General features: G+C 39.4%; 7 protein-coding genes across 14 annotated transcripts; 5 read left to right on the forward strand and 2 right to left on the reverse strand.

Annotated features, from left to right (window-relative positions):
* The first annotated feature begins 8,905 nt into the window (after positions 1–8,905).
* Positions 8,906–13,333, forward strand: LOC126612564 (probable pre-mRNA-splicing factor ATP-dependent RNA helicase DEAH2). Of its 4 annotated transcripts, XM_050281019.1 has the most exons (7): positions 8,908–9,396; positions 10,313–10,515; positions 10,618–11,702; positions 12,112–12,237; positions 12,328–12,566; positions 12,673–12,791; positions 12,910–13,333. In XM_050281019.1, the coding sequence occupies exons 1-7, from the start codon at positions 9,100–9,102 to the stop codon at positions 13,031–13,033; spliced, it is 2,193 nt and encodes a 730-aa protein (XP_050136976.1). In that variant the 5' UTR covers positions 8,908–9,099; the 3' UTR covers positions 13,034–13,333. The 4 variants fall into 4 exon arrangements, with proteins under 4 accessions (XP_050136977.1, XP_050136979.1, XP_050136978.1 ...); XM_050281020.1 differs by lacking the exons at positions 12,328–12,566; positions 12,673–12,791; positions 12,910–13,333 and having other exon boundaries at positions 8,906–9,396; positions 12,012–12,235; XM_050281022.1 differs by lacking the exons at positions 12,328–12,566; positions 12,673–12,791; positions 12,910–13,333 and having other exon boundaries at positions 8,906–9,396; positions 12,020–12,235.
* On the reverse strand, positions 13,278–15,308 carry LOC126612565 (pentatricopeptide repeat-containing protein At4g16835, mitochondrial-like). Its single transcript, XM_050281023.1, has one exon. It carries the CDS (start codon positions 14,925–14,927, stop codon positions 13,398–13,400), a length of 1,530 nt encoding a protein of 509 aa, XP_050136980.1. The 5' UTR covers positions 14,928–15,308; the 3' UTR covers positions 13,278–13,397.
* A 270-nt stretch (positions 15,309–15,578) lies between these two features.
* Positions 15,579–21,758, reverse strand: LOC126612563 (DUF724 domain-containing protein 3-like). 5 transcript variants are annotated; one of them, XM_050281015.1, is made up of 10 exons: positions 21,080–21,756; positions 19,463–19,897; positions 18,970–19,078; positions 18,831–18,875; positions 18,473–18,753; positions 17,972–18,046; positions 17,766–17,862; positions 17,125–17,229; positions 16,547–16,705; positions 15,579–16,474 (listed from the first exon to the last, which is right to left on the reverse strand). In XM_050281015.1, the coding sequence occupies exons 1-10, from the start codon at positions 21,548–21,550 to the stop codon at positions 15,786–15,788; spliced, it is 2,466 nt and encodes an 821-aa protein (XP_050136972.1). In that variant the 5' UTR covers positions 21,551–21,756; the 3' UTR covers positions 15,579–15,785. The 5 variants fall into 5 exon arrangements, with proteins under 5 accessions (XP_050136972.1, XP_050136971.1, XP_050136974.1 ...); XM_050281014.1 differs by having other exon boundaries at positions 18,970–19,081; positions 21,080–21,754; XM_050281017.1 differs by lacking the exon at positions 18,831–18,875 and having other exon boundaries at positions 21,080–21,758.
* A 699-nt stretch (positions 21,759–22,457) lies between these two features.
* LOC126612570 (protein CHLOROPLAST J-LIKE DOMAIN 1, chloroplastic-like) lies at positions 22,458–26,565 on the forward strand. The gene is made up of 10 exons (XM_050281028.1): positions 22,458–22,725; positions 22,931–23,018; positions 23,092–23,196; positions 23,291–23,368; positions 24,116–24,171; positions 24,745–24,802; positions 25,024–25,149; positions 25,257–25,352; positions 25,530–25,601; positions 26,186–26,565. The coding sequence occupies exons 1-10, from the start codon at positions 22,619–22,621 to the stop codon at positions 26,246–26,248; spliced, it is 849 nt and encodes a 282-aa protein (XP_050136985.1). The 5' UTR covers positions 22,458–22,618; the 3' UTR covers positions 26,249–26,565.
* A 553-nt stretch (positions 26,566–27,118) lies between these two features.
* On the forward strand, positions 27,119–28,870 carry LOC126612574 (nifU-like protein 1, chloroplastic). The gene is made up of 3 exons (XM_050281034.1): positions 27,119–27,538; positions 27,774–27,910; positions 28,558–28,870. The coding sequence occupies exons 1-3, from the start codon at positions 27,205–27,207 to the stop codon at positions 28,744–28,746; spliced, it is 660 nt and encodes a 219-aa protein (XP_050136991.1). The 5' UTR covers positions 27,119–27,204; the 3' UTR covers positions 28,747–28,870.
* Positions 28,871–47,715: 18,845 nt separating this feature from the next.
* Positions 47,716–57,711, forward strand: LOC126612569 (gibberellin 2-beta-dioxygenase 2-like). The gene is made up of 3 exons (XM_050281027.1): positions 47,716–48,187; positions 50,489–50,879; positions 57,152–57,711. Exons 1-3 carry the CDS (start codon positions 47,805–47,807, stop codon positions 57,455–57,457), a joined length of 1,080 nt encoding a protein of 359 aa, XP_050136984.1. The 5' UTR covers positions 47,716–47,804; the 3' UTR covers positions 57,458–57,711.
* Positions 52,881–55,272, forward strand: LOC126612573 (uncharacterized). Its single transcript, XM_050281033.1, has 2 exons — positions 52,881–53,494; positions 53,713–55,272. Exon 2 carries the CDS (start codon positions 54,505–54,507, stop codon positions 55,177–55,179), a length of 675 nt encoding a protein of 224 aa, XP_050136990.1. The 5' UTR covers positions 52,881–53,494; positions 53,713–54,504; the 3' UTR covers positions 55,180–55,272.
* Positions 57,712–66,931: the final 9,220 nt, after the last annotated feature.

Consider the following 66,931-nt stretch of genomic DNA (forward strand, 5'->3'; position numbering starts at 1 on the left):
GAATCTATTTACAGCATAAAGTGGTGAAACAAAGGAATTTTGGAGTAATTCTAATTGGAATAGGTTCACGAGTCTTGCAAAATAATTGTGTCACAATTCCAGATTTCCGTCTTTCTAATCGTATACTTACATCTCAAGTGCCAGAATCAGTATTTATGAACTTACAAATATTAGCAACTAATTTGGTTAGTGTGTATTTTAAACTGATTTTCCTTTTTAATCTTAATTGTTTGGGTGCAAAATCATCAATGTATCTCTAGTTAGACTAGCAATCTCTTGTTGTTTAGGTACTCCTTAGAGCAATTCCATTCCTAAGACTTTACGCCAACACCCAACCCATTTATCCACTCAAGTGAACAGTAATAGACCCCAGTGAACTATAGGCCAAATCATCTCCACCCATAAAAAAATGCGCTGGCACCCAGTCTAAAAATGCGTTGGCACAAACGATCTCCACCCCTACAAAATGAGCTGGCACCCAGCCTATTTAAAATATTATATATATTTTAAAAAAGAATAAATAAATAAATAGTTTTAATTTCGGATAGGATTTTTAACCAATCTCGTCACGCCATGTGTCATTATCCGAACGTACTATTTTGTGAATAGATTTCCGCTAAGATTTTCAACAAATCCCAACAAGCCACGTGTCACTTCTTGTTTACAATAATTTAGCCAACAAGTAAGGGATGAGTTGAGTTTTTTCCAACGACCTTGAAGACCTTGACTAGTTCTTGCGTCTTTTCCATGTACATCGCAAAATGCTTTCGTAATTTTACCCCACATTTCTCGCTTATCCATCTCATTACCCGTAATTGGGTCATGAGTAGTGTGAACCCAACATTCACACAACGTAACATCTTCAATGTGCTTCCACGAAGACATTTTTCTCTCTCTCAAAGTGTAGAAAATATTGAAATGTAGATAGTGTAGAAAGTGTAGAAAATATTGAAATATGGTGTAAGGTGAAAGATGAGGGTTAGGTATTTATAGAATTTTTTTTTTATTTTTCTGTATTTTTAAATTTTTTTTTTAATTTTTAATAAATTTTAATGTAGTTAATTAATCTAGATCGTTGGATTTGGAAAATATTCAAATCCAACAGCCAATAAGCTGCCACGTGGCCAACAATCATAATTCTGACCGTTGGGCCCCTTTTTTTTGTTGGGGAAAAAACGTGGACCATTGATCTGTGATCGGACAGTCTAGTTTAAAAGTCAAATTCAATTTTTTTTAAGGTTGGAAATCCAACGGTCTAGAAAAACTAGCCGTTGTAAATCTAATGGCACAGAGAGGGCCACGTTGTCGAGCCCGGGTGAATGGTGATTGCGTTTGCCAGCGGGCCCTGTCGCCTGCTTTCTTGTCTCCTACTCGTGCCAATGCGCAAGTGAACGCCACGTGCCAACCAAATAGGGCGGTCCCTTGGTTAGTAAAAAATAAGCTGGTTTGTTGCCTGACTTAGGCTGGGTGCTAGGCAAGTTTGTGGGCTGGAGTGGATTGACTGACCCCAGCCTATTTTGACTGGGTGCTAGCACACTTCCCCTCCGGTGGAAGTGCTCTTAATTAGTGTGTGGGAAATTTTATTTAAACCCATTTAACCTATTTATACACCCAACTTACTCTTTGCACCCATTTGATTTTTAACTAAATTATTAATATCTCTTTAAACCCAAATTTAATACCTAATATACCCTCATAAACCCAATTCAATATGTAGATTTATTTTTACACCCATTTGAACAGATGTAAGATTGATTTTGAACAATTGAATTTTGAACTGATGTAAGATTGAAATCGAAGAAGAAGACTAAGAAGATGGAGAGAAAATGGGGGTTTGGGTGTGAGTTTTGGAGATTGATTTTGGGTTTAAGCTTGGTTTATGTGGCGATGTGCGGGTTTTATATGATGGTTTTGGGTGCATTGAAACCAATTCTGTCGCCGGAGATGGTGAGAAATGTTGGTGAAAAATCTTGGGTTGTGGATGATATGAATGGCAGCTGAGGTTCTTGCAGAAAGAGATGCATGGTCTTGTTCCTGGGAGCAGTAGCGGAGCCAAGGTTGACTTACCTAAAAATGAAATCCTTTTTACTTTACGCTCTGGATCGAGTTTTTTTTGTCGAACCCGTCGAATGCCATCTGATCGTCTAGGCATTCAGAGGAGCAAAATGCAGTTAGTTATCTGCACCATCAAAATTTCAGGTTGCATGTTAATGCAAGTTTTAAACCCCGTTGTTTTGATGCATCTAACAAATAAGGAAAAGTGTAACATTTCAGCAAGTTGCTAAAAATGCATAATATGCAGGTGTCCATTACTTATCAGTCAAAAACAAATTTCTGTACCAAATTTCTGTACCTAATTTCTGTACCTAATTATATATACTATTGGCTAGCAACAAATTTTTGTACCTAATTTCTTAAAATAGATTAGACTAAAAACATGGGGATAATATGAATGGCAGGCTGAGGTTCTTGCAGAAAGAGATGCAGGGTCTTGTTCCTGGGAGCAATAGCGGAGCCAAGGTGAGGGCAATGAGATTCCTTGACCCCAATAACCTTGTGCCGACATCCCCAAACAAGAAGAAGAAGAAGGAGCTTGGTAAGTTGTGCGATGCGCGTAAGGTGTTTGAGGAAATGTCTGAACCATGTGTGGTTGCGTGGAATGCGATGATTGATGGGTTTGGGAAGAATGGGGATATGGGTTCTGCTGGTTTGCTATTTGAAAGCATGTTAGAAAGGGACGTGGTTTCATGGACAAGCGTTATAAGCGGGTTTGGGAGAAATAGGTGTGGTTGTTGTGCTGGAATCGAAATGGGGGTTTGAATCTTTGACTCGAAGTGCGAATTTGATCAAGGGAATGAGAGGGGTGACATTGTGCTTGCTGATGTTTTTCGGGGTTTTTCGTAGGGGTTTTGGGGTTCTGCAGTTAGGTTTCGGCATTGGATTTGAAGGGGGATACTAATGGGTGGAAGAGCTGGGCGCTTGTGGTGGTGCAAATTGTGGTGACTGCAACTTTTCTCGTGCTGTTGATGCTCTACAATGCTGCTGCGAATACGGTGTTGTATATGTATTGCCGGGCTGTGAATGGTGAGCTTGCCATGGAAATTGCAGAGGGGTTTGCTAGGGAGTATGCGAGCTTGCCCTTCGACAATGAAAAAGTCCTTCATGTTGTTTTGATTGCACATGCTTGACGAGGAGCTTGAGGTCAGTTAGTCACCTTTGTGATTGCTAGTTCATCAGCGTCGAACTTTATTTGTAAATAGACTTGTAAATACAAATGATGTTGCTTTATTTTCGTGTTTTGATGATTGTGGCCGCAATTAAGCTCTCATCAGATCAGATTAAAAGTTCGAAACCAAACTCTTGAGAAAAATTTCTATACATGGCATGCCATCATTGCCATGCCTGGCTCCTTGCCGGCCTCACAAATGAATTTAAAATTAAAATCACAGTTGATGACGATCAGAGCTTTCTTGTGTTAGCCGGGGCAGAGGAAGATGATTGAATTGTACGAATTTCACATTCACGTTTTAGTAAGTAGAATGAGATTTAATTTCAAACGGAGAATAGAGTTTACCAATAGTCTTTACAAGAAGAAAAACCATGTTTTAATCATCTTCAAGATCCACAACATCATTAGTGGCTCCATTCACTAGCCCTCGAAGTTGCTTGAATTGATCCACACGCCCCTAGTATTTTGAGTACAAGTTTTTCACCCTAATATCATTGCTCATTTGACTCTTTTTGTGCCACATGGTAGAAACTGGTGGCATAGGGCGACCTTCACACAAATGTACCTACAATACACAAAGTCATCAATCAATTTAGAGTTATCAAATATGATAAAATAAATACATATGTAAAAAGAAAAAACATATCTTATACCTGGATAAAAAAATGATCTTCAGTTAGATAACCAATGGCAACCTCATGTAGGTTAGTATCACCTGATTGAGATGATGATTCTAGAGTATGGAAGAAACGTAATGCATTGTGTCATGCTCAAGTGTATCAAAACCACGTTATAACATGTTGCAATTATATGCCCCATATCTGGCATGGTCAACCAACTATACTCTGGTGCAAAACCATCTTCAAAATAATCAAGTGCTCGCTCAATCTCCGCATACAAACTATACCTCATAAGTTGTAAATTGATCAGTACAATCCACCACACATTCTTGTCCAACCTCGTTGCCTCGATCAGAGGCATCATTGAATTCTTGTTGCTAAAAAATAAATGACAAAATTATGATTACAATAAAAAACCTTCATGTTATGATTAAAAACAAATGGACAAGTAGCTACATTGATGTAACTGGTGTTTGGGGTGTAGTCAGACTACACCAACGGAGAAGAAAAAAAAAACATAAAAACAGAAGAAGCAATCCTTGCAATATTTGCAAGTAAGACGATGCCATGATTTTGGGTTGACTGGGAAGAAAAAATAATAATATAAAAAAGAAGAAGCAACTGATGCCATCATTTTTTGTTGACAGAGAAGAAAAATATATAATATAAAAAAGAAGAAGCAACTGATGCCATCATTTTGGGTTGACAGAGAAGAAAAAAATATAATATAAAAAAGAAGAAGCAACCGATGCCATGATTTTGGCCTGATAGAGAAGAAAAAAAAAATATCTGCAAGTAAGACTTTTGGGTTGCAGAATTCGTATTTGGACTCTTAGTTTGCGCCAATAGTGATGCCATGATTTTGGGGTGTAGTCAAACTATACCAACAGAGAAGAAAAAAAAATATAAAAACACAGAAGCACCAAACGGAATAAGGTTCTTTGGAGTGCAGATGGACAGGGAAACCGATTGCATCAATTTATTGTTGCAGAAAGATAAACAAACCATCTAGGATTGATTGAAAAAAAATTATAACCAAAATACTCATCTTCTAAATTCTAAAAAATTGATATCGAACGAACAAAAAATTCATAAATTGAGTCATATCTTGATTGGAGGATTCAAAACTTCAAAATCATCATCCATCAATAGAAAAATTTATTTTTCTCTATGAGAGCTATTAGGGTTTTAGCCAAAATGAAAGTAAGATAAACAAATAATGATCGGTTCGTATTGCTGTTTGACGAAGCATATGTCAGACAAGAATGATCAGTTCGTATTGTTATTCGACGTAAGTAAAACCCTTTACAGAAAAAAAGGGACAAATTAACCAAAAAAATATAGAGAAAGATGCAATTCAATAAAAAAAGGTGAGCAGGATTTGGTACCTGGGTTCTTCTTCTTTCTCTTCTATCTACTACAAAATGTGCAAGCACTGGGGAAGAGAAGAGACACTTGCTTCACCTTCTTCGGTTTTCTAGGGTTTTAGCTAGTAGGGTTTAATTATAGTGTTTGGGTTTATTGATAAATTTAAGTTTTATTATTAATTTCATTTTGTACTTAATAGTAATTATGCAATAGGGTAAAATAGACAATTAACATTCAAAATTTTAAGTTGGGTGTAAAAAGAGGTTGCATGAGTTTAAATAAAATTTCTCTTACCGTGTGCATAAGGAAATCGAGTTTTGCACACCTTTTTTCTTCGCTGCACCCCCGGTTTATTTTATAGAGAAACCTCTTAGTTCCATCCAAGGAAGAAAATATCGGTAATATCGGAAATATCGGTAGTCCGAAAACACGGAAATATCGGGATAATATCGATATCGATAAAAATTACATGGAAACCACGGAAATTGTAAGAAAAACTTGGAAATTTTTAATGAAACTTTGTAGGATGTTTATTTAGTCAATTATCTATTAGTTTATCACAAAAAATTGGAAGGAAATGCATTGCATGATGAATTTAACTGATTTAAGTTGATTATATAGCGAGCTGGCAAACATTGTGAGTGTAGAAAATATGTAGTAATTAATGAAAGAAGTTTAAACACACCATAATCATTTATATATAATTAATTAGTACAATATTTGGAGGTTTTATTTAGGATATTAAAAAAAAAAAAGGGAGTGAATAAAATGATGAAGAATAATGTGCCGAATTTGACAATTTAAATTTCTTACACATAAGCATGCGTCTAGGCGTTGAAGTTCCAAATTATAGTATATCAATTAACAATTGAAAATCAATACATTGAATAAGACTAAACTTTAATTTGGATGCCGATTATGTTTTTTCAAGTTGATATAAAGTAAAAGTATTGAATTTTGGAAGCCAGGATTGTGTCAATTGAATTTTGGGCGGCGTGCAAGGTATCAATCTCTTCGTCTCTTCGAGGGCTACAACTTTCCTTTTTGTTTCACTCAATTTCGTTGCGTATTGAAAAAGTTATACTCATTTGAATCTTACCCAGTTTCCGGCGACCTCAGTAGCTTTCGAGGCAATTTTCGGCCAAACCACAATGAGTCAGATGTCGTGTGAGGTACCATTCTCTTCGTCTCTTCGAGGGCTACAACTTTCCTTTTTATTTCACTCAATTTCGTTGCGTATTGAAAAAGTTATACTCATTTGAATCTTACCCAGTTTCCGGCGACCTCAGTATCTTTCGAGGCAATTTCCGGCCAAACCACTGCGAGTTGGCCGGTTTGCAAGGTATCAATCTCTTCGTCTCGTCGAGTAGTACAACTTTCCTTTTTGTTTCACTCAATTTCGTTGAGTATTGAAAAAGTTATACTCATTTGAATCTTACCCAGTTTTCGGCGACCTCAGTGACTTTCGAGGCCTTTTCCGGCCAAAACACGACGATTCAGACGTCGTTTGAGGTACCATTCTCTTCGTCTCTTCGAGGGCTACAACTTTCGTTTTTGTCTTGCTTGATTTTGTTGAGTTTTGACAAAGTTATGACCGTTTAAAGTGGGTGTAAAATTTCGGCCGAAATTTTGATTTTTTCTCCCATTAGGCGAGTCCCACATCGCCCATGCAAGGAAGTGAGCAAGCCATTTTTCCTATAAAAACCACACTCCCCTGTTGAGATATCCAAAGCATGTTTGGTCTTTGGGCCATGATCAAGTGAAGTATGTGTTGATTTTACTTAACATATTTAAGTATTTTTTTAATAAAATATTGTGATATTATCGATAATTTTAAAAATATCGTAATATTTTGGATATTATTAATAATATCGTGATATTTTAACGAAAATAGGTTGGATAGTTAAAAAAATTTCGGAACTCCAAAAAAACGATAATATCGGCGAAATATCGCTGATATTATCGATTTTTTCTTCCTTCCATCCAACTACATGATCACCTATGATCCAACGGCACTAGTTTGATTGCAGTCTTTGTCCATTAATATTTAGTTCATTAGTGAAGATAGAAGCCTGTTTAGTGAGATTAACTTTATTCGTATGAAATATTTTAATGTGGGTGGCAGTCAGGACAATTAGGACCAGCAAAGAACAAACGAATTTTCACTGCACGGTTAAAAACGCATGTAATTCTACGGAGAGGTTGTCGACTTGCAAATGTGCAGAGCAGCTGCCTCCGCTGCAATCTTTGGCTGCGGCACAGGGTCTTGTAGGTCAGGACTGATAGGAAACATATGACACTGCATAATCTTCCATTAGTTGGTCCACGAGCACAAGGGCTATTGCAGCTTCCATCATTGGCAAAACTGCGCCGTTCCACCATGTAAAACATATGTAATCAGGGACGAAAGGTGAAAGTATGAAGTTATGAACACGAAGATGACGGATTTGATTAATGCAAATTTTTCTATTAAATACCATAGAAGACCAATGCACATTCCTCAAGGATCCGTCTCTTCTTTTTAGATGAAATATATCTTATAGCATAAAAGAAAGGAAAATGAATTCGAAATTCACTATGGTTTGGTCAGTTGTAATTTGCAACTGGAAGGACCGCTATGCAGAAAAAAAAGAATGTACATAGAGAATGATGCATGAGAGTTCACATATCATTCACAGATGCACCTCGCGGAACAACACAAGGATCATGACGACCACGGGCTGCTAGTTCTCTCTTTCTTTTGATCGTCACTGTATTCTGCTTCTTCTGCACCGATACAGCAAAATCACCACGACGGATCGGTGAAACGTTTGAAATGTCATACTACAAAACGAGGTACTATGTATGCAGAGCTGCGATACTAGTATATAGAGTATATATATGAAGAAGTGTCTCAGGGATTATTACTTTAACTACAATAACATTCTGAGTTTTAGTCTGCAGTTCACTTTTAAGGGAATGATACAGCTTGGAAATTCAAATGGCTTGCTACATGACATTTTAAATTGATATCCGTTATCGCACCTGATCAAGTGTTAAGAGTGTGATGATCAACCAACTCGTCGGGAAGCATAACCTTCTGAACCAGTGAAACATAATCAAGGACCTGAAAATGTGACAAACATTTAGAAATTGTAAAACAAAAATTTCAATCAGTAAAACTAAGTGTTGCTGATACTTTACAGACAAACTGTTTGCCCTAATGTCACTGAATCTATTGCTAAATCTAATGGAAATGTTAAATGTGCCATTTCCTATGCAAATGACATGTGACTAACATGGTGGAAACAGGTGTTGTGACTTTCAATAATAGATCCGAGTATGAATCAAAGATGATCTGATCCAAATCCGACCTGTTTACAAATCTAGGTGGGGGATGGGTGGCTCAACCGCCACTCCTTTTCGTTTTTAATTTATCAACTTTTTTCCCTAAGGTCTCAAATGAACAAAATGAATACGCTAAAACAAATATAAAGGGTAGTTTGATATATTGTTAACAGCGGTTTGGGTGTCTAAAGAAATCCAAATTTTGATTAGGCCTCACAGTATTACAAATGCAGTGATTGGGCCTCCGACTTAAGGCCGGCCCAAACTGAAATTGTAAGGTATCCATTTCCTGGCCTGCAACAAGGGAGGGAGGAAGGGATTCAATCGTAATTCTGAAATTTCACCACCTATAATATTGCGCAGCGCCAAAGCCCTAGCACCCCTCTCTCTCTCTCCAAAATCCTCAATCTTCTTCCATCTTCTAGGGTTTACGAAATTTAGGGCTAAATCGTAAATCGGAAAGGAAAGCCTCTCTCTTCGGATCCTATCCGACCTTTTTAGGATCCAAGTGATAGGATTTTGGGGCGTTTTTGCCGCCGTTAGGGTTTTTGATTGATGGGTACGGAGAGGAAGAGGAAGGTCAGCTTGTTCGACGTGGTGGACGAGGCTTCCATCACATCGGCGAAGATGAACAAATCGAACGGCAGCGGAGGAGCTGCTGCCAACCAAAACGCTGTGAACAGTCTTATCAATCGGTGGACCGGGAAGCCGTACTCTCAGAGGTACTATGAGATCCTTGAAAAGAGGAAGACGTTGCCTGTTTGGCACCAGAAAGAGGAGTTCTTGCAAGCTTTCAAGGCCAGCCAGTCTCTCATTTTGGTTGGTGAAACGGGTAGCGGTAAAACCACTCAGGTTCGTTTCTTCAAACTTTGTTACTGTATTTTTCGTCTATTTTGTAGCATGAAATATGTAATGGAATTAGAAGCTGAATAAAAATTCGAACTTTGTAATGCATATTATCAAAAAAATAATGTTTTGTTGATTAGAAACTCCATAAACAATGGCCTTACATGTTTTGATTTTTTGCAAAATTGCAATAGGGTTATGCTTTTCCCTTCTTGTTAATTTGAAATATTGTAGCTTTTTGTGGTGTTGAGAGGGAGAATACAGTGGCATATTTAAAACCCCTGTAGTCCAAATTATTTGTGCATTGCTTTTTAAATCCAGTTGTCAAGCTATGCAACAATGGTTAAGCTTAAATAGCGGTCTTGTGTTTTACACCGTAATGATGCATATGGGAATTAATTCTGTATTGGGGGTCGATATTACCCGATGCACCTCTACAATTTTTCTGAACCACATTTGTCACCCTTGGCCGAGTACCATAATATCATTTATGGCAGTGCCATTAACTAATTAGAATGTAAACGTATGTAATTATAGGCCCTGTATAAACGATTTGGTTGAACTTTATATTTCGTGCCACTTTCTCAACACAACTAGGTGCCTACTGGAAATTTAAAGAAACTGGACACTTTATATTTTTTTTTCTGGTAACATTAGGACCAAAGCCAAAATTATGGTAGAACTAGATGGGGCCTAGCCATGCTTTTTCTGGTCTTCCTGGATACACCACAACACAAAATCTGGGTGAATGTGGGATAGGGCTTTATAAATCATAGATTATGCTCTATAAACCTGTTAGAAAGTTGATTGTGAGATTATTTTATCTTCTCCTCTGTATCGTTCTTGCTGAAGGTCATGTAAAGAATGAGAATTGTTGAAATTGTCTGACAATGGCAATTGTCTATGTACTTCTCTTTTACAGATTCCTCAATTTGTTTTGGAAGCTGTCCATTCAGAATCTTCCGATAAACGCAAGAAGATGATGGTTGCGTGTACCCAACCACGTAGAGTGGCTGCAATGTCAGTATCCCGTCGTGTTGCTGAAGAGATGGATGTAACCATTGGAGAAGAAGTTGGTTATAGCATCCGTTTTGAAGACTGCAGCAGTGCCAGAACTGTGTTGAAGTAAGCTCAACACCTTTTCTGCTCTTTTCTATTGCTGTATCATTTCTGCTCAGACCCTAGGGAAAGACATGTTACTTACAGGTTATGCATTTTGTGTGGCAGGTATCTCACCGATGGAATGCTTTTAAGAGAAGCAATGACTGATCCACTTCTAGAAAGATACAGCGTGGTAATTCTTGATGAAGCTCACGAAAGAACTTTAGCCACAGATGTTCTGTTTGGGCTTTTGAAGGAAGTGTTGAGAAACAGACCTGATTTGAAGGTGGTTGTGATGAGTGCTACACTTGAAGCTGAAAAGTTTCAGGGTTATTTCAGTGGTGCGCCACTCATGAAAGTTCCTGGAAGGCTTCATCCGGTGGAAATTTTTTACACTGAGGAACCTGAAAGGGATTATCTGGAAGCAGCAATTCGAACAGTTGTGCAGATTCATATGTATGAGACCCCAGGAGATATACTTGTTTTTCTAACAGGAGAGGAGGAGATAGAAGATGCATGCCGCAAAATAAACAAGGAAGTCGGAAATCTGGGTGACCAGGTTGGTCCTGTGAAAGTGGTGCCTCTGTATTCAACTCTACCTCCAGCTATGCAGCAGAAAATATTTGATCCTGCTCCTCCTCCCATAAAAGAAGGTGGAATTCCTGGAAGGAAGATCGTGGTGTCAACAAATATTGCAGAAACTTCTCTGACTATTGATGGAATTGTTTATGTTATTGATCCCGGATTTGCTAAACAAAAAGTCTATAACCCAAGAGTGCGTGTTGAATCCTTGTTGGTATCTCCAATTTCCAAGGCAAGTGCACATCAGAGGTCAGGTCGTGCTGGAAGAACTCAGCCAGGAAAATGTTTCAGACTTTATACTGAGAAAAGTTTCAATAATGATCTTCAACCGCAAACGTATCCAGAAATTTTGAGATCAAACCTTGCAAATACAGTTCTTACTTTGAAGAAACTAGGAATAGATGATCTGGTTCATTTTGATTTTATGGATCCCCCTGCTCCTGAGACATTGATGAGAGCACTAGAGGTCTTGAATTATTTGGGAGCATTGGATGATGAAGGTAACTTGACCAAGCTAGGGGAGATTATGAGTGAGTTCCCGTTGGATCCTCAGATGTCAAAGATGCTCGTAGTCAGCCCTGAGTTCAACTGCTCAAATGAAATTTTGTCAGTATCTGCCATGCTCTCAGGTACTTTATTTTCTATTTTGTCATTGCTTTCTCAGTTGTGTCTGTCTAGGCTCTTATCTACATCAAAGTAGATAAGGTTGGGCTGCATGATTCTTGATTGCATGCCTTTGAGTCTGTTATGTGTACAGACATTTTCTTTTGTGCACACACTATCTTAACTAAAATCTGCATGCTAATGCTTATGCATGTGGTTGAATTAGTACTGTGTCAAATTAGGTTGTCATCAGCAACTGTCTTGTCTGGGTTCCATGCCCCCGGTTGGCATGTACCTATGGATTTTTAAGTAATTGCTGATGCATATAGTTGCAGTTTCTCAGTATTATCTCATGAAGCAAATGGTGTCGTCTCGCCTCTATGCATCTGCTAACGTTCCATGGGCCTCCTCTGTGATAACCAATTTATTTCTTAGTACCCAATTGCTTTGTCCGGCCTAGGGAGGCTCAAAAAGCTGCTGACGAAGCAAAAGCTAGGTTCGGGCACATTGATGGAGATCATCTCACACTTCTGAATGTGTATCATGCATACAAGCAAAATAGTAAGTACATGTATCTGTTTGTTTCATTACTGATTTGAAGTTGATCATCCGGTGTCTTGGTATTAAAATTTATTTCTGAATGGTGTGTAGATGAGGATCCGTCATGGTGCTATGAGAACTTTGTGAATCAGAGGGCATTGAAGTCTGCAGACAACGTCAGGCAGCAGCTAGTGCGCATTATGGCCCGGTTTAACCTCAAGCTATGCAGTACTGAATTCAATAGTCGTGACTACTACATCAACATAAGGAAGGCCATGCTAGCTGGATATTTCATGCAGGTGGCTCATCTGGAACGTACTGGACACTATCTGACAGTGAAAGATAACCAAGTACGTAAATTTACTCTTTACTTTCCATATAGGCCATATGATATTTCCCTTTTTACCCTTATCAGTGTTTGTGCCCGCCTCTTATATGTATGATCTTTGTTCGCAGGTGGTGCATTTGCATCCGTCGAATTGCTTGGACCACAAGCCAGAATGGGTGATCTACAACGAGTATGTTTTGACAAGCAGGAATTTTATCCGTACAGTGACGGATGTTCGTGGGGAGTGGTTAGTCTCTCTCTCCCCCTCTAGTTTCTTTCAATATTTTCCAAATACCCGAATTTAAACTGTGTCCCTATTCTCTCGAGTATATCTGTTTCTAATCTTCCATATTACATGCCTACAGGCTGGTCGATATAGCACCCCACTACTATGACTTGGCGAATTTTCCCCAGTGTGAGGCCAAGCGTGTTCTTGAGAAGCTATACAGGAAGCGGGAGGACAAGGATGAGAACAAAAACCGAAAATGAAGCTCTTGGCCCTGAATCTTCGGAAAGTGCGGAATTATTCCGAGAAACAAAGGAGCAAGCGTTGAGAGCTGGTTGAAATGATCAGATTTCAGCAATTTGCTTCTTTGAGCATCCCAGTTGTCACTGTAATTGGGGAAAGGCCTTGCATTGTCTCTGTACCATTTTTCTTGAATTTAGTTTTCGTAGTCTATCTATAGTTTTGTATCGTACTCACGATTGTCATTTGATCATGGATGTGACGGTATTACACAAGGTTATATTTTGATTTTAATCAATGAAGGTCTATTTTCCAAGCGTAAATGTTGTGGTAGGGTAAATCGGACCTCGTAATCTCAATGTGTTTTGGTCAGTTTCATGAATCTGTTCATCTCATTCCTTGTGGAGATTCGACCCAGCTACCGGCGTTCTGCTTTCGAATGCCTTTCTCTTGCATCGTCTTCCTAAACTCTTGGACGCTGTTCCATGCTCCTCTTTCGCCGTGAATCTTTGAAAGCGTCGAATATCTTGCGGGATGGGCATGTCCCAGTTTGTCAATTTCTGTAGCAGCCAACTCGCCAAGTTCGAGACTTGAATGCAAGCCACATGCACCAAGCAATGCGACCCAAACCACCACATCCGGCTGAAATGGCATCCCTTGTATCAACTTCTCGGCTTCCTCTAGCTCACCTGCTCTCCCATATAGGTCAACCATGCAAGCATAGTGCTCGACCTTTGGTTCAACTCCGAACTTTGCTTTCATGGAGTTAAATAGGATTTTGCCTTTTTCAACCATCCCGCCATGCCCACAAGCCGATAACAGGTTTACAAACGTTACTTCGTCAGGCCTACAACCGCACTCGGTCATGCTCTGAAACTCCTCCAATGCTCTTGTAGCGAGTCCGTGCCTGGCATAACCTCCTATTATCGAATTCCATGTCACCAGGTTTTTCCTTGGCATTGATCTGAAAATGCATAGTGCCGCGCCAATGTCTCCACATTTTGCGTACATGTCAACAAGTGAGGTTGACATGATGACGTCCTCTGGCACACCGAACTTTAAGATGCTCGAGTGAACTTGCTGTCCCAAGACAAGTGAAGAACAACCAGCACATGCATCCAACACGCTTGAAAAGGTAAAATGGTTTGGCCGAGTCCCCGATTTCAACATTAAGAGGAAAAGATCCAAAGCATCCACAAATTTATGGCTTCTCACGTACCCACTGATCATAACAGTCCATGAAACCACATTCTTTTCACTCATCTTGTCGAAAACAGAGCGAGCTTTGTTAACCCTCTTATTGCTGATATAACCATTCACCAGACTAGTCCACGAAACAACGTTCCTTTCCAACATCCCATCAAAAACTGTCTGAGCCTCATGGATGCACCCCAATTCCATGTAACTCGAAACCAAAGCGTTCCAAGACGAGACATCCTTCACTGAAATCTCATCAAACACTCCGCTCAAAGCTACCCGATTGCCCGCATTTGCGTACCCTTTCATCAGCGCTGACCCAACAAACACACTCGAGTTGAGCGCCAAGCGGACTACAACGGCATGAACCTGCGAGACCAAAACATTAAACGCTGTGCCCAAAAACGCGTTGAGTACTATCGAGACAGTGTACTCGTTTGGTCTGAATCCATCTCTTGTCATTTGCAAGAAACATCGATTAACTCCGTGTGGGTTTTTGGCCTTCTGCAAACCCGACAACATGGTGTTCCACGAAACGACGTCTCTCACGGGCATTTGATCGAACAGGTCCTGTGCACTTGGCGTTTGGTCATTTCTCACGCACTCTGCAATCTTTCTGTTACATGACAGAATGTTATAGGATGCAGGGAGACTGGCTGCCGGAAGCGTACAAAGCTGGCGGTAGTTTGTTAGGAGCGAGGTTTTGTCTAACCTGCGCATCACGCGTAGTAAGCTAATATGCTCGGATCAAATTCTCCAACTTTCGGAAAAACATGCGCTGAAATTAGTTCATCACGTACCATGTTGAAGTGAAATAATCCAATGGATAAGATTGAAGTGAGAATTTAATCCAAAGATTGTAGAAAGGTGAAATTACAATTAATTGACCATGACATAAGCTATAATATTTTACGATAATATAATGACAAATTAATTCAAGTTTTACAAATTTTATTTTACGATAAAATAAAATAAAAGTTAAATTAATTAACCATGGCATAAGCTATAACATATGCCAGTAATGAAATCTTCGACATGCATTACATGGCCCGATATGCGTTTTACTAATGTTAACCCTAAGTGAGATTTTAAATTTCTCGTAGAAGAAGATTTTAGGTCCGGCGTATAAAGAGTGAGTGGTGTACGAGGGGGTGAAGTCATTACATTGGGTAGTGGTGGGTCTCAAGTTACAGGGTGGTGGGTCATGGGGTGGTTTTTGTGTCTAAATCCGCCCAAACACGTAATCCGGTATCAGGCCTTTGAATTTCTCCTCATATAGGCGATAAAGGAACACTTGAATTGAACTAAAGAGGAGAGCAATAAGACTCTTGCTCCCCAGGACTCCCAAAGTACGTTAAGGAGAAATGAGAATCGAAAAGCAGAATAAAACCCGCGTTTTTATTCGCCCGGAGAATCCAGGCAACATGTAAAATATAAATGATCGGTACAATCCACAATGCAACTCAACATCCCTAATACAAATAGAGCAATTGTCCGAATCGATACCTAAGCATTACATGCCTAATCTGAGAAGCAAAGTTTAACCACTCCCGTTGTGCGTTGTGAGCTGTGCGCGGCCTAATTCATGGGAGCCAAAGCTAGCTTTTCAAAATCACTCCGAGCGCTCTGAATGCCTTCATTCATGGCATCAAAAGACATTCGCAATCTAGCAATCACATGTTCTTTGGCCTCCACTTCTGACTTGATTGATGCATGTTTGTCCTGCAACTCAATTATTTTCTTCGCAATATAGTCAGCCTCTTCGACAAGTTTGTTCTTCTCACGAGAATGCTCCATGATCTTCTGTTCAGCATCCTTTGACTCGACCTGAAACCGCCCTTGCTTGTCCTTAACAGACAGCAGATCATTCACCCGCCTGCGTAGAATTGTAACATTGAATCCATAATTTTCCAAGTCAACAAGACTCTCCAAAATGCTATCAAAAACACTTTGATGGTCGTCGAACTGCAGCCTGGATATTTTATCCGCCAGACTGGAAAAGGTTATCATGTTTCCAATTGCTGAACCCTCGCGGTATTCCTCTTTGCATTCAACCAGAGGTCGGAAATGAGGATTTTGGGGGAAAAGCCTGAATACTTCCAATGTTTCAATTGTCTTCCACACAGGGGAGCTCTTAACAAAAGGCAACCCTTGCTCCTCATATGGCCCGCTGCCACTGATTGCATCAACTGCAGGAGATTCGCTAGCTACCTCAACTGGTTCTTGTCTATCACTATGCTGGTTGACATTTGCATCAGGGGATGGTCCTAGAAAGAAGAACACATACAGTCAAACTAATTACTATAACAGAAAAATAACTAATATATGAAGCAGCTTACTTGATTCACCAACATACGCAGAAAGCTGCATGCCCCCAAACCACATGGATAGAGGTTTATCATCATCATCTGGATTATCAGATGCTATCGGTGCAGCTTCTTTTATTTTGCACCTTCCAGGAAAATCGGCTGTTTTTCTTTTAGAGGCATCTTTTGCAGCTAAACAAATTCCAGAAAGTGTTCCAGTTAAAAGGGAGGGGGAAACAAGGTCAATAGAATAAATAGAACTACTTTGGCTTTAATTCTCACTGAGAAAGTTGTTACACAGAAAATAGAAAAATGTTTAGCTAGACCACCTTGTTGAACAATTAAATTGTGTGCACAATTCTTTTCCAAGTCTCAAACTTCCGGTAATTATTTCAAATTCTGGTTTGCTTCATGTCTTTCCTTAATGCTTTACAAGTTGCTTAACTAAAAATTATACAACATTCTCAGTTATCCCTAGTAGGGAAGAGTAACTGTGCTGCTTATGTAGTTATATGTTGTTTTTTTATTAACTTTATTGTTCCCATCAATGAAAATGTTAAAATTTCCTCACTGATAGGCTTAAAACGAAATCAAGTTGTACAATCTCAAACCTGTAGAATCCATCCCCCTCAGCACATGCAAAGCTGCTTCCTCAGGCGTCTGATCATTCTTATCATTTTTGTCAGCAACATTTCCTGACATATTCTGCCCCTTAACTGCAGTTCAAAAGGTTCATTGGTCAAAGTAACAACTTTTTTCTTTTAGGGATAAGCTGGCCAAATTTGTTCCATCTCATTTCAACTTGAGCAATGTTATCTATATATACATCCCCACTTGTAGCATGGCAGTATAAGGAGGATAACTCTGGTTAAACTCATATTTGAGTAGGTCATTATATCGCAACTTGGTACTTATATCATTTGAGAAAATAAAAATAACTGTTCAATATTTCCCTAGTGATTGTCCATCCATCCACTTCTAATAACTTGATAGGATGTTAGACAAGCATCTGCATGACTCCGATACAACTTGAGGCTCACATAGGATCGCATTTGCACCCGAATCATTCTCTCCAATTGCAAAATGTAGGATTAAATTAACCAGAAGAACCACATTGACACAAATAAGATAATTAAATGGTTGATAATGTTCAATTAAAACCAAAGGGACACAACTGAAATACATTGAAAAGCAATGGACTTGACCGAATCTAAAATATCAGACAATGAATTTAGTTTTAAGGACATTTTACCTCCGTCTGAAGCTCGTGACCTTACAACCGCTAACTTTCGAGGCCTGCCTCTCTTTCTTTTATGACTACTTCCTCCAGCTTGTTGCTGCTTAAACTCCTGCTCAAGTACAGGCAAACATCCATAGGCAATACCATTGAGTGGAAAAGCAAATAGAAGTACACAAGAGATAACTTTTCACTGAGGACCTCTCACTCCATGATTATACCATGTCTGGAAAAGTAACCAGGCTACGGAGCAGGTTAGCCAAAATTGAATCACTGCCAAGTTCAGCTGACATAACCTGGGTGTTAATAGCTTATTTTAGAAAATAACCAATGTTGCCATGTTGATAGCTTAAAAATCCCTAATGACTTAGGTTCCTCATTTGACAAACTTGAATGAGATATTAGATAAATAATTAAATAGAAACTTCATTCGTATGAAACAAGTTTTTTTTTTCTTTACTTCATTTATACCCTTTTCTCTTTAGTAATTGGTGAATTGAGTCATCAAATCAAGTTTTGTCAAGCTAAGGACGACTCAACAATCACTTTGCCTACAAGAAGTTACACGGCTAATCACATCAAATGAGTTCCATTTTTTTTTAAAAGGGAACAGTGAAGTTCTAGCTTTCTGGGAGAACCCACCAAGCAGTTTGATTAAAACTACTCATTACTCCTAAACCTTCTGCTGACTAATATGTATCAATTTTTTGTATATTGCCTACCATGCTCTTTTCATTTGCAGGATCATTTGCACTCTTCTTCTGATCCTTCACCTGCAACTCTTGATCAGGTAGCTGAGCTGGTTTTGCAGGATCATTTGCACTCTTTTTCTGATCTTTCACTTGCAACTCTTGATCAGGTAGCTGAGCCGGTTTTTCAGCCAGTGTAACTTCCTTGCCCTTAGTTGTTGACCAGATAGTTTGAGGCACTTCAGTTTCTTTAATATTACCCTCATTCTGAACATTTTGTCCAGCCAAAGAAACACTTGCACACGCTTCCTTATCTGAATATCATTAATAACCAAATTACTCTCAAATAGGAAACTAAATCAGTGCAGGGTCTATTGATGAACATATATACCCTTTTCTTTCTCTCTCTTTTGGCTAGGCAGGGCACAGACATACCCTGAAAATCATGAAGAACCAGATTCTTTCATAAGAAGCCTAATCAGTGCATGGTCTACTGACCGACATATGTACCTTTGTTTTTTCTCTTTTACCTGCTTCTGGGATCAATCGACTTCCAGTTTGAGATTTTGTGCGCCTTCCTTTACTTGCTACGGGATGAATCCACTGGCTATTCACTTCACCGTCAGTCTCTTGCTTAGTCTTCTACACATAAAAAATATGTTGATCTTAATTCCTAAACAGTGGTTCATGGGAAATCAAAACCAAAATGGTGACTTTCATCATTGCCCATCAGGGAAGGGGATGTAGGACAACATTCCATTAAATGTGGTTTACTCAGAATCTTTTTTTGTTCCTATCTATTTCATGTTTACATAGCATTGCTACTAGTCACTGTAAACAATCATTTAGGCACAAAAAAAATGTGTGTGCATGTGCGCATCCTCTATGTGTGTTACCGACTTCATGGAACCCACAAACATTATGCCAATTTCATGGAACCCACAAACATTATGTCACGAATGGCAAGTTGCATCACATGAATGATACAACCAAATAAAGGTTAAGAAAAGACATTCAACTCACAACATTATTTTTCCCGAGCAGGCTCTCTGTTTTAATAAACTGATGGCGTACAACAGGTTTCCGTGTGCGTCTTGTTCCCCTAACTCCTGTGCTCAGTTGAGGTAATTCCTGGGGCATTTCTTTATTGTCAGGCGTTTTCCTCAATTGACGTGCTGTAATGGATAATATAGGCTCGGCTGCTTTGTCGTCTTTCAACTTTTTAACCGGACGCGAGTCTGTAGCACTACCATTACGGGCTAACATCTTTTTGTCCTTGACGCTTCGTGGATAACTTGGCTGCTCCATTAAATTCTTCCCTGAATTGGTTGATTCAGGATTCTCCTCTGCAGCACTCAAATTTTCTAGTTTAGTAGCCACTTCAAGATTGTTAGAATCTTTTTGAGCAGGCAACAAATGCTCTAATTCTTGTGGAGTATCTGAAGCAGCCAATACTTCCTGGAACGAAATTAAATTAATTAGTTACCAACAAATAAATATATTCTCTGGGTGCACTGGCTAAACTTCAACTAAATCAAGAACTAAGTATTTTGCATTGGCATACTTCATGACCATTAACCAAGACACAAGTGATTACTGTACATTAGGTTCGTATGCTACAGGAGGCATCATTCCATATGTTAAAAAGTAAAAAAAGGCTCTTTTTCCATTGTATGCAGAGTGATATTGAACCTTTCCTTAATGGAGATATCGATAACCCCCCGGTCTCTTCTCCTCTTTTCCAGGAGAGATATTGAACCTTTCCGTAATGGAAACATTAAATAGAAAGGGCATTATACGTTCGATGCACCAACCATTTGCCATCTTATCTCTAGGAAACTAGATCCATATTTTTAATCCTATGCTTAAAATTGCGGTGCACATCCTCATCCTCTCAGCTAGGGCATTGGATGGAAATGACACCAGCCCGCCTAGAAAAATAACATACGAGGGAGGGTGAACATACTGAAAATTTACAGTATCTTCCTGAACCCTAGCATCTGAATCATCATACTTCACCAGAAAGGTATTATCCTCATTTTCTTTTACAACAATTGCAGGGAACCAAGCATCAACTAAATTTTCCAGAAAATTAACCCATAACACATATTTGCAATTCTTAGCCGCCAACGATAAATTCACGAACACACAAGCCTATGCAACCCACAAACAACTGCATTTACTTGTTAACTGAGTTAAGAAACCAATAAAAAAGAACTCACTAGAAACAAGAAGCTTTTCGTTAAGAAACCAATAAAGTGAACAGTATCAGGAGTTTTTCGTTAAAGTTCCCTAAAAAGAACTCACTAGAAACAAGAAAGGGGGAAGATCAATGCAGTTACTTCCCATTCAGATAACTGCATTGCATAGACCCATAAGTTTCGAACACATAAGTGTCGAACGCATAGATCAAATTCCATGACAAATTGGTCTCGTGAACGAAAATTTTGGACTTGAGAGCAACGTGCACCCTTTACATGCATGAGCACAACAATGCTGCCATCCAAGAACTGTTCAGCACACACTCACAGATATCGAAAAAACCATAATAATGCACCAAAGTATGAAAACAGCAGATGATTAGGAGACAAATTAACGGCATCAAGAGGGGAAATAAGGAAAGAAAGAATTAGCAATTACCTGCTTATTGGGCCGAACCCATTCGCCATTAACCCAATCTTGATGCAATCTGAGACGGTCTTTCTGAAATTCGATCAAATCCGGAGGGTTGTCGAAGACGACGCTGTACTTGGAATTGTTCTCGACAACCTTCCCTACGACCCCAGTCCACCACCCATCTCTGTAATCCGCATCCACCACATCTCCCTCCTCAAAATTCCGGTCAGCGAGCTGCGGCGGCGTGGGCCTCAGGTGCTCCGAATCGACGTACTCCTTGAGCTGCTTAGACCCGTCTTCCGTGACCAAGTTCTTGTACTCGACCAACGCCCTTTTCCTCTTCTTTGAGGCGGAGTTTGTGGGGCTTGTGACAATGGTGGCTCTGAACAAGGCGCCTTTGAACCCTTCCTCGTCGGTCCTCACTTCTACTTCTGAGCCCACGCCGAACAATTGGAGCTGCTGCTGCTCTTCTTCTCTCCCCTCCGAACCCGCCATTGTCGTTGAGTGGTAGACCCTAAACTAGGTTTCTTTTTCTAGGTGCTGTGGGTAAGAGCCGTAGGGTAATATACCTACTTTCTTTCCCAATCTTGAACGGTCAATCCTGGCACGGTGAGAGATAAACACTGTTACCAAGATTTACAGCAGCTCTGTTTAATAAACTGCTTTTGCTTTTGAGTGACCCTTTAGATAAACACACTGATTACGAGGGGAGAGACTGCACAAATCCAGGTTAACATTTTCTCTCATCAAGATTTTCTTTCCCTTAAAAGAAGTTGCTAAATATAGTCTCAGTGTGTGAGTGAGCGATTTCTAATTGTTAGATGAATGTACGATGAACAGTAAGTTTCGTATATACTTATTCGTTTATGTATGAGTGGAGATTTTGAAATTTTTTGATTTGGGAATCTAATTCGAGTTTCAATTGTAATGTGCATTTACGCCGTGTGGTAAATTTCATATACACTTATCTGACAGAGTCACCGTTTACGCGTGAACGAAATCTCATAAATCTGACTTAAGTTTCAACACATGCATAATGCGTGGTAACTATGATATTCATTCTGGTTTAAAGTTGCGAGTGGGCGAAGTCTTCAAAGTTTATCTTTTAGCGGACTAATTATGGTACCAAATTATACACCAGTGCACCCCAACTTCATATTTCTCAACACTCATTTTCTTTGGCTTGCGCATGTTGATTGGCTTTATAATTTAGTCCGCTAATTGTTCTACATCATTTAGGTTCCAAAGTTTTGCCCTTTTGAAGCCCTTATTTACATCAAATTGAAGAATCTAATCCAAGATTGCCGTGCATATTGTTGAGAGTTACTCAGTTGCACACTAAGTGCTCTGCCAAGTTTTTATACGACTCTCAACATGAGCATACCCGTAATTTCACGTAGCATGAAGTACAAATCTGTTCACCATTATGGAGCCCAATCCGGCCCAACTGCATCCAGAAGAGTAGCCCATGGGGTTTTCCAGCTTTGCTTCTCCCTCTGCTTCTTCTGCTCGAAAAACCCTGAACCCAAAAACTCAAACCAAAACTCATTTTCCACACTGCAAATGGCTCTGGCGATTTCCCATGCTTTTCTCTGCCCCAAATTGCAATTTTCCCAAAGGAATTTTGGCCCTAACGTCCCAGAGTTGAGGCTGCCACCCTCTTTTGTCAGGTAATTCAATCACTCTGTTTGGTTGGTGAGAAAATTGAGAAAAGGTATTTTTATTTTTTTTTGGTTCTGTAGAAAGTTTCGTTTTCTGATTCGAATGCTGGGTCTCTGTTTGTTTTTTTGTTTTGTTTTGCAAATATTGTTATAATTGTTCGTGTTTTGAATGTATAGATATAGCAACAGGGTGTTAAACTTATCATGTTTGTAGAACAATTCCACAGAATAGAAGGGTAATTTGTGCTGCTGCGTCTGCGGCTGGAAGTTCTAATCCGGATAGTGATTTGAATCCATATGAGGTAATTTCATTTTGTGAATTGTATGGACCCTTGAAATTGATGTTGCAAATGACTGACTGACATTATCTCACAGGTTCTCGGTGTGAGCCCAATTGAGGGATTTGACATGATCAAGGCAGCATATACGAAAAAACATAAGGAGGCCGTAAGGAGCGGTGATGATGCAACTGCTGCTAGAGTACTTTTCAAAACTCTCTATGTCCTTTTTCTAAATGTTCGGTTGCAACCGTCTTATGAACGGTGTTCTTATAACTATGTAATCATTTATGTAGCTGGAGAAAGCATATGACAAAGTTATGATGGCCCAGCTAACTAATAGGAAGAAAGGTGTAACCTTTGGTTCCTTCAAGGTACATGCAGCCATATTTTAATTTTCTAGTTCTGGGGTGGACATTATTCATCAAAAGAGAGAGAAATTGGAAGTTGAAAAATGATGTTTTGTGGATTCTTTATGGGTTAAGTTATTGTTTTGACCTTGTATTCTATACTATTACGGCTTTAAACAGTCACTATTGGTGGATTAACTCCAACGCGTGCAACAATTTGAAGAACGTGTGGTTCTTAATGGAAATGTATTTGCTTTACTCTGGATTTGTTTTCCTTCCAAGATAACACTTTTAATGGTAGCAGCATATAGGAATAATGAGGAACTTGGATCCTGAAGAGATGCTAATTGCCAAGCACAAATATTGTCTTACAGATAATTAAAGTAGTGGAATGGGAAGAAACACGGGCGACTTTACATTTTACAGAAACATGTAAGATATACATTGGTATCTGATTTGGGTTAGATAGGATTGATTAATTAGTGGTGAAGCAGAATATTGAAGTTAAATTAACCACTATCATTATCATCATTGTAAGTTTTGCTTGGTAAGATTTGAAGCTCAGAAGAATAGTTGTTATAGTACAACAGTAAAAAATCTGGTCTACAAATTTTCATTGAAAACTGTTATGTGTAAATAGCCCTTAAGTTGTTTCTACGTACTTCTAGATTTTATCTTTTTGATAATTTAAATTTCAGGTTGATTAATTATCATCGTGTCTTTTCTCTTCCTTGTACTGATTGTTCCTCTTATATTACTCTTGAATTTCAGGTTTCAAAAGACATCAAATATGCTGATAAGCAACCAATTGTACCATGGGGGCCTAGGTTTGTCTACGCATCATGTGACTACTGTACTGATAAGTAGCATTGGAAAATGTTGCTAAGAAGATGCATATCAGTGGCTGCTGATTTTGATACTTTTTAAAGCATGTAATCTATTTATATGAAGAAATAAGTTGGATGGATTACCTTAATAGTTAGTTCCGGAAATCCTATTGCTTACCCATGGCTGCTTCGATAGTGGCTGGTACTTTTGCAATGCGGATTTACTCTTTGCTTCATTTAATATATTGCATGCTTAAAAACATGAACTTCTTATGAGCCCTCAATATGGAAAATGATATAAGTATTCAGAAAATTTTCCTTTTTATTCTGCTTTAAAATTTTTGGAAACGGGATGGTGCATGACATTTATCAATTAAAATCTGAAACCAGCTCTTGTTTCTTTGCTCCATGTTTGATGTATTGACTATTTTCAGAGTATATATGTAGTCCAAAGATTAGAGCATAACGTGCCACCACTAGACTACATATACAACAAAGGCTTTGTTGTTGTTGTATATGTAGTCTAGTGGTGGCACGTTATGCTCTAATCTTTGGACTTCTATTTGCTTACAGGTTCACCAAGTCTTCTGTACAAGATATGCGCATCAACCTGGCAATATCTGCTGTATTTGTAAGTATTTAGGGAATGGTTGATATATATGATTCTTATCCTTTATTGTTTATTAAAATATTGATTGGTGCATGGTGTTGGCTATGGAACAACTCTTGAAGTGCATGGCAATTAGCTAGCACAACTTATATATTTCAATAACTTAACCCTTCCGGCTTCTATTTTGTGTTTTGCTTTATTCTGTGAATTTTTCTTATCCTCACCTTCCCATCTTTTTGCAGGTAGCTTGGCTTCTTATCAAGCGGAATGCTGAATATAAACCCCTGCAATTTTTAACTTTTGCATTTGTTTATCGGATTTTTGAGAAGTTGAAATCCTTTGAACCGCCTGTATCTCCAACATATACAGTGAGTCATATTTCTGAATAGATTGCATGTCCTCGTGCTACTTTTTGAAACTATATGTAGAAACTTATGATAAGCTGCTTTTCAACCTAATAATTCTATTGATGCAGGAAGATGGTGAGGATGCAGGGAGGGGATTGCGAATGGGAAAACGGCTGCTCCGTTCACTTGCAATAGTGTTTGGCTGTATCGCGATTGCTTCTGTGGTATATTATGCTGCTTGAATTCTTGGTGCACTAGTGTTTGTCAGGGAGGGGGTATAAGTGGGATTTCAGTTCTGTTCTGATTGTTTATTTTGCTTCTGATTTCAATATCGGATTATCTTAAAAATTTAGTTCTTCTCCTTTATGTTCATTTCACCAAAGTCTGTTAATTTCTTACAGGGATACACTACCGCACTGAATTTGATCGAGTATATGGGTAGCTACATTCCTGCCGCTCTTTACAATAACCAGGTATTGGCTAGTAATATCTTGGATACTTTGTTCTACACTAAAAGAAGGTAATTCTAGCCATTGCAATTTTGATCAAGACTTGGAGAGATTCAGATTTTGCTTCCTTTCCATCAATCCGCCCAAAATCCAAAGTCAACTTCTAGTAAGCTATCAGATTTTCAAAACTTTGAAGATCCTTTCAGAGTGAGATTTTGAATTAAATTTGGGGTAAAATTTTCCTTTTATACTTGTTTTGTTGAAACATTTTTCACAAGCACGCGAATAGAGGTGACAAGGTCACAGGGTAAATTGGGAAATTAGGATGAACCACAGAGGATTATCCGTACTTCTTTATTTTGATCAGCGACCTTCCTAAAGATTTTGTTGATGGTCTATTGATGACTATTTTAATACTTCATAAATAAAAGCTAGTTTATTACGTCTATAAAGTAGTTTTGAGCTTCATTTCAGCAATTAAGCACTTCTGTAGACAAACGGTGTGAAATGTTGGCAAGTAAAAAATTTAACTCAATAGTCTATGTTCTACCTGACTGGTTGTATAATATTTAGTATTTACCGTTGTGAAAATATCTCTGTGCATGCAGGAGTTGATAATCACTTCAGCTACCGCGTTCATGCTCTACATTATGGCATCGTATTATAGGTGATGAAATATGTTTGTGAATCTGGGCAAGATCGACATGGCAGCAAGCTATCTCATGAGATGCTCTTCTCTTTTGTACCTTGGAATTTTGACAGGAAAGCAACTCGAAGTTCAGTTTTATCTCGTGTATATACTTTCTAATTGGTATTCATTGGTTTTGAGTTGTTTAGTGACTGATGTAGCAGTAATACAAAACAATTGCTGCTCCTCAGCCTTAACTTCTTCGTTCTGGCTTTACGTTACCTCTCAAATATGAAATGTTTGAAGATTAATAGAAATTACATTATGTAATGTAGAAAGCCTCTTTATTTGTTGTGTTCAGAGTGGTTTCTCCAAAAATACTGCAAACCAAAAAGCAACCTCACTCCCCCTCCCTCTCTCTTCTTCTCCCATTCATCTTGCCTTTTCTTTTCCGTAGGGGGAAATATTTTGAATAGAAAAGAGGTTGTATAACTTAGATCCAGACTGGTTAGAAGGAAGGTGCACAAAATCCAGGTACAACAACTCTCATCAAGATTTTCTCGCTTGCGCATGGAAGCACTCTTCTAAATATTTATTTTCTTTATGTTAGAAATCTAATGTTTTATAGCAAGCAAAAGTTTTGTAACTCAAATTTGAAGAATTGTGTTGACTCTTGATGCTGATGAATCACATAATGATGGTCACATGAGACTAAAATGTTTTGTGAATCTTTTCAGCTCCTGAAATAATAGATTATTGTGACGAAACTAATAACGGATTTTATTTTAAAAAGAAAAAAAAATTGAAGAAGGGTGGGATTCAAGTAGCATAGTTTTGTTACCCCAATCGCCCCTATGGACTAAATTTCTAGCATATGCTAATTTAATTCATTTTTAACTAGATATTTGTTAAACTCTCTCAAAAGCCCCTAAAGTCAAAAACCGAACCCAACCCCCATCTTCCAAAAACAGACTTGCACGGCCTTGCTTTATTCAAACAATGGCGTCTCTCGCAGCCACCGGCTTCCCCAAAGCCCCAACGCTTTCTTCCAAAATCCCACCCAAATCTCACCAATGCCCACCATCTACGTGTATGAAACGGCACTGTTTCACCTCTAAAACGCCCATCTTTCTGAAAACCGCCATTAGAGCGTCGAACCCAAGCGCCGCCGCCGAGTCCTCTTCTCCGGGACTCTACTCCGCCAAGCAGTACGAACTCACGGTTCCCAACGTCGACTTGGTTCTCGAGGACGTCCGCCCTTATCTCATCTCCGATGGCGGTAACGTCGACGTTGTCTCCGTTGAGGACGGCGTCGTTTCGCTCAAGCTTCAAGGTGGATTTGATTCAAGTCTTTTTTTTTTCACCATGAATTTTTTTGGGAAATTGAAACCATTGTATAAACAAGTCACTAGGTAATTGAAAATACATTAAATTGGGTTCAATCAAGTTCGCTAGAGCGCTGTGCTACCACTAGTTTGAATTATCGTTTATGTAGTTTAGATGAATTCAGTGTAATTATCGTATCGTTGTACACTAAAGTGAATTTGATAAAATTAATGAATGAACAGGGGCATGTGGGAGCTGTCCGAGCTCAACGACCACCATGAAGATGGGAATCGAAAGGGTGCTCAAGGAAAAGTTTGGAGACGCACTCAAGGATATTCAACAAGTCTTTGATGAAGAAAATAAAGAGATCACCGTTGAGGTCAGTGTTTCCTGACTCGATTTTAATGGATTGCATACTCTTAATTTGTCAGGGTGTATGTTTGAAAGTGCTTCCTTAGGAAGGACTTCTGCTAGAAGCACGTCTAAAGTCCTTTTCCGGAAGTGTTTAGTGAAGTAGTGGGTTTTAGAGACATTGAGAGCGAGAGACTCTGTGAGATTAGAGCTAGCTATGGGGATGAAGGGAAGCAATTATGGGTCAATCTGTTGGCCCTAATGATCTTGTCCATTACTCACTTATCGATGCCACACCTTTCGAAAATTGTCCTTCATGATCCCTCAAAACACAACTCATGTTCGGGAAGATGTCCGAAAAACTGCATCAATGACAAGGTGATGTTAGAAAGGCTTGCCCTTCGAAATTCAAGATTATGCATGAAGGTCCAAAATCACTCAATAAGTGTTCACTTGCCTGCATTAAGGCCATACCAAATCTATTATGCATCTGCTTTTATTGCCGAAAAGAACGTGAAGCGCCAATTGGACTCCTCCTGCTACAAGATGTGCAGCTCCAGAATAAAAATCAATAATTAGATGTTCATATTTCAATTTTGCCATTATCTGAAAGAGGTTTTAGAACTGCCAAGCAGGCCCATGGTGTTTGATGGTGTGTTAAAATTGCAAATGCAGGTAGTGAATCGTCACCTGGACATATTGAGACCAGCCATAAAGAACTTTGGTGGGAGTGTGGAAGTGTTATCGGTTGAAGGTGGGGATTGCCATGTAAATTATGTAGGGCCTGAGTCCATCGGATCAGGAATCAAAGCAGCGATTAAGGAGAAGTTCCCAGATATCGTCAATGTTGTATTCACTGGATAGCTTTGACTCCCATGGAGATGTCTTCCGATGTATAATTGTATTCAAAATGGTTAGCCGCTGGCTTCATCAACTTCCAATTTGTGTATCTTGTTGAATAAATGATTTATTATCGTTACTTGTACAATGAATTTTGTGTAATTAGGCGTTGGTACGTGATGAATTCCAGCTTTGTTCTCTGTTGTAAACACTTCTGAGGGGGAATTCGATTAACTTCTGCATATTCAGTAGAAAAATGAAAGAAAACATTTGCAGAATATCCCACAGTTATGTCACGAACGAAGAATAATTGAGAGCAAACTATGAGTATGACAATGTAGTCGACTATTCGGATTCAAAATGTTGCATAGAAGTCTAAAAGGAAAAGGTTTTGAATTGTTCTAGACGTTATAGGACTGAAACACGGTTTCCATCCTAGTTTATGCACCCATTGTTGGATAAGGATTTCTTGTCAGTGTTCCACTTGGATTCTAATAGAAGAGACGAGTGGATTGAATGTGTATATATAGTAGGTCTTTGCTATCGCAAAACGACCGTTTTGAGTTTGGAATAAGACCTATTATTAGTGCAATGCAAGCATTAAGGTTTTGTAAGAGAGGAGAAGGTTCACTATAGAATATTGGTGGCTTCATCATCTTAGGTCTCTACGAGGAAAGATGCACTATTTTGACGCCTTTTATATAACTTGTTTTCGATTGATTTTACAAGTCAGTTTGGTTCTTGTGTTTATTAAATTTTAGTTTTGATACTTGTATGATTTGTGGTTCATGAGCTTAATCTGCTAACTTATGTTTTCGATAAATTAAGTCTTACACAACAAACCCTAGTTTGCAGAAACTCAAGTTCATTAAGGGCGTGTTTGTTTGGCTTCATTAGCCTTCACTGAACCAGATTAGACTAGGGCTGGGCATGGGCTAGGCCCGGCCCAATTTTGATGGGACTAGATCAGACCCAGGTTTAAAAGAAATGGGCCGGGCTGGGGCGGGTACAACAAATTTTAATACAGGAACTGGATCTAATCCAGCCCGTTTTAAATGGGCCGGGTCCACGAGGCCTTTTTTTTTTGGGAAAAAAAAAACTAAAATTTTACAGCTGCACAGGTGTTTGCAGGAATCGCAACCTTCTCCTAATTCTCTTTGAGGTGAATACATGTTTCATAACCTGCCAATTTGCATGAAACGCTCAACTGATCTAATTTGTATGAAACATTCAAATCCAGTTTACATATTCTAATTAAAAATACCCAACAGAATATTCAAATTCAATTTTAAACAAAAGATTTGAAATTGGAACAGAATAAAAGTCAAGATTCAAACAACAACAACAACAACAAAGCATTTTCCCACTAAGTGGGGTCAGCTATGTGAATCCTAGAACGCCATTGTGCTCGGTTTTGTGTCATGTCCTCCGTTAGATCTAAGTACTCTAAGTCTTTTCTTAGGGTCTCTTCCAAAGTTTTCCTAGGTCTTCATCTACCCATTCGGCCCTGAACCTTTGTCCCGTAGTCACATCTTCGAACTGAAGCGTCAGTAGGCCTTCTTTGCACATGTCCAACCCACTCATTCCTAATCTTATCCTTTCTCGTGAGACCACACCTCCAACGAAGCATCCTCATCTCCGCTGCACCCATTTGGTGTATGTGTTGATGCTTTACCGCCCAACATTCTGTGCCATACAGCATCGCTGACCTTATTGCCGTCCTATAAAATTTTCCCTTGAGCTTCAGTGGCATACGACGGTCACACAACACGCCGGATGCATTCTTCCACTTCATTCATCCCACTTGTATTCCATATATTCTGTCTTTGATCGGCTTAGGCGAAGACCTTTAGATTCCAACACTTCTCTCCAAAGGTTAAGCTTCGCATTTACCCCTTCCTGAGTTTCATCTATCAACCCTATTTCGTCCGCGTAAAGCATACACCGAGGAATAACATCTTGAATATGTCTTGTTAACTCATCCATTACCAATGCAAAAAGGTAAGGACTTAAGGATTGTTGCTGCACAAAATCAGTGAGGACTTTGGTACAACAGAAAGTATTAAGTTTGTAACTTTCGCTAGATTGCTCCGATCATTAGTGTGGATAAGTATGTAAAATGATAGAGATAGGAGAGCAAACGCAAGATGTACGTGGTTCACCCAGATTGGCTACGTCCACGAAGTAGAGGAGTTCTCATTAATTGTGAAGGGTTTACACAAGTACATAGGTTCAAGCTCTCCTTTAGTGGGTACAAGTGAATGATTTAGTACAAATGACATTAGGAAATATTTTGGGAGAATGATCTCCTTTTATAGAAGAGAGTTTCTAGCCTTATTCTGACATTGACACGTGTCGTGTTGTGATTGGCTTCTGATGTCGACACATGTCGCTCTGTGATTGGCCTCCTGGTTGGAGAGGAAGCTCCTCGGTTGGGGACTTGCAAGATCCAAGCTGTTGAGTAATTACGAAACTTCTAAGTACCGAAGTGTGGTATCGTCTTCACTTGCCACATTAATGAAACCATAATTTAATTTTCAATCCTAAATCCCTAAAACATAATGCCTTGAAACTGAAAAAGACCATCAGCAGAGCTTGGCTTCCATGCAAATTTGACTTAGATAGAGGAGATGACTGATTCGTCGTTTCGAGGTGTTCGACTTCGTTGTTCGTCCCCTTGAGTTCGACAGAGAGAGACTGACTTCGTCGTCCGTCCCTTAAAGTTCGACAAAGAGAGAGAGACTGAGAATCAAGAGGGATAAGAGTCCGTCTGAACTCTAGGAGAGAGATCGAGAGGGATGACTGAGGATAAGAGTTTCATATACGGTTCGGGTCGGGGGCCCTTGTCTTAGAAAATTGGATTTGTCCCACCCCTCTGTTTGCTTGGACTTGCCCCGCCTCGCCCTGTTTTGTATATAAAATAATATGGACCCACCCCAAACAGCTAGTACCCGCCCTTACCTGCGGGCCCAGAGCCCGGTTGCCCAGTCCTAAACTAGACAAAAAGTTAGTCTAATCCCATGTTTGTTACATGCAAGTACTAACTTTAATGAGATTAAAAGGGACTTGTTCTGACTAACTACATCACTAGCCGGTCTTAGCGATAGTCCTCAAAGAGCAGCGAATTACTAAAACCGTTTGCTTCTCTTCGCATCTGCTTCGCTTCGCCTCTCACTTGTCTCATATGCTTTGCATTGCCTCGCGTTAGACTCGTTTCATCAACTTCGCACCGTCCTCGTAGCCGTCCAACAAATAGACGATGGACGATGGACTTCCATCGCTGCCAATGGTTTCCATTGATATCCTCTGCAACCACATCTTCTTGTTCAAAAAGGTAGACAAAAAGATTTGGATTTCGTCTTGATTTGGATTTCGATATCGTTTTGATTTGGGCTTGGTTTTTTTAAGTAATTTCATTCATATATCGATTCTAAGAAACCTCTTTCAAGATTTTTTCCCAAATTACCGTTCCTAGCAAAATCGACTTGAAATTCCAATTTTAGAGATCGTTTGCAAATGGCTACTCGGAGTCTCCAAGTGCTGTTAAAAAAGCGAGACTTTTGGATCTCTTACAAAAAACTGCCATTAATTCTCAATGATTAATTGGGATTTTAAGCTCTTTTGATCAGTTTTAGTTTTTTGAGTTTCCTGTTTCTTTACCAATGGTGTTTTATTTTTCTGGGTTTTCCATATTGTGAAATGATTGTTCATCTAAGAGCTACTGGTGATGCTCCTATATGCAAGCCACAAATTCAAGGTGTGCCTTTTGTGGTTGCAGACTTACAATAGTGTTTATGGATGTTGGAATTGTATTACACTTTATTTTATCATGGTTTATGTGAAGATTGGTATATGTGCATTCATGGGTTTCGATGATCATATGCTCATAAGTTGCATAATGTTTAAAAGGTTATATTTTTTGTTTGGCTTTATAGTCAAAATTGTTCCAGAGATTTGCATAACACATACTTTGGTATTTGAGATTGAAAATCAGTAGAAATTGTCCCTGAGATTGTCCACCATCCATTATTTTGGTCATTTCGTTAAAAACTCCGTTAAGTGTCCCAGAGCTTTTGGTCGAAAGTTTGGGCAATTTTCAAAACTTCGTAACTCAATCGTTTCTTAACCAAATTCGACCCATAATATATCAAAATGAAGATAGAAAAGTATAAAATAAGATTATACCTATTCGGAAGCCCAATGGTTGCTGGAGATGGCCGGAAAATAGCTTAAAAGGTGACTGGTCCGTAGGAAAACTGGAAAAGTCGCATGGGTAAACTTTAAATGTTCATAACTTCTTCAATACTCAACGAAATCGAGTGATTCAAAAATAAAAATCATACTTCTCGACGAGACGAAAAGAATGGTACCTTTGTTTATGGCTAAATCTCTGTGGTTTGATCATAAAATGGCTCGAAAGTGGCTGTCATGGTCTTGAGCTACCCACTTTCGAGCCGTTTTCCATCCAAAGGATGGCGAATTAGCCATTGAGAAATACCATTCTCTTCATCTCATCAATAAGTATGATTTTTGTTTTTGAATCACTCAATTTCGTTGAGCATTGAAGAAGTTATGAACGTTTAAAGTTTATGGAGAGTTTTCCAGTTTTCCCGTCTAGTCACCTTTCAAACTATTTTCCGGCCATCTCCGGCAACCATTGTGCTTCTAAATAGGTATAATATTGTTCTACACATTCTTATCTTTATTTTGATATATTATGGGTTGAATTTGGTTAAGAAAGAATTGAGTTATGAAGCTTTGAAAATTGCCCAAACTTCCGGCCAAGAGCTCCGGGACACTTAACGAAGTTTTTAACAGAATGACCAAAATAATGGATGGTGGACAATCTCAGGGAACATTTCTATTGATTTTCAATCTCAGGGACCAAAATAATGTATTATGCAAATCTTAGAGACTATTTTAGCTATAAAGCCTTTTTGTTTTTTATCTTAATTTGTTGATTATTTTCTTAAAGCTGCAAAGTAGAGAGGTTGTCTCATTATCCAGCTTGTCAAATTGGACTTAGAGTTGCAGTGCTTGTTGGCTCCTAATGCTTGCCAAACATTTAGAATCCCAGATTTTTTAAGGACCTTTGGTTGTACCTCTATTCAAGGCTCTTGTAAAAGGCAAGCTGAAAATTGTCTGTATCCAAATGAATGTTTTAGTTTCTTTTCTTATATCTTATGTAAATTTGTTATTCAGTTCTGTTTGTAATAAATGTTTTAGGGTGTTCGTGTCGATTTCAGTTTCTTGCGTCTCTTCTGTAGCCTCCTTGATTGATTTAGCAATGTGGAATGATGCCATGATTAGTGAGATTTCAAAGTAGTTAGCCTTGAAAATCTTGTGTTCAATCTTGGCGTTGCATTTGTTTCTTAATTTCATGTTCTCCTATTAACAAGAATATTGGGTCTAAAATATTTTAGTCCGAGACCTAGTCTGGCATGACACTAAACACTTCATTATTTTTATCCTAGTTAGTCCAAACCAACCCAGTCCAATTTAGTCTCTAATGTTAGTCCAGTTTGTGATAGTCTGGTGCAACAAACGCACCATAAAAGTACTAAAAGATCTTAACTTGCAAGAGAAGACATCACGAATGTCTATATGAATTGATATTCTCTTCTCTTGTATTCAAAATAATACACTTGTAGTAGGACTTGTGTATTTTGAACAACAATACTAACAACAAGAGAGACCACACTGCTTATTTCGACGTGATAGTAATTGCACCCCATAGTAGGGTTGTTAAAGTTTGTAACCAACACTATTTAAATTGAACATTACTTGGCAACTCAAAGATGAGTAGAAACTTATACTCAAAACTCTTAGTATTTGAATTACAAAGCTTTGAGCTTATGATCAAAACCGTTCATATTACCAATCACATTGTAAAGATCATCTTTACAAAAAATGAATTAAACTAATGTTGTTTAGTAAAACTAAATATAAACAATACCTGATAAAAACTGGCTGCATGATGTATGATAAACAAATGCGATTAAAGGATCTCCGAAATTCTCACAAAGAGAATCCGGAGAAGATCCTTATTCAATATAAACCACAATTCTATTGGCTTGTTATCCGACAATCAAAACTAATGGTTTGGTCAACTCACATATATAAAATCTCACAGATTAATGGTATGGCATAGGAGAATGGGTATGGTTGAAACTTGGGTAGGGTTTGAAACCAACAGGATCCTCTCTGGATCTTTTGATGAGGATCTTGAGAATTCGTAAATCGTGTCCGTTCATCGTACATTGTGCGGTCAGTTTTTGTCAAATACTGTTTATGTTTATTTTTAAATAAAATAATTTAAAATAATTTCTGACTACACGATGTACGATGAACGAACACGATTCACAGATTCTCAAAATCCTTACAAAGAGAATCCGGTGAGGATCGCGAGGAAGATGCTGCCAGATGCCAATGCCCGAGCGTAGGTTTCTTCTATTTAGAATTTCTTTAATGATTTTATGTCAAATAAAAATAAGTAATAGAGATAGTTCTCAGTAAGTCATAAGGCAGGCCTCCAAATACAAGGAGACACAAAGGTGACAGGATCTGCGGCCCTCTGTGTGTATTTGGGTCGATCCAAAATTCTGGAGACCATGCATATAGAATTGGGAGGTTTATCAATCCCTCCATTTGCTGCATATCATATCTAGCAGTTCTACAAGGACACATGCAAGCTGAGTTAATACCGACTAAAAACTTTTGTGCTCTAATTTTAAAAGGCATATATTTATGGACTTTTTTTTTTTAACAAGTGATAATATCTACATTAAGGGAAATGGGTGAGCTTAGCCTCACAATAGGTTAGCAATAATGTCATTCATACTCGCATTTGGCGAGAATCAAACCTAAAACATCTCACTTACAAGTGAAGAGGAATACCACTAGATTGTAGTATAAGTGGCTATGGACTTTTCTTTTTCTCTTGTTTTGCACAAACTAATGTACCCTATGAACAAAATGGTAGGTATTTTTATATATGTTCTATGAAATTAAGAGGGCACAAAATGTTTTTTTTCTTAATAAAATTGAAAAGGGCACAAATTAATTGTGTTGTTAGACCATTATTGTTGTGGTGTAGGTGCACTGAATGAAATGCTGATGTACGTAACATATTCTTCAATTATCTCTTCTTCTTTGTTTTTTAAAGGACAAGAACGATTAAAACCAAAAAATATAGATAAAGAAGTATAAACAAAATATAAGAAAAGAATCTTGGTTCTTTTCTTTTGGATGATTTCCAACTTTTATTTATCTATCATTCCTTGTCATTTGTATTATGTATTATTGCTGTTGGTGTTGTTGCTATTGTTTACTATATAGTATACTCCCAAGCTATATCAAAGCTCACCCACTAATTGACAGTTATATACCATTGCATGTAGTGGAGTAGTTTATATCCAAACTTGGAGGATGCTGTCTACTTGATCATTTTTAACAAAATAAAATTTATTCAATCCAAACGGGATGGACACAGGTATTCGCTTAGCAGTTTTTCTAAAACAATACTGTTTTCTAGTTAAGCAGTTCTCATTATCCTTGTGCAAGCAAGGTGTTGAGCACAATTCAATGAATTAAAATTTTCCATTCATAATGACTAATTATTACGTTAAAAATGAGGATAATTTTTACCGGAACCCATATATATTTTCTTGGCAAAGAAAAGAACCCCCAACATCATCATATTAAACATAATTAAGCATTTCTTAATCCTGTGTTTCATCTGAAGGGTAATCACATGCGAAAAACCTAGTGAGACACATGCATGAGGACATTAATTAGCAGTGTTGATGACAAAATAGGTGTTCTTAAAAAATAAAAATATAAAACAAAGAAGAAGAGTATATCATCTTGAAGAAATCATCAAACCCAGAGACATGAGAACATATACGCTAGATTGCTCTAAATTTTATGCCTAGGAATTTGCTAAAGATTTTTCATATGAAATTTGTGATGTTAATGAGATATATAATTATAATTAAAAAAGCAATCTTTGCATATATACTTCAGCAGGAGACTGGGTTGGACTTGGACATCAATTATTTATGCCCTAGTCATCCATGGTGATACGTGCAAGAAATATTCCTTCAGTCGATCGATCAAGCCGTAAGTGACAAGGACTCGAAGATGGCATACATGAGTGCCAGATGGCAAGCGTGGAAAACTGCAGAACCCACCATGGTTTTGTCAGCATCTCATATGGACTTTTCCTTTAGGGTTTCACTCGTATGGAATTTTGTTTAATGCTGTCTGGTATACATGTCTCGAGCTAGCCGGCCTTCAACCTCAAATTAAGGGTCGTGCTTCAAGGAAATTAAGACACCGACAAACCATTTCTATATGATTGTTTTTATTTTTTAATGAACTCATTATTCTTTTCCTGCTAATAAAGTACTACTGCTACACTTGCGGGTTTTCACAGTACTGTTTCTAGTTCTCTCTTTGGTTAGACTTGGGTATTATTAATAAGTGAAGCTAATCCAGGTTAAGTTAAAAGTATAAATATCACTTTCAAACAAACAGGATTGATGAGATCATAATAATATTCTCTGATTAGCAAAATAAATAATAAACTACATGCATGAACTTCACATAAACACACACACACGCATGAGAAAATTGAGAAATGAAGAACTACAGTATATACGTGGAAAAATGTATATGAAATGGTACGTAAAATGAAAAATCAAAAAGTAAAAACTATTTTAAGTTGTTTTGATTTTCAAAATTTTGCTTCATATAATTCTCTATTCTTTCCCTCCTACCCTTGGGCTTTCTTCATCACTTAAATGTTAGCAAACACACTCTTATATACATCTTAAAAATGTCATGGTAATAAATACACGACTCATTTCATAACTATTTCATTTTTAATTTTCATTACTGTGATAGAAATGAAAAAGAAAGTATATAGAAGAAATAAGGAACAAAAAAGGATAAATTAAAGGAAGGCAGTAAGATAGAGGAAGAAATTATCTGAAAACAAAAACATAAAAAAGCGAAAACAACTTGGACTTGTTTTCACGCTTTTTCTGTATCTATACTACAATAATTGGTGAACGTTGTATTTTTGCGCGTGCTCACGTGGAACCATGCATTTAGAAATCGCTTAGTTAATAACCATGAGAGAGTCAGCGTGCACAAATGGTCCAACGATTCAAACCACTTTGGATAAATGAAGACTTCAATAACTATTTTCCATTTTTGCGTGTCTGCACGTGCAAATACTTTGACTCTGTGACAATGTATATTACAATTGTGGAGCCAAAAATATTCACAGGGCGACATGTGGATTTTTGGACAAAAATGACAAAAATACCCTTGCAGTACAACGAGGTTCCTACGTGCAAGCAGCGGGCAACCCTCTTTCAACCAAGACAAAAGTGCCCAAAATAGGTAACAATTCAAAGTCCATCTCATCAAATCCTTTCTACAAGGTAATTCCCAAACACATTCCTTTTAAATTATGTTAATTGGTTAATTAATGGGTTTATTGCCTAATTAACCCATTAATTGTCAATTAAACCATCCATTATATCCAAATAACTACAAAATACATCCAATTCAACCCTAAAACACCACATGGCCGGCTATCCCCATTTCAAAACCTAATCCATCACTTTTTTCTACCTTTTTCACCATTTCTTCCTTTTTATTACCCAATAAATTCAAAAACCACCAAAACATTCATCTTATGTTTAATAGCCAAATAAATTGGCTAATTAAACCTAAATTAAACCTAAAAACCCTAGCCACCTCCTATCCCTATAAATATACTCCCATTCTCACCAAAAAGCTAATTCCAACACTTTGGCAAAAATCCCAAAATTCTCTAAACACTCTTTCTCTCTAAATTCTAACTTTGGCATCGGAGGTTCTTCGGCCAAAGCCCCCCCATTCATCGTGGGCGCGTGAGGCTCTTGGCCTTAACCTAAGGTGTTAATTGTTTTGTAGGTGCAAAATCGTCCAAGATCGAGGAGGAAGAAATTTGCATCCACAAATTGGTGCTTTCATTGAGAGTTGAAATCCATACTCGTAGAAGACTCTCGCACAAAAAATGTTTTTTCTTTATTTTCTAGTCCATTTGAATATTTTTCATACGTTCTTATTATTAGAATTTTTTACTTGCAAAGGTTCTTTGATAAAACGTATAAGCAAAATATAATGGCTAGAAATTTAGAAAATTCCATAAGTGAAAATTCTAGTGTTCAAGAAATGGGAGTGCGGAGATCCGTGAGGCAAAATGCGACAATAAGGGGAGCGGCATCACCACCACAAGTTTCCACCATGGGAACCACCGTGGTGGCTACCTCGGTAGCCACCCACGGCGAGGTCCATGGTGCCTTCACCACGGCCACCATGGGAACCACCTCGGTGGCTACTTCGGTAGCCATTCGTGGCGAGGTCCATGGAGCTTTCACCACGGCCCGAGCCATGCCATCCAAGGCTCACGGTACCAAGACCACAACCCAAGCCGTGCCATCCAAGTTTACATGGACCCAAGCCCAAGCCTCGCATTCACATGCACCGCGCGTTGAGCAGCCTGCTTCCGTCGAGCAGCCCACTCCCGTGGCCCAGCCTGCTCCTGCCAAGCAGCCTACTCCCGACGAGCAGCCCACTCCCGTGGTCCAGCCTGCTTTTGTCGAGCAGCCTACTCCCGTGGTCCAGCCTGCTTCCGTCGAGCAGCCCACTCCTGTGGCCCAGCCTGCTCCTACCAAGCAGCATGCTCTCGTGACCCAGCCTGCTCCCGACGAGCAGCCTACTCCCGTGGTCCGGCCTGTTTTTGTCGAGTAGCCCACTCCCGTGGTCCACCCTGCTTCCGTCGAGCAGCCCACTCCCGTGGCCCAACCTGCTCCTGCCAAGCAGCCTGCTCTCGTGACCTAGCCTGCTTTCGACGAGCAGCCCACTCCCGTGGTCCAACCTGCTTCCGTCGAGCAGCTCACTCCCGCGGCCTAACCTGCTCCTGCCGAGCAGCCTGCTCTCGTGACCCAGCCTGCTCCTGACGAGCAGCCCACTCTCACGGCCCATCCTGCTCCGGTGGCTTTCCAAGCAGCCCAAGTCGACCCAAGACTATCTCAACCATTCGGACCTACCATCAAGCCGGGGGCATTCTCACCACATTTTTTTCGCGGATTTGACATTTCCCAACTCAAATCTCACGCCCGGAGTCTACCACTCTTCCACTGCCCAACGAGGCGCATTCATTCCAAGCTCTTCCAATCCAAATGGCGAACAACACTTGTCTCAACAAGTCATAGAGTTAACGAGCGCCCTTGCACAACAGACAACTTTGGTGAATCAACTTTTGCAACGCATCGGGATCCAACGTGCCCCGGACGAGGTATCCCGAAGTAGGACAAGGGCAAACAAACCTTTCCAGCAGCGTCCCGGTAAGCAGCCATTCGACCAGCCACGAGCCGAACATTCATACAGTGTACATTCCCGATTGGGCCCCCGAGATAGCGTATACTCCCGTCTTAGCGCGCGGAGGAGCGTGTACTCTTGAATAGGCCCACGGATAAGCATACATTCACGGTTGGGGTCACACTCCGATAGTCAACATGAGCAACCTTCCGGACAAAGTGTTCATTCGCGGCTAAGCCCACAAGGAGCATCATCCACCTCACATCAGAGTAGGCAGCACGACGGACGGAGAGAAGCAGTCACTCAATCCAGCTCAAGTTCAACCAGCAGCCTGCGAAGAACTCGCTCGCCTGCTAGGAACGCACCACATGCACTGCATCTGCGGCATAGACGAGCCAAACACATGGAAGAGCAGCCTAGACCAGCAAGTCATGGCTGGGGGAAGCCGAGAGCTCCGCTACCCCAACAAAGGCAAATTCAGGAAGAAGTAGAGAGACTCTTGACCAAGCGATTGCATGATTTCCAACGCAACGAGGTCACCGACGAGGCACTACGACGGAACATGACCAACATAAGCAGGTCACCCTTCACGGACGAGATCGAACAGGCAGAGCCTCCACGAGAGTTCAGCATGCCACATTTCACATATTTCAAAGGGGATGAAGACCCGGAGAGACACTTAAAGCGTTACCGAAGCGCAATGATCCTTTATCGAAATAACGATGATCTCATGTGCAAGATATTCGCCACCACTCTACAAGGCGAGGCGTAAGATTGGTTCTACACCCTGCCGCCACAATCCATCCGGAATTTCTACGAACTTTCTTTGGTTTTCACCAAAGAATATTCATCCTATCGCTCGATCAAAAAGAAGTCTGATCATTTGTTCAACGTCAAGAAGAACCCAAAGGAGTCGCTTCGCGACTATGTGAGGAGGTTCAAAGTAGAGAAGGCAAAAATAGTCGGATGCAACGACTCGATAGCTAGAGCAGCCTTCCAAAAAGGACTTCCAGCAGACCACCCGCTATTCGGAAAATTGATCATGAAAGAAGATCTAACTCTGGCAGACTCTTTTGCTTTGGCAGAGAAGTATGCACTTTGGGATGAGGCTCGCCAATGCACATTCAAGGACTTGAAGAAGTACCCGACATCACCTCCCTAGAAGCAGCGGAGGACTTATTCACATGTTTGACGGTATCTAAAGTAGCAATAAGCTCTACCATCATGCGAGAAGAGATGGGGGCCCGACTACCTGTATTCCACAGTTACCTGTATTCTACAGTTCAAAAGCTCTCCTCGATGTTATTAAAAATTCAAAAGCTAACTTTGGCGATAGTTGTTGCAACCCAGAAGCACAAGTTTACTTTCAAACGCATGCAATCATCCTCATGACGTACTATTCTGCCCAATCCAGACGCGTGACGATAAAGGCGTAGACCCTGGCGGATGTAAAGTTTTTTGACGAACGCAACATTGGAAGGACACACTCGAAAGCAAGTTTTGTCCTCGTCACCCTAAAAGATTATACATAGGAGCAACATGTACCGGCAGTTGAGTACCATTTCTTGTTGCGCATCACACGGCCCTAGCCGACCCTTGCTCAATGATTCAACTCTAGAGTGGCCCAATACCGGCAGTTGAGCATCTCCTGTTGCGTATGACATGGCCCCATCTCCACAGCTCCCTACTGCGTCTTCACGCCGAGCCTAGGTGACGCAACAGAGCGGCCCAACGATGCCTCAGAAGTAGCCGAGCACACTCTAGCTGCGCCTACTCCACCCGATGGAGACTTCTGGCATTTGCATGTCGACGACGCAGAAAAGCCTTCATCACTGCCGGCAGAGAAGGCTCCAAAAAGATGGATCCCATCTGGGAAGGTCCGTACAAGATCAGCAAAGTAAGGGGCAAGAGTAATTACACCCTCACCACCATGAAGCGGCAAAAAGATTGAAAAGAAATGGATGGCCTACAATCTGAAGAAGTACCATGTGTGACCTCTCGCTACATCAAAACCCGAAGACTCAATAAGCTCGACGGGCACCACCTCACAAGCTGAGGACTATCCAGTTGTTATGCAGTTCCTACCTTACAGCTAAAGTTCTCGTTCGTTTCACTCGTTTTTCAATGAGGAATTTAGAAGTAATCACAACTTGGCTTGGCTGCATGCTTACAACAACTAATCATTCCTGCACTTCAAAAGAAGATTGCGCCCTTCTTGGGGACTCATCGCAGGAATTGCGCCCCCCGAGGGACCAACCATGCTCTCCAGTGCGAGAGGGTAAACCAATTCTCCGACACCCATATAGGTCAGCTCTCCAAGACGAGAGGATAAACTTTACACTCCGAATATCCAAACGTGGATGAACCTGGCTGCCCTAGTATAACTAGATGCACGATGGCTTGCGCCGGGATTCCTAGAAGTAGCCGCAATGGTCTTTTTCAAGGCTTAGCTAACTGAAGGATTTTGGGTCTCTTGGCCTAATCCGTGGGGAACCGGGCCCTAGAGACGGAGATGGCACATTACGCAGTACATCCGATGGACGGCTGCCCTGGAATCCTAAAGCTGCTACCGAGTGCACTAAGGTAGCCTACGGATTCCGGAAGACTGCCTACGGCTTGCCCTTCGAGCAGTGAAGCCGCACTAGACTTATACAACCGCACATTCTTGTGAAAGGTTAAACAAGCTAGCGCGCATATACGAAGTTTTATCCACTGCCGACATGCTACGTAGTCGATAAGCTTCACCTCTGCCAAGCGCGGAACAACCTACACCAAGTCCTAAAGTGTTGTGATACTTGCTACGCAACCTACGGAATTGAAGAAAGTCAAGGTTAACAGCCTAGTGGTTACGCGGACTTGTCTGCTTCTGTAAGTAAGGCATCCGGCTGCCAACCCTATGGCTAACAACTTTGCAAAGTTCTACACCAACACCTACGGCTGCATAGGCTACGCGAGTTTGTCTGCTTATAAAAAAATAGCATGCCTGCCACTGGTCTATCAAGTCTAAAGGTTAGGGCATGAACAAAAGAAGTGAAGATGAAGAAAAACAAAGGAAAACATGTTTATAAACAACTAGCAAAGGCCGAAGGAGTTCAAGCAAAACAAAAGCTACAAGGAAAAACAAAGAAAATCCTAAAGGCTACCTAAAATACTACACTACAGCAGCTTGGACATCCCACGACTACTCGGTCGCCACACCTTCAACAGCCGTAACGCTCTTAGCAGCGGCATCATCCGACGCTTCACCCCTGGCTGCCCCAGTCTGGGCACTAACTTCTCCAACTACTTCACCAATGGAAGCCTTAAAAGTAAAAGCAAGCAAGTCTTCCGGAGAAATAGAGAAGGTCTTAAAACCTCAAGCCCATCCTTCTCACCCTTCAGTTGCTCATTCTTCTTAAGCAGACTAACACGGACGCGCTGCAGCTCATCCACTCTCTTCTTAGCATAAGTAGCGAAACGAAGCTCAGAAATTGCAAGCTTAAGATCTTGAATCTGAGGCGAATCAATCTCAGCAGCAAAGGGAGCGGGCTTTGGCGCCATTTTAGCAGCAGAGTCCACCTTACCACTCTTCATAATAGCAAGTCTCTACAAAGGTGAACCGGACTTGGCTCCCAAAGAACGTCCTGGTACAGACTTCGGCACTGGGGGCATGATAAAACCTTTACGCTGAGTAATCTTATCCATAATTGTACTAGCCATTCCCAACATGGAAGACGCCACATGCTCAGATCTAGCAGCCTTACATTTCTTCCCATTGGAAGAAGTCATGTCAATCACATACCTCTTGGTAGCAAGCGGACCCTCATGAGCAGCGAAAGAAGTCTTTGGTTTTTTCTCAGCCGGCATCTCTTGAGCAAGCAGAGAAGATCCATTTTCCCACCTTCACTTGCAGCAGGATCCACAACAGTGATTGGACGAGCCAGTGCATCCACTTTGATCCTATTCCCCTCATCTTTTGGGAACAGCCCACGTTTCTCCTGACGAAAAGAGTTAAAGTAGCCAACGTCATTCGTGGTACCTAGCAGGGAAGTTCAACCCAACATTCCAGCAGTTCATGAGGTTCGCAACCTCTTCATTTCTCTCAATCACCAGCCTAGCTCGAGTCATGTCCAAAAGCCTAAAAAGACATGAGCCATGTGACTTGCCTAACACTGCGCCCCAGTGCCACAATCCGAGGTCCCAGCCACACAAGCTGCCCTTGGTTCTAGCCAAGTCGAGCAGCTTAAAGCAGTGGTCCCTGCCACAATACCTCATCAGCTCATGCCAAGCCAACTCCTGGCCCCTGCCAGCCGACGTGCCGCACCACCCCGACGGCTACCCCGCAATAGCACTATCCAAGAATAAGGCAAGAAAAATTAAATTTTTCTTACATTGGTGCGGCACGAAGAAGACGAAGAAAGCAACGAAAGACGGTCCTTTGCACGGGCAAGATGTAGAAGATTGCTAGAGGAGGGGGGACAAATATCCTCTAACTTTCTCTCTCTTGGGTAGAATAAATTACTCTCCAAAGTTGATTTAATAACCCACTTAAGGTGGACTTAAATAGGCTTTGAGAGAAGTTTATTTCCCTTTCCTAGAATGGCCTAATTTCCAATTAAAGAGAGAATCTACATCAAAATAGGAAGCAGTCTTAAGTTTCCTAAAGCAAGAAGATCTCTACACCTGCTGCCCTTTTCTGCGAGCAGCTCAACAGGTGTGGGGGCATTTGTGGAGCCAAAAATATTCACAGGGCGACATGTGGATTTTTGGACAAAAATGACAAAAATACCCTTGCAGTACAACGAGGTTCCTACGCGCAAGCAGCGGGCAACCCTCTTTCAACCAAGACAAAAGTGCCCAAAATAGGTAACAATTCAAAGTCCATCTCATCAAATCCTTTCTACAAGGTAATTCCCAAACACATTCCTTTTAAATTATGTTAATTGGTTAATTAATGGGTTTATTGCCTAATTAACCCATTAATTGTCAATTAAACCATCCATTATATCCAAATAACTACAAAATACATCCAATTCAACCCTAAAACACCACATGGCCGGCTATCCCCATTTCAAAACCTAATCCATCACTTTTTTCTACCTTTTTCACCATTTCTTCCTTTTTATTACCCAATAAATTCAAAAACCACCAAAACATTCATCTTATGTTTAATAGCCAAATAAATTGGCTAATTAAACCTAAATTAAACCTAAAAACCCTAGCCACCTCCTATCCCTATAAATATACTCCCATTCTCACCAAAAAGCTAATTCCAACACTTTGGCAAAAATCCCAAAATTCTCTAAACACTCTTTCTCTCTAAATTCTAACTTTGGCATCGGAGGTTCTTCGGCCAAAGCCCCCCCATTCATCGTGGGCGCGTGAGGCTCTTGGCCTTAACCTAAGGTGTTAATTGTTTTGTAGGTGCAAAATCGTCCAAGATCGAGGAGGAAGAAATTTGCATCCACAACAATCACATCGATTTACAATTGATTTGTATTGCTAAAGGAATATTATATCAGAGCTCTCATGACAAGAGATTTGTTGTTTTGTTGCTTTAGAACATTTAACTCTACATCTAAGATTATGAGTCGATTTTTCCCTTTCTATGTTCCGTCGAGAAATAACTACTACTAATTAGTACACAATTTGTGATATATTTTAAGATTAAGTATAAACTTAAAATGTGAATAAAACTAATACAAACATCGAAAATAACATAATATTGTCCGATCTATGGGAATATGAGAAAGCGCTTTTAGTGCCAAAACGAGTAATACTAATAAATGGTTGCATTGTGCTTCTTACATTTTCATTACTATATATCAATTTGATGTGTTTAAAAAAAATTCATTGTTTTTCATCGTTAATAAATATAATAAACACATATTTGTTTTAATAATTTCAAGCCCTTCTTCATTTGTACCCCATAGAGACATTGAATAGAATAAACGGTTAGTTCCTGATATAACTTAAAACAAATGGAATTTAACCTAAAATTAAATCATTACGGAGAACGAGATGCATCACTTATCGAACATAGTCCGACCACCAAACTTGGAGGAGCATACAACATAATGCATGCTTGGTATCTTAGACATCGTGGTTTCACACAAAGAATAGGCAGAAAAGCTCTAAAAAATTAAGATTGATTCTAACTATTCACTCTTATTTAATTTTTTGAAATTTTCAAAGTCTCATGGAATTAAAAAATGGGCAAGAAGACAAGAGGTGCACGTGTGGGGAGTGAAAACGTGAATAAGTCAACAACATCAAAAGAAACATATATACGCGTAACTATCCCTTAATTTAAGCTCCCAACTCCTTTAGAAAAGTGTTTCTTGCAAAACCCCAATTAGAGGGGACAAACAGCCGCTACCAGCCTGGCTCCAACCCCTCCTTCCTTATTGTACACATAAGTCTCAACCTTCACTTCTCTGGAGATTTTTTTTTTTTTTTTTTTTTTTTTTTTTTTTTTTTTTTTTTTTTTTTTTTTTTTTTTTTTTTTTTTTTTTTTTTTTTTTCGGTGTGCCAAACATGACACATACAACAAGTGTCATAATACAAGTGTTTGGATATTTGAAAATAAAAAATTCAACTATTTGTATTATGACACTTGGTGTGCTATAACGTGTTTCCGGCACGCTGAAATTTTTCTCCCCATTCATAAAGAAATCATAAAAAACAAATTAGAAAGTCATTCAATCTTTTCAATTACGTAGTACATTTTATACATACTTATACAGAAGACTAAATTTCTACAGGAGTTTAGTGAACCATATTATGGATTGATCAGCCAGTGCACCCTGCCTCCATATGTAGTGTGATGTACTAATTTAGTCTAAATCTCTCTAGTACACTAGTAGAAATGCCCCTGATCATCTATGACTATTTTTTCCTCAAAGACCACTAATTTAGTCTAAATCATACGTTCTAGGATAATTATTTGGTATTGGATACCAATTTGAGTGGTTGATATTTAACTAACAATTTGATCCATACTTAATGTAGCGGGTACCGTAGATTGTACCATATATATACCTGGCAATCACTTCCCTAACATTATTCAACTTAATATAAGAAAAGACGGTATTATAAAATTTAAAATGAAAGCAATCCACAACACATAGAAAACTAGAAACAAAGGCGAGCTGAATTATACGTAAAGTCTTATTGTTGAACTTCTATTATAGTCTTACTCACTTCTCGTTCAAATTAAATAGAAAGAATTCTCAAGGTGTAAAAAGAATTATCAAGGTTTTCTCATCAAAGTTGTAATCCTAGTTTCTTTCCACTCTCAGAGCAATTAGAAAAAAATCAAATCCTGATAGCGCCCCTCTACTCCCAATCCTAACCGGATTAAATTACAAATAACAATGTTCAAACAAAACATCTAGTTATTTTGGACTCGAGGTGCCATGCCATATGTACAAATTTCCCACGTTTTAGAGTTCATGCTAATTGGTTTGAATTATTAACCATCAACTCAAACCCCCACCCCACCCCACCCCCCCCCCCCTCCTACACCTAGCATAAAATAATAATAATTGACTCTCTCTCTCTCTCTCTCTCCCCCCCCCCTCTTATATATAGTAGCACCAGCTCAACCTTGATCGCACCTCCAAAGTACAAAGTTCAAACTCAAGTTCCCCTTCTTATCCTAGATCTTACTCCTTTTTTTTTCTCAGATTAATATTCTTTCAATCTCACAAAGAGAAAGAAGAATGGTGGTACCATCTCCTTCACCAATAAGAAGCAAGAAAACGATGGCAATAGGAATTCCCACAATCGATCTATCAAATTACAATAGGTCAAAGCTATCAGCACAAATTGTTGAAGCCTGTGAAGAATATGGTTTCTTTAAGGTGGTCAACCATGGTATCCCAAAAGCGGTCATTGAGACAATGGAAACACAAGGGTCTGATTTTTTTGCCAAGCCAACAATCGAGAAGCAACGAGCTGGCCCTGCTTGTCCTTTTGGCTATGGCTGCAAAAATATTGGTCGCAAAGGTGACACCGGAGAGCTTGAGTACCTTATTCTTCAAACCAATCCTCAGTCCATTTCTGACAGATCCAATGATATTTCCGACGACCCTACGAAATTCAGGTAATATATTTCGTTCATGATTTTCTAGTTATATAGTATGCATGCAACATATTTAGTAGACAATATATATGTCCGAGAACTAATCATATAATCAAGGAAAAAGAAAACAATGACAAGCGTAGAGAACTGGGTTTTTGGTTTCTGTTTCTTCATAGAAGTTTCAGTGTTCATGGTAATAAGTTTATCGCGTGTTTGAATTGATTTCTTTGATTTGAATTTTTCATGTCATTGCAATAAGATGTTGTCAAATGTATATAAACTTGTCCTAGAAAGATTGCTTTACAGATGAAAGGTGGAAAATACATATTATTTTTTTTGGGTAAAAATAAGGTGGAAAAGATAGTTTAGTATTAATCCTTGGTATCCTAGAAAACGACATCTTTCCTTGTTGGAAAAAGAAAGGATTGAAATCGCAAACGATGTATTCTATAAGTATCTAATACATTTTTAATACAATGCTTACCTTGTTAGTTGTTAGAATAATAATTTATTTGTTATTATATCAAATTTTAGTCAATTAGTGCGAAAGTTTTTGTTTCATTACGGACAAGCCTAAGTCATAAAGAATTAATAGACTTTCGAATTGGTTGGGGGGAGCTCTTTGATGATAACAAGTCCCAATATATAATGTTTGTATTCCTACATTGTGAATAGATGACATCAATAATTCACATCTAGATTGTTGCAAATACAATGGATTAAGTTTTTGACTAACTATACAGTCATCGATTCCAACAATTAATAAACCTTTGTCGTACCACGATGGTTCCTAAAAAATATATACAAAATTGAGTATGTTCATCTAATAGCTTTAAGATTTAAAAATTAATGAATATCCAAGTTCAATTACAGTAAGATAATTGATTGAGGCTAATAGTACATGATGAGTTTTTTAGGATGGGAAAAGCAATTGGGTCGATGGCGTCTAAGTTTTCTTAATTCAAATCTAAAAGTAGCAAAGAGGCAGATAGAGGAGCATTAGCTCTATAACTGCCAGCCACTCTTTGCAACATGTAGGGCATTAGCAATGGCATTGACATTATGCTCTTTCGTCATTTTTGAGGTTAAACCCTTTCGGGACCGACTTGAGTAGTTGGAAAATTTAACCTCAAACTACATGAGCTTAAATTTCTCATCATTTTATTCTTATTTCTGCAAAATTTTACATCAGTAGTACTTCTCCATTCATACATTTTTGGAAGTGGGGTCACCAAATAGTACCAAATGTTTGCTGATCTATGAATCAGGCATGTGATGTACTAAGTAACTTTGACATGACTGCTTGGATCGACCTTATATATATTCTTGCATGATCTGAGTTTGATTTATTTATTTATTTTTTTTTTGGAAAAATGAGTTTGATTTATTGGTATTGGTCAAATGAGTAAAATGAAACCACATTAAACCAGGCATCGAGTTTCGTTGAGTACAAAGAGAACGAAACTTTATGTACTTTGGTAGGCTTGCATTGGGCCACATGTTCGATTGTGGGACTTCCTCCTCTCGCGGCAGCAAGGGCCAGATCATTATTTGTTTGAAAAAGTGAACCAATTAACACGCTAATAATGATGATATATAGTAAACGGGATCCTCTTCAGATCCTTCTGATGATGATTTTAGAGATTTATGAATCGTGTCTGTTCATCATACATTGTACGATTAGTTTTTGTCAAGTATTGTTTGTGTTTAATTTTAGATAAAATTATTTAAAATAATTTCTAACTGCACGATGTACGATGAACAAACATGATTTACAGATTTTCAAAATCCTCACAAAGAGGATCCGGATTCGATATATAGCTAAGTTGTGTAAGTCAACAAATTAAAAATAGATAAAAGAGATTAGTTAACATTCTTTTTATGAGGAGATGTTGGGACAAACTTGTTTTAACTTACTTATTTCTATTTGTGACACATCATTTAGTTTGTAAATTTTATTTAGAATTTTGGTTGCAATTAATAACTAGTAAATGGAGAGATTTAATGAAAAGTTGAGTTGCATATATAAGCATCCTTTTTTCATTTACTCAATTTTGAAATGCATTGAGATGATTTTAACCAAATACTTGCTTTAATTTTGGGTTATGCTATATTGTGCATATGAGCGAGTGAATAAGTAAATCCCACCATGCATTGACAGTCAAGTCACCAAATAATTGTTATGTTTCTTGAAGTGATTAATTAGTGAATATTGCTTTTTCTATATCTCACAGTCACTCACTCCTAAATATTGATTATTTAGTGGTAGTTATTCATTGACTATCTAACTAACAATGATCAATATTCTTTCAATTAATCCAGTTGTGCAGTGAATGATTACATAGAAGCAGTTAAAGAATTGGCATGTGAGATTCTTGATTTGTTGGCCGAGGGACTATGGGTTTCAGACAAGTCTGTGTTCAGCAGGTTCATCAGAGACGTCCAGAGTGACTCCATTCTTAGGTTTAATCACTATCCTCCAGTCAAGGACATCAAGGACTGGGAAACAACACCAAAACAGCATCCCTTCACTAACAACAACAACAATAATCATAGTAGGATTGGATTTGGAGAGCATTCTGACCCTCAGATCTTGACCATCTTAAGATCCAACAACGTGGGGGGCCTTCAGATTTCTCTACGTGATGGCTTGTGGGTTCCCGTGGCTCCGGACCCCAATCAGTTCTTCGTAATGGTTGGTGATGCCTTACAGGTCAGTAACATCATTTATTTTGCCTTAAATTTACCAAGTTTTATAAGTTTTTTTATCGCTAGAAAAGCTTGAACTAATTATATGATTTGAAAAAGTAATATTTGTTTATCAAATTAAATAAAAGTACAACCCCTCCCTCTCACCAATCCTAGTTGTGGGTGCTCTTCAGAACAAGAGAAAAAGATAGAAAAACAATCAAGTAAATCTCACCCGTTTCCTTGTCCGGCAAGTAATTTCAAAGTTCGATTTTGAGAAAAATATGTGGAATTGAGCTCCTTACAATGTGGCAAGCTGAGTGACAAGTATCTTCGGTTACAACATCATTTCTTATATGATAATGCCAAGTTCTTTATTTTGGTGTTGCAAACAATAAATTCATTCTTAGAACAAACCGCCAACAACAACAACAACAACAACAACAAAGCCTTTTCCCACTAAGTGGGGTCGGCTATATGAATCCTAGAACGCCATTGCGCTCGGTTTTGTGTCATGTCCTCCGTTAGAACCAAGTACTCTAAGTCTTTTCTTAGAGTCTCTTCCAAAGTTTTCCTAGGTCTTCCTCTACCCCTTTGGCCCTGAACCTCTGTCCCGTAGTCACATCTTCGAACCGGAGCGTCAGTAGGCCTTCTTTGCACATGTCCAAATCACCGGAACCGATTTTCTCTCATCTTTCCTTCAATTTCGGCCACTCCTACTTTACCTCGAATATCCTCATTTCCAATCTTATCATTTCTTGTGTGCCCACACATCCCACGAAGCATCCTCGTCTCCGCCACACCCATTTTGTGTACGTGTTGATGCTTCACCGCCCAACATTCTGTGTCATACAACATCGCTGGCCTTATTGCCGTCCTATAAAATTTTCCCTTGAGCTTCAGTGGCCTACGACGGTCACACAACCCGCCGGATGCACTCTTACACTTCATCTATCCAACTTCTATTCTATGGTTGAGATCTCTCTCTAATTCTCCGTTCTCTTGCACGATATATCCTAGGTAGCGAAAACGGTCGCTTTTTGTGATCTTCGCTAGATTGCTCCGATCATTAGTGTGGATAAGTATATAAATGGATATAGATAGGAAAGCAAACACAAGATGTACGTGGTTCACCCAGATTGGCTACGTCCACGGAATAGAGGAGTTCTCATTAATTGTGAAGGGTTTACACAAGTACATAGGTTCAAGCTTTCCTTTAGTGAGTACAGGTGAATGATTTAGTACAAATGACATTAGGAAATATTGTGGGAGAATGATCTCGTAATCACGAAACTTCTAAGTATCGGAATGTGGTATCGTCTTGACTTGCCTTATCTGTCTCATAGGTAGATGTGGCATCTTCTCTGGAAGTACTCTTCCTCCATCCAGGGGTGGTATCTTTAACTGGTGGAGATGCACAAGGTAATGTATCAATTTCACTTGAAGCTTACTTGTAGTTTCAGGCTTGGTCAAGCGCGATACAAACCATGTAGTAGGAGTCCCTCAAGTTGCCGAGCTAGGGGATTTGCTGAAAGAGGTGACAGACAAGGTAAGCAATCAGAGCTCCGGCTGATTGTTCACATTCTCCCTATCTTGCAGGCAGCATGAAGGATAAAGAGAAGAAAAATGAGAAGAGATGATATGGGATACTTTTGCTTTTGAAGAAGTAACTTTCCACAGGCTTATTCTTGAACTGAGCTGGAGGGTTTTCTGGTTTCCTCCAGAGTATAAGGCCGACTGAAGAATTTGAGGGTCAAAACAAGTCCATCAAATCTAGAGTACGTTCGACCCTACTGATATGGGATACTTTTGCTTTGACAGAGTAATGGATGTATCGGCACGTGTGCTGTTACGCTTGTCTCCACATGCTTCCTTGTATCCTTCTCACTTGCCCTATCTGTTCCTCAGGCAGATGCGGTATCTTCCCTGAAAGCATAAGATGTTGAAGATGAGTACTCGAGAGCAATGCCAGGTAAGTAAGTTCCAGGCAGTCAGTTCCTGGCTGGAAGCTTGATTCCAAGTGCTGACTGATTGCTCTCTTTCTCCTTGTCTTGCAGGTAAGAACAAGGCCAAAGGAAAAGACAGGGAAAAAGCATGATATGGGATACTCTTGCTTTTAACCCTGATGATATGAGATATTCTTGCTCTAGTATAACTTGTTTGCAGAGGTATTATCGGGGGGAAAGAAAGCTGAATATTTCGAAAGGCTTCGTTGAGAGTGCCCTCTCATATATGAGGAAGGGTTGAGCATTTTTGCAGGTCTGTCTGTCCGTTGGGGATGGAGGTTGACATATATAGGAGTCTCCTTAACAACAAGTAGTAATGCTATTCCTTTACCCTGTCAGAGCACTTTGAAAAAGTGGTCTGTGGTATGTGGAAAGCTGATGTTGCGTGTGAAGATTACAGACAGCTTTATCCAAGGAGATCCGGCTCTTGTAGTTGGGAAAGTGTTGCCTCTTCGGTTTTCGAACAAGCAATCCTATCAGGGATCTGGCTCTCGAGATTCGGAGAACGATGTCTCTTCGATTTTTGAGAAAGTAATCATGTTGGGAGTCTGGCTCTCGAGATTCGGAGGGCGGTGCCTCTTCGATTTTGGAGCAAGCAATCTTGTTGGGAGTGTTTTCTCGAATGTGAGTAAAGGTTGGGCATGTTTGCTAGTCTACCTTGCCACGAAGCACAGAGGTTGACACACAGGGACTTTCCAATTATCCAGCAATGGTACTGTTTCTTTACCCTCTCTTCGATTTTTGAGAAAGTAGTCATGTTGGGAGTCTGGCTCTCGAGATTCGGAGGACGGTGCCTCTTCGATTTTGGAGCAAGCAATCTTGTTGGGAGTGTTTTCTCGAATGTGAGTAAAGGTTGGGCATGTTTGCTAGTCTACCTTGCCACGAAGCACAGAGGTTGACACACAAGGACTTTCCAATTATCCAGCAGTGATACTGTTCCTTTACCCTTGTGGGTAATAATATGGGGTAGCTAGACCTTCAAAATTTATGTGTCTAAACTTTGTTAGTGCTGTTTCTTTGCTATTCTTTTACCCGTCTTGGTCAGAGCGATGTAGTGGAAGCTGCAAGCTTCACGTGCTCAACTTTGGCAGAGAACTTTGGCAGAGTTATCTGTGATACACATGAACTACTATTGCGTGTGGGAAGTGGGTGATTGAACAGTAAGACTCATGTGCTTTCTACTTCACCAGAAGTCTTCGACAGAATGCCCATAATTTCCGCAAAGCTGAGTGTGCGTGTGACAGGTGCTGCCAAGGCTGGAAAAGTAGGTGCCTCTTCGATTTTTGAGATCGGCCCTCGTGGTCTCTGAGCAGCCCAACTTTTGAGAAAGCAAGCGCCTCTTCGATTTCTGAGATCGGCCTTCGTGGTCTTTGAGCAGCCCAACTTTTGAGAAAGCAGACGCCTCTTCGATTTCTGAGATCGACCCTCGTGGTCTCTGAGCAGCCCAGCTTTTGAGAAAGCAAACGCCTCTTCGATTTCTGAGCAGGCGCCTCTTCGATTTCTGAAGCTCCGTCGAGTGCAGATTTTTATAGGGGCTGGCATTAAGTTCCAAAGCACACTTGAATCTCCACCAGTACAAGCTCCATTCTTACACTTCTAAGATCTTGATTTGTTCGACCTCTTCTCTCTTCAACACCTTTGAAAATGTCTGGCCCCTCCGACCGTCGTTTTGACTTGAACCTTGTTGAAGAGGCAGCCCCGCCTTCTCCAGACAACATATGGCGCCCATCCTTCGTCTCCCCTACTGGTCCTCTTACCGTTGGGGATTCCGTTATGAAGAATGATATGACCGCTGCGGTGGTGGCCAGGAACCTTCTCACTCCCAAAGATAACAGACTACTTTCCAAACGATCTGATGAGTTAGCTGTTAAGGATTCTCTGGCTCTCAGTGTTCAGTGTGCAGGTTCTGTGTCTAATATGGCCCAACGCCTATTTGCTCGAACCCGCCAAGTTGAATCATTGGCGGCTGAAGTGATGAGTCTCAAACAGGAGATTAGAGGGCTCAAGCATGAGAATAAACAGTTGCACCGTCTCGCACATGACTATGCTACAAACATGAAGAGGAAGCTGGACCAGATGAAGGAATCTGATGGTCAGGTTTTACTTGATCATCAGAGATTTGTGGGTTTGTTCCAAAGGCATTTATTGCCTTCGTCTTCTGGGGCTGTACCGCGTAATGAAGCTCCAAATGATGAACCTCTGATGCCTCCTCCTTCTAGGGTTCTGTCCAGTACTGAGGCTCCGAATGATCCCCCTCCGGTGCCTTCTCTTTCTGGGGCTCTACCGACTGCTGCGACTTCTCCTAAGCAACCTTTGTGAAGGCTCTCTCTTGTTTGTTTATTTTGACTCATGTATATGTACATATTTGTAGCTTATCGGGGATATCAATAAATAAGTTTTCCTTCATTTCAACGTATTGTGTTAAATACACCAAAGCCTTCTTCGCTAAGTTCTTTGAATTTTCTTTTGTTGGAGCTTTGTGAGTGGAGCATGTAGGTTGAGGTAGTGTTCCCTTAATTTCCTGAGTGAGGAAAACTTCTCGGTTGGAGACTTGGAAAATCCAAGTCACTGAGTGGGATCGGCTACATGAATCTTAGAACGCCATTGTGCTCGGTCCTGTGTCATGTCCTTCGTTAGATCCAAGTACTCTAAGTCTTTTCTTAGAGTCTCTTCCAAAGTTTTCCTAGGTCTTCCTCTACCCCTTCGGCCCTGAACCTCTGTCCCATAGTCGCATCTTCTAATCGGAGCGTCAGTAGGCCTTCTTTGCACATGTCCAAACCACCGTAACCGATTTTCTCTCATCTTTCCTTCAATTTCGGCTACTCCTACTTTACCCCGGATATCCTCATTCCTAATCTTATCCTTTCTCGTGTGCCCACACATCCAACGAAGCATCCTCATCTCCGCTACACCCATTTTGTGTACGTGTTGATGCTTCACCGCCCAACATTCTGTGCCATACAGCATCGCCGGCCTTATTGCCGTCCTATAAAATTTTCCCTTGAGCTTCAGTGGCATACGGCGGTCACACAACACGCCGGATGCACTCTTCCACTTCATCCATCCAGCTTGTATTCTATGGTTGAGATCTCCATCTAATTCTCCGTTCTTTTGCAAGATAGATCCTAGGTAACGAAAACGATCGCTCTTTGGTATTTCTTGATCACCGATCCTCACCCCTAACTCGTTTTGGCCTCCATTTGCACTGAACTTGCACTCCATATATTCTGTCTTTGATCGGCTTAGGCGAAGACCTTTAGATTCCAACACTTCTTTCCAAAGGTTAAGCTTTGCATTTACCCCTTCCTGAGTTTCATCTATCAACACTATATCGTCTGCGAAAAGCATACACCAAGGAATATCATCTTGAATATGTCCTGTTAACTCATCCATTACCAACGCAAAAAGGTAAGGACTTAAGGATGAGCCTTGATGTAATCCTACAGTTATGGGAAAGCTTTCAGTTTGTCCTTCATGAGTTCTTACGGCAGTCTTTGCTCCTTCATACATATCCTTTATAGCTTGGATATATGCTACTCGTACTCTTTTCTTCTCTAAAATCCTCCAAAGAATGTCTCTTGGGACCCTATCGTACGCTTTCTCCAAATCTATAAAGACCATGTGTAAATCCTTTTTCCCATCTCTATATCTTTCCATCAATCTTCGTAAGAGATAGATTGCCTCCATGGTTGAGCGCCCTGGCATGAACCCGAATTGGTTGTCCGAAACCCGTGTCTCTTGCCTCAATCTATGCTCAATGACTCTCTCCCAGAGCTTCATTGTATGACTCATTAGCTTAATACCCCTATAGTTCATGCAATTTTGTACGTCGCCCTTATTCTTGTAGATAGGCACTAAAGTGCTCGTTCGCCACTCATTTGGCATCTTCTTCGTTTTCAAAATCCTATTGAAAAGGTCAGTGAGCCATGTTATACCTGTCTCTCCCAAAACTTTCCACACTTCGATTGGTATCTCGTCTGGGCCTATTGCTTTTCTTTGCTTCATCTTCTTCAAAGCTACAACCACTTCTTCCTTCCGGATTCGACGATAAAAAGAGTAGTTTCTACACTCTTCTGAGTTACTCAACTCCCCTAAAGAAGCACTCCTTTCATGTCCTTCATTGAAAAGATTATGAAAATAACCTCTCCATCTGTCTTTAACCGCATTCTCTGTAGCAAGAACTTTTCCATCCTACATTAAAAAAAAAACAGAAGTTAAACAAACCTACAAAGTGCATACATGTTTTCTAACGTATGCATTAGTATAATTTAATTTTTATTATAATTTGCAGGCTTTGACGAATGGGAGGTTAGTAAGTGTGAAACATAGAGCACTGGCAAACTCAGTTTTGAAGCCAAGGATGTCAATGGTGTACTTTGGGGCACCACCCCTCAATGCATGGATGTCTCCTCTTCCAGAGATGGTGTCGCCGGAGAAGCCCAGCCTCTACAAACCTTTCACATGGGGTGAATACAAGAAAGCTGCATACACTACACGATTGGGAGATACACGTCTAGACCATTTCAAGATTAATAATCACACCAGCAAGTGCAACGATCAAACTCAATGTCCATGCTTGGACAATCTTGTACGATAGAATGTATAATTACATCGTACAAAGATTAATTACTAGGTAGATAATTACTTAAGTCTATATATGTAGTCATAGTTAAGGTGCGTATATGTATGGCTAGCATAGCAAGCTAGGTCAAAATTGTAGTTGAAAAATTAGAGATTGTTTGTATGGATCGAGAATTTTTGCTTTGAGATTTAAGCATTTCTCCATTAATTTATGCCTAGTTGCATGTGGATTTGTTTGTTTGAATATATATAAAACAAGTGTAGCTATATATATATGAAGGTTTTTAATATTAATTAGTGTATGAGAGTTTACTTGCACGTTTGTACGTTTGTATTTTCTGTCTCTTGTTGTATTAGTAAAACCACAGTATTTTTTTCTTCAGGTATTCTTTGGTCAATTAAGTTGGATGCCTGCTGGATAAATTGATTTGATCAATTAAGCTAGCTGGACAGAACAATGTGGCCAAGTTTTGTAGTTGCAGCACGTTGGTCCATGGTCATTGATTTAGTATTGGTTTGGTACTAATGTGTTTTTATAAAAAATGGGTATAAAAAAAAGTTGAACTCAAAAAGGTGTTTGGTAAACACTTAAAAACAACTTATTTTTACAGTTTTGGGTGAAAAAAACTGAAAACGTGAAGTAGCAAAAATAAACTTATTCTCACCTCACAGCAGAAATAATTTTTTTTTAAAACACAATAATACCAAACTAGCCCTTAATTAGGTATACGTACCTAAGAAAATTACACGATACCGACGTCTGAGCTCATGTGCATCAACTAATAGGTTTCAATATCGCAATCAACAATTTGCCCATCTTTGGCTCATACTTTAGGTCCACTAGATGCCGACATTTTTTGCTGGGACATATGTATGCCCCTACAGGCTACAGCTGCTAGCCGTGAAGATTTCCAGTACAGTCACATGTATACTTTTCATTCAACTATATTATTAAGATCCTCATTGCTTAATATTACGATGTAATAGTATTTTTCTTTATTTTTAAGTAAGAAGTCTTAGATTTAATTCTCGTCAATGACGAATTTAAACTACATTGTTGCTAACTCATTATGAGGTTAAACCTATCCCCTCTTCCTTAGTTTAGATAATACCGTTTGCTAAAAAAAATTATATTATTAAGATCCTCAACTAAAATAGTATACCCTCGCATATTTTTTCTTAAATAACCCCTAATTAATTAAGAAAGAGTCTACGATACCCGTAAAGCTAGCTAGAGTACGATCAAGTTACAACGATGAGTCGAGGGATTTTTAATTTGAAGTTTGAACCTCGAGAGGGGGATGAAAAAGAAAGACTCGATCGTGAGTGTGATTTTGCATTTGGCTATTTTTAGTCTCACCAACTTTGACAAAAATAAAGTGATCGATGAGGGTTCTATCACCCACCCTGATTGGCAGCTTTACTTGTGTGATAGTTTTTGGAATAACAATTATTGTTAGGTACTACGAGATAATTATGAAGATGCTCAAAAGAAGCTCATCTAGGCTAATTTAATTAAGGTTCTTACTTGTTTAGGTAGGTTTCCACATTCCTCATTGTATTATTGTTTTGTGAGTGTATCCCAATTATGTCAATTCGAGTAAAAGCATGGTACATATAATCATCATTAGTATCATTATTCGGCTCGATATACCACTTGTTGGGGCTCACTACGTCCTCTTGAGTTGCACCGGTAGGGTTTGTAACATTTTTTCTTTAATACTTCTACACTAATCTACACTAAAGGACTGAGTTTGAGCCCGAGATGTAATGGGCTAAAATGGAGAGCCTAATCACAAGGACAATCCACTACTTTTAGGAGTTCTTGTAACTTAATTACTTTGTCTATTATGGTAGGGTTAGGTCATAAGTCCATCAAAGTGTGGGGTTCCATTTCAGAAAACATTGGTGCAACTTATACCTCTTTATGGACAATCACTTTGGATATGAGGGGAATTAAATTTGGGATCTTGAGTGTAAAGTAAATGCTCTTAGTTAAGTTACGTGAAAGCCTTTGCTATGGACAGTCATTGCTTCGATGTGAGACAATGTATATTGTTCTATAATACCTAACAATCATATTAGTGAATCGCATTATGTCACAAGACTCGCAATCCATCTATTTGTTAATTTCAACACATTGTTGATGCCCACGCCATATCTCTCTCTCACTCACACACACACACACACACACACACACACACACACACTCTCTCTCTCTCTCTCTCTCTCTCTCTCTCTCTCTCTCTCTCAACACATTGTTGATGCGCACACACACACAAACACACAGAGCTAAGGCACGCGCGCACACACACACACACACTCTCTCTCTCTCTCAACACATTGTTGATGCACACACACACAAACACACAGAGCTAAGGTTGTCCAACGCTTATTGACTTTGTAATAAATAGCATGACTTTAGATGGCCAACTCCGTTACATAACTCCGCACGGCAAGAATTGCATGAAAGAATTATACCTTAAATACATTTCTTGTGACAAAAGTAAATGTCGCATGACGCATTTCTTTCTCAAATTATTTGTGGAAAAAAGTGGAGGGGAAAATTGAGTGTTGTTAGTTCAATGAATAAATTTATTATATATATATATAAGCCGATGATCGATCTTGTAGATATTCAATCTTCAAACCCTGTATGCATATGGCTTCTTTACTATTGTTACTGAGAGCGATAACGCAGCCCCACCATAGAGATCTTTTGGTGAATATTGAGGGGTCGACGGAACAGACCAACTCCAAGCACTGCAATTATCATAATGAGCGAAAAAGGATTTGGAATGTGCTCTCCGGTGAGTACCTATGGACTACTTTTATGAGCCATGATGATCGAGATTTTCAAACCAGCTGGAGGTTAGCTCAGTATGGCATTTGGCCGTGATTACACAATTGCATCCACTGCTTACTTTACACCCCATATGCATGTAAAGCAAGGAAATATGCTTTGGGTTTGCTTCGTTTTCAATATTTAGTAAAACTAAAGTTGCCTACGCTTTAAGATCTGGAAAGGGAACTTTCATTTTTCATTATGTGGAATTTCTCCGTTTGGGACCTTGCTGAAATAAAATTTAAGCAGAGGAATTGGTTGCTCTTTTCAGTTGTGCCCTTTCAGATTACTTACCTATTGGTACGGTCTTCGCCTCTCAGTCGTATATCCGTGCATTTCGATACTCAATTTCATTTAGTAACTAATTCGGCCTTTCATTCTTTGGGCATGTAATGATCTTTCTTCAATACCTAATTTGGTTACTTCGATGCTTGTACGTAGCAGACCTTCTCTTGTGCAACTATATACACATGCCATTAGCACATTTCTTTTTCAATCGTTATAAAATCACTTCAACTGGAGTTACAACAAGCCCTTAAGCTACAATCGGGTAAACAAAAACCATTTGTTCACAGAGAATCGTAAAATAAATGGGGCTTTTCATTGGTTGTTGGAAGGAGACGTCCAGTGCAAAAAGTTTTATTTTTAGACTTCTCATGTACTTTGCAGAAGATTTTTACTTTATCCGACCCCAACACTCTATGGAGTAGGATTCTCTCTGTCACAGACCAGTCCGCATAGTAAGATATTGTCCACCCCACTTCGAGGGTGTATAGTAAGATATTGTCCACCCCACTTAGAGGCTTGACACCCTCGTCAGCACACTTCCCTCCACCCCACTTAGAGGCTTGACACCCTCGTCAGCACACTTCCGGTTGGGGAGTAGCTCTGATACCAAATTGTCACATCCCAGTCTGCATAGTAAGATATTGTTTGTTTTGGGCCACACCCTCACAGATTTGTTCTTGGGCTTCCACCCAAAACGCGTCTTACTATAGGGAGGTGGGCATGTACATATAAGGCACATCACCTCCCATCTCCCAGGCAATGTGGGATCTTACACTCTCCCCTCCTATTCTCATCATTTTTCCTCCCCTCCTCTCACACATTGTTTTTTGTCTTGTTGTCTCTATAAAAAAATCAATATAAGATGTTGACGTGGTTTAACCGTGACCGTTCAAATATGAAGGAAGGGAAGGAGAGAGAATCCTCCTCCACACTTTATTTGGTATCAATTTACCACTTGTACTCGACAATCATGTCCCGTCTTAACTCATTTCATCAACCGTGTTGAGATAAATGTTGACTTCATAGACGTGGAAATGATTATTTGGTCTTTTTAGCAGTGAATATATATTTTAATGAAATTGAGTTTTAATGACAATCTTGAAATTGAGCCAGTTAGCGGTGTTATGGAGGGTTAACTTGGCAGCGGATTTAGATTTTGTGTTTTTCGTCCCAAGGTGGTTTTTTTTCGATTTTAGATGTCACAGATGTGAAAACAAGTTGAGTAGACCAAATAGCTCCTACATTAGGCAACCAAGGGTATACATTAGCATCTTTTAATAGGAAAGACTCAAGAAATTTAGGGTTTCTTCAACTCAGAATACAACGGAAGAATAATGTAAAGCACATCTTGCTAGATGATGAGCTACGTGATTCCAGCTTCTAGGAATGAAAGAAACAGTAACTAGAGTATATTGAAGCAAAATCTATATAGGATCAATACTAAACCAAAACCACAAAATCATATATTTGATTATAGAACCACAAGAAGCTCATTATAACAATAATTATACAAACTAAGATCGAAACAGGCCTTGCAAATTGATAAGAACACTTACCTGCAAAATTCCCAACTGAGGAAGCCATGGTAGCTTTGAAACAATGTACCTTCTCCTCTCTAGCAAAATCCAAAAGTACTCAACCAAACAATAGGTTGTTTGATCGATAATTAAGAGTACATTTTTTTGGAGCAATGATTGCTATTTATAATAAATCCATCCCAATGATTCTCCCATTAGAATCATCATAGGATACCAACAATGAATCCAAAACATATCATGAGTGCATAAGTAAAACACCAGATTTCCAATCCCACAAGAACTAGGACAAACTGATTTTATAATCTTAGAAGAATTGGGACAACTTTAAGTTTTCCAACAAGATTTTCCTATATCAATTAAAACACTACAGCCGGCTATAATATTTAATTGTATACTCATACTTTAACATTCTCATACTTGAGTATGAAACATGTAATCACACAACTTTTTCATATTTATAGAAGTGATCACCAAGTCTTTGAATAACAAGAGCTTAACTTGGCATAGAACTTACCTATGCATTTTAAAATATGGAACTCAAGAAATATCTTTTTTGTTATATACATCACAAAATTAACCCAAAACAACATCATACTGAATCTGGACTTTGCAATTTTGTGAACCAACTGACATAAATATAGCAAAGCTAGTAATTTGCTCCCACTCATCTAGGCCATACTTAACACAACTAAGTTTAAGTATAAGTTAACAACAATACTATCAACCTATAGTCAATTACAATGAACAACCCAAAGACAATTCAAACAAATGCATCAACAAAATCTCATAATGATTTTCCAGCACCAAGAATTATATTCCACAAAAGATTTTTGGAACAACTAATCACCAAGTTTGAAAAAAGTAAACACTAACTGAAAACCAATACCATTTGCCACGCTACTTACTAACTAACGGAAAAAAAAAACAAAAACTAACAAAATAAACTTAACTTTTATCTGCAACATTAACAACAAACAGAAGTTACAAAACAACTATTGTATCATAAGTTGCAGACTGCAAATTCAATCATCCTCATCACTCCCGTTGAAAGATTCCACAACTCCCATGCGAGTGACATGATCTTTCAACACATTGTTAGGTAATGGCTTAGTAAGGGGATCTACAATTGTTTGTACCATACTTGATCAATCCCGAAACTACTAAGCATCGGTAAATGTTATACCGTCAATGACCCAGAAGAGTTTCCCTCCAACCAGGAGGCCAATCACAGCGCGACACGTGTCGACATCAGAAGCCAATCATAGCACGACATGTGTTAACATCAGAAGCCAATCACAACACGACACGTGTCAATGTCAGAATGAAACTAGAAACTCTCTTCTATAAATAGAGATCATTCTCTCACAATATTTCCTAATGTCATTTGTACTAAATCATTCACTTGTACTCACTAAAAGAGAGCTTGAACCTATGTACTTGTGTAAACCCTTCACAATTAATGAGAACTCCTCTACTCCGTGGACGTAGCCAATCTGGGTGAACCACGTACATCTTGTGTTTACGTCCCTATCTCCATCCATTTACATACTTATCCATACTAGTGACCGTAGCAATCTAGCGAATGTCACAAACTTAACACTTTCTGTTATACCAAAGTCCTTACTGATTTTGTACATCAACATTTGGCGCCGTCTGTGGGAATGACACTTATTCTCACTCTCTTCAGCTTTGTTAAGCTGGTTTCCACCATTCGTACACTCTCTTTTGACCAAGCATCCCTCTCCAACATGGGGAGCAAAGGAAGCCACAACACACAGAATGACACCCCTTTTGCACCTAGTGCGAAGCAACGAAAAAAGGAAGGAAAGAGGGTTGCTCTTCAAGCTAAAGTCGATGAGCTAGAATCTCAAAACAACAAGATAGCAATGAAGAATGAGGTCCTCCAGGAGCAGTATGAGAAGCTCTTTGAGATGCTCCATGAAACTAGGCGTACTCAAACACGCGAACTCATTACCCTTGTGGACATCAACCATCATCTGGATGCCTCCCAACAATGAGGGTCACCTTCCTTCGACATGGGTATCCTTGATAAGGAGCGAGCTAATCATCAAAACATTGATCAACATGAGACTTCTCTCAACCCAGCTGCTTCGACCCTAAGCAGGAGAAGTGGAGGAAGACACCTTCTTGCAGAAAGGTTGGAAGGATCGAAATCCGTTTATCGTGACTGCCGAGACTTCCTAAAGCAACGTCGAGAGAATCCCTTCCACATAAGCTCGAAGATCAATGACCCAAAGGTTTCTGAAAGACTCAGTCCCCTTCCACGTTCCAGGCCGGCTACTAATTTGGGGAAGGGGCAACAAGTCTTAGAGAAACACGAAGGTATATGGGACTCAGAGATGTTTCGACAAATATACCTTGAAAGTCAGTACGGCGAGTCCAGGGAAAAATCACATGCTCTTGATCAAACCTTCCTACTTCCAAGAGGAGATGGAGATTTACGAAAGAAAGCTCCAGTGGTACATGACTCCACTCAGGACCCTATTGTCTTACAGCTTCTTAAGGAAGTAAACAAGTTAAAGGCCGAACGACAAGCTGAGATACTTGATTGGAACCAACCTAAGCCTGGCCCTCTTACAAGAAGGATCCTCGACACCCTCCTTCAAGCAAAGACAAAGCAGAAGCTTGGCTTGCAACTCTATACTGGAAATGAGGACCCGACTAAACACCTTAACCTCTTTGAGTCCACCATGGCATACCAGATGCACACCGACGAAGAGCGATGTCTTCTCTTCCCTGTTGGAAATATGCCCTGAAAGTCAATCTTTGGAAGAAACCTTTCAGGACAAATGAATCGATGTATGGATGACTCTTATACATCAAATGGAAAAGATACTAATTAGGACTATCTCAATAAACGATATATGTCCTAATTAATGAATCCATGGACAATAGATCGATTGAAGAAGTAATCTAATGATGTTAGACTACAGAGACCTTCTTCACATAACCATTATGTCCAAAAAGGTTCCTGGTCATTGGATTGTCGGAGGGACACTGACAATGCTTAGACCGGTACATATTGTGTCCGCTTCAAATGGAAGAATGGAAAGTCTCATCCCATTTGTGTAGTGACACTAAGACAAGTATGTAGGTGCTCATTAAGAGAATGAGTTCACTGAACACAATCGAACGAGAGTACTTGCATGGAGGTCTACTCACATGTCAAGCAAGTAACTCTAATGGTTGGAATAATGTAAGTAATCCTTTGACCTGAGGCATCGTCGTTGTCTTGTGGCTAAGTACTTAATCTTTGATTATGTCAAAGTCACCCCATTCGCGGATGTCCACGGCATAATTGGGGTTAAGCCACTTAGTCATGAAGGCAAGTGAATGCGCAACAAGGAATCTCTAATCCTCGATTAGAGAGGAAGAATACTCTAAGATATGATTCGGGAATCTTCGGCCGAAGTATCGAGCGTAATAAAGGAAAGCGTTCCTATACGACTCAATAGAATCATATAAGAAGGAATAATCACATTAGGGGTTTGACATAATATATCCATACCCTAGTAATGTGATTGAGAGTATTGTTTTAGAGAAAGATCGAATTACATTGTAATTCCAACTGAATAGGTTCTCCGAACAACTTCTACATTAGCTTGGGTAGCTATGACATATGTTTAGATGTCACTCATAGCTTGTGAGTTCTTCTAGATGATTAAATGTAGTCATCAAAGAAGAAAGGTGAATTAAAATGAAGTTTTAATTCACTAAGTGATTGAATTAAATATAATCAATTGGATTGATGCCAATCACCTCACTGCCTTGCTAATTAGAACCTAAAATGATTGTACACCGATACACTCTTGTAGTGAGTAATTAATGGATGATGGAAATAATTAATTGGATTAATTAAGTGTTGTGATTAATTTAGAAAGTCTAAAGAAATCATAAAAGCGATAAAAGATCGTTTTGGGCTTAAAGAAACGTTCGGGTTTAATTGGGCCTATTGAGCCTAAACCCATTGGGCTTTTATTCAAGCATTGGATGACTAGAAATATATAAAAGCCCAAAGCCCAAACCAACACAAAGGGGCCGGCCCTTGCAAGTGGAGAGGGAGAGATATTTAGTCAAGTTGTTGACTAGGTTTCTTTTTGTCTATATAAGGAACTTTATAGAGTTTTAATCCTTAGGGTTTTTGTGTGTTTTTGAACAACAAAGAGGCAAAAGAAAATAGCTCTCTAAAACCACAAAGACCGGCCACCTAGAGGGTGTTTTAGCTAACAATCTTTCACCCTTTTGGTTATTCCTCCATCCATCTCACTACACTAGTGGGTGTGGATATTTAGAGGTCTTCTCCTTTGGAGACTAAAGGAGAACCTTGGAGCACTCTTACTAACAAAGTGGAGGAGGCAAGGATGGAGGCTAGGCTCAAGGACTTCAAGGAGCAAAGGACTTGGAGGTAGTCCATCCTTGGTCTAAAATCAAGATCAAGAGGTATAGATCTAAACTTTCACTTAGTTCTTTACTTGAATGTTTTAGATGCATTATATATAAACCTATGAACCTTGAAGGGGATTTGCATGACTATAGCTTTTATATTATTTGATAAATTGCTTCTGTTGCTCATGTATATAAATTTTGAATTGTATATGCATGCTAGTCATTTAGAAATCCCATGTGTTAAACTCATAATTTTCCCTTCATTCCCCTCCACCCTCTCTGGCGGAGCTCTAAACTGGTATTGCCGTCTTTCACCTGAGACGGTAGACTCATTTGAGGAATTGAGGAAACTGTTTGTTTCTCAACACATTTTCCAAACCGATCACTTGCATTATGCAGATAACTTGTACAC

This window comes from Malus sylvestris, chromosome 17 (genome assembly GCF_916048215.2).
Source record: "Malus sylvestris chromosome 17, drMalSylv7.2, whole genome shotgun sequence".
In the NCBI taxonomy this organism is placed as follows: domain Eukaryota; kingdom Viridiplantae; phylum Streptophyta; class Magnoliopsida; order Rosales; family Rosaceae; genus Malus; species Malus sylvestris.

What these genes read in the sequence shown, in the direction of transcription:
- LOC126612564 (XM_050281019.1), top strand. Translation starts at nt 9,100, where the DNA reads ATGGGTACGGAGAGGAAGAGGAAGGTCAGCTTGTTCGACGTGGTGGAC. An exon ending in TGACAGTGAAAGATAACCAA is followed by an intron (nt 12,567 to 12,672) that starts GTACGTAAATTT and finishes CTTTGTTCGCAG; the next exon opens with GTGGTGCATTTGCATCCGTC. An exon ending in ACGGATGTTCGTGGGGAGTG is followed by an intron (nt 12,792 to 12,909) that starts GTTAGTCTCTCT and finishes ACATGCCTACAG; the next exon opens with GCTGGTCGATATAGCACCCC.
- LOC126612565 (XM_050281023.1), bottom strand. Translation starts at nt 14,927, where the DNA reads ATGCGCAGGTTAGACAAAACCTCGCTCCTAACAAACTACCGCCAGCTT.
- LOC126612563 (XM_050281014.1), bottom strand. Translation starts at nt 21,550, where the DNA reads ATGGCGGGTTCGGAGGGGAGAGAAGAAGAGCAGCAGCAGCTCCAATTG. An exon ending in TGGTTACTTTTCCAGACATG is followed by an intron (nt 17,863 to 17,971) that starts GTATAATCATGG and finishes GTACTTGAGCAG; the next exon opens with GAGTTTAAGCAGCAACAAGC. An exon ending in GAGGGGGATGGATTCTACAG is followed by an intron (nt 16,706 to 17,124) that starts GTTTGAGATTGT and finishes GAATTTGTTTAG; the next exon opens with CTGCAAAAGATGCCTCTAAA.
- LOC126612570 (XM_050281028.1), top strand. Translation starts at nt 22,619, where the DNA reads ATGGCTCTGGCGATTTCCCATGCTTTTCTCTGCCCCAAATTGCAATTT. An exon ending in GTGATTTGAATCCATATGAG is followed by an intron (nt 23,019 to 23,091) that starts GTAATTTCATTT and finishes ATTATCTCACAG; the next exon opens with GTTCTCGGTGTGAGCCCAAT. An exon ending in TAACCTTTGGTTCCTTCAAG is followed by an intron (nt 23,369 to 24,115) that starts GTACATGCAGCC and finishes CTTGAATTTCAG; the next exon opens with GTTTCAAAAGACATCAAATA.
- LOC126612574 (XM_050281034.1), top strand. Translation starts at nt 27,205, where the DNA reads ATGGCGTCTCTCGCAGCCACCGGCTTCCCCAAAGCCCCAACGCTTTCT. An exon ending in CGTTTCGCTCAAGCTTCAAG is followed by an intron (nt 27,539 to 27,773) that starts GTGGATTTGATT and finishes ATGAATGAACAG; the next exon opens with GGGCATGTGGGAGCTGTCCG. An exon ending in ATAAAGAGATCACCGTTGAG is followed by an intron (nt 27,911 to 28,557) that starts GTCAGTGTTTCC and finishes TTGCAAATGCAG; the next exon opens with GTAGTGAATCGTCACCTGGA.
- LOC126612569 (XM_050281027.1), top strand. Translation starts at nt 47,805, where the DNA reads ATGGTGGTACCATCTCCTTCACCAATAAGAAGCAAGAAAACGATGGCA. An exon ending in GACGACCCTACGAAATTCAG is followed by an intron (nt 48,188 to 50,488) that starts GTAATATATTTC and finishes CAATTAATCCAG; the next exon opens with TTGTGCAGTGAATGATTACA. An exon ending in TGGTTGGTGATGCCTTACAG is followed by an intron (nt 50,880 to 57,151) that starts GTCAGTAACATC and finishes TATAATTTGCAG; the next exon opens with GCTTTGACGAATGGGAGGTT.
- LOC126612573 (XM_050281033.1), top strand. Translation starts at nt 54,505, where the DNA reads ATGTCTGGCCCCTCCGACCGTCGTTTTGACTTGAACCTTGTTGAAGAG.